General features: G+C 32.0%; 4 protein-coding genes across 5 annotated transcripts; 3 read left to right on the top strand and 1 right to left on the bottom strand.

Moving 5' to 3' along the window:
• Nucleotides 1-9818: 9818 nt before the first annotated feature.
• LOC11409249 (scopoletin 8-hydroxylase) lies at nt 9819-17067 on the top strand. Of its 2 annotated transcripts, none has more exons than XM_039830640.1 (3): nt 9819-10432; nt 15796-16138; nt 16715-17067. In XM_039830640.1, exons 1-3 carry the CDS (start codon nt 9933-9935, stop codon nt 16964-16966), a joined length of 1095 nt encoding a protein of 364 aa, XP_039686574.1. In that variant the 5' UTR covers nt 9819-9932; the 3' UTR covers nt 16967-17067. The 2 variants fall into 2 exon arrangements, with proteins under 2 accessions (XP_039686574.1, XP_003596148.3); XM_003596100.4 differs by lacking the exon at nt 9819-10432 and adding an exon at nt 14664-15378.
• A 10589-nt stretch (nt 17068-27656) lies between these two features.
• Nucleotides 27657-33565, top strand: LOC11407206 (scopoletin 8-hydroxylase). Its single transcript, XM_024776145.2, is given in 3 exon segments — nt 27657-28404; nt 31578-31920; nt 32855-33565. Coding segments are annotated over 3 exon segments (897 nt in total). The 5' UTR covers nt 27657-27916; the 3' UTR covers nt 32921-33565.
• A 4624-nt stretch (nt 33566-38189) lies between these two features.
• LOC11410781 (LOB domain-containing protein 4) lies at nt 38190-43377 on the top strand. Its single transcript, XM_003596094.4, has 2 exons — nt 38190-38470; nt 42506-43377. The coding sequence occupies exons 1-2, from the start codon at nt 38294-38296 to the stop codon at nt 42806-42808; spliced, it is 480 nt and encodes a 159-aa protein (XP_003596142.3). The 5' UTR covers nt 38190-38293; the 3' UTR covers nt 42809-43377.
• An 18568-nt stretch (nt 43378-61945) lies between these two features.
• Nucleotides 61946-64158, bottom strand: LOC11408356 (zinc finger protein CONSTANS-LIKE 4). Its single transcript, XM_003596092.4, has 4 exons — nt 63618-64158; nt 62985-63122; nt 62717-62881; nt 61946-62261 (listed from the first exon to the last, which is right to left on the bottom strand). The coding sequence occupies exons 1-4, from the start codon at nt 64050-64052 to the stop codon at nt 62178-62180; spliced, it is 822 nt and encodes a 273-aa protein (XP_003596140.2). The 5' UTR covers nt 64053-64158; the 3' UTR covers nt 61946-62177.
• Between the last annotated feature and the right edge of the window lie 7931 nt (nt 64159-72089).

Raw genomic sequence — 72089 nt, 5'->3', positions numbered from 1 at the left:
ATTGAATTTTTATTAGTTCATTTTTTTTTGGGTGGAAATGAGGATAGTAGGAAAACATCGTGGATTCGGTGGAAAAATATTTGTTTGAGTAAGAAGAATGGTGGGTTAGGGGGGGTTAAACGGATGAAGGAGTTAATTTTGTTTTGCTAGAAAAATGGTGTTGGAGTATGTTGGTGGATAGAGGGGGATTATAATATAAAGTGTTGGTAGCTCGTTATAGTGAGGAGAATGAGAGGTTGGATGTGGGGGACGGAGTGTTTCTTCGTGGTGGAAGGAGGTAGCGAAAATAAGTGATGGTGAAGGTTTCGACGATGGAGGGTGGTTTGAAGAGTGTATTGGAAAGAAGGTTGGTAATGGGAGAGTGAGAGATACTTTTTTCCGGACAAATTAGTGGTAGGAGGGCACCCCTTGTGTGTGTGTGCGGTTTAGGCGTCTCTTTGACTTGGCTAAGAATAAGTCGATTACGATAGCGGAGATGTGCGATTTGGGGTGGGAGGAGGGAGGGGTGGCTTGATAGTGGCGGTGACTTTGGGCGTGAGAGGAGGAGATGTTAGGGGAGTGTAGGACTTTACTTTATGATATTACTTTGGAGGCTAATTATGCAAGCATTTGGCAATGGAAGCTTCATTTTGACGAAGGTTATTCGGTTCGGGGTATGTATAAGTTGCCTACTAGCCAGGAGATTCATACAATAGATGCAACTTCAAATTTAATTTAGCATAAACAAGTTCCATAAAAAGTGTCTATTTTTGCTTGGAGACTTCTTCGGAATACGCTGCCAACAAATGATAATCTGGTGGCTTGTGGAATAATACCTCATGACGCTTAGTTCTGTGTGAGTGGTTGTGGTTGAATAGAGGCGACACAACATATGTTTCTATCCTGCACTATATTCGCTTCTCTTTGGAATTTAGTTCACGGGTGGATTGGATTCTTTACAGCTGATCCGTATCACATACAAGACGACTTTGTTCATGCCTCAAGTGGGTTGCAAGTGCGCCGATCTTTTATGTAGCTAATTTGCCTATCTTGCGCTTGGGTTATGTGGAATGAGAGAAATAACATATTATTTAAGCATAAAAAAAGCTTCATACACTGGTTGTTAGATAAAGTTAAGTTACATTCCTTTTTGTGGATGAAGGCTACTCACGTTAATTTTAGTTTAAGCTTTCATATTTGGTGGTCGAACTCGATTGTTTGTTTGGGTATTGACTAATCTAGTTTTGTAAGCTTTGACTGAGACATGTTTATGGTGTAAACTTTTGAGGTCCCTTTTGGCACACCTTATTGATAACCGGCAAATATGTTGGTTATTACCTTGCACTAGTGTTTATGCCCGTGCCCCGCACAAGATAAATAATTTTTAATTAAATTAAAACAATAATTTTTTACTTCATATATAGAACTGTTATAAAATCGACATAACATTTTGATAGTATACTTTTAAACACGAAAAAAAACAACATAAAAATAAGAGAATCTTTAACCAGTGTTTAAGATTTAAAAGAAAGTTAAATACTCATAGCACAAGATATGGTAAAAAGAGGAACCGAAGCAATGACAGAGATACAAAATGGTTTAACACTACTATATTAGCCAATAAAATAACAGTTCACTGCAGTGCAAAATGCAGTTACCCACATTAATTAATCTCGGCCATCGATTTGAAATCAATTGGTTCAGATTACACCTTTCTTCAAATCAACATTGAATAATCTTCGCCATTGATTTTGAGATCTAATGACCACGATCAATAACTGCGTTATGCTGAAACTGCGCAAAATCCGAATGTCAAAATGATATGCCAAAAAACTGTTAAAAAACATTATAATTTATTAATTTTCTAAGAATGTTCATCATGAGATTGATCTACTGAGATAAATGGTCTGTCAAAATAGGGCATTGGATGGGCTTTAGGAATGAGTTCCTTCCTCAATCTCCAAATCTCTTCCTCTCAAGGAAAACATGGTAACTATAAGGGAATTATATACAAGACAACAACAGTTTAGATGAAGGAAAACATGGTAACTATAAATTAGGACTCATTTTCTATTGTAACTTTTGTTGTCTTTCCATTTCTATTTTTTGTTGTTCTATCAAACTCAATTTTTCAGCCAGTTAAACAATTCATCAATTGTACACTTCATGATGTTTAAAGTATGAAGCACGGACACTCCTCGGATTAGGAGTGTCCGAGTGTCGGACACGTGTCGTGTCCGACACCGACACTTATAATTACACTGACTTATGTGATGTTTTTCAATTAGCTGTGTCGGCGTGTCATTGTCCGTGTCGTGTCCGTGTACGTATCCGTGATTCACTATAACTGATATTCAAAAAAAGCAAGCACTATAACAAATAATGCTTAGAATACGTTGATTCATAGGTTCATCGATCCATATATTAGGATTAATATGTGCCACAACCTTAATTTTTTTCTCTTAGGTTCATTGATTCATAGAATATATTTTGTCTTATTGTTTAAAATTCCACAACCTTAATTTTTTTCTCTCGAAAATTTTCAATTTCTATCAACAATAAATCCTCGTGTACCAAAGTATGAAGGCTTTTCGAGATTTCTCTTCTCCATCTTCTATTCTACGCATTTTCAAGCCACTTCTCTCATTTCTTATTCATCCCTTGAGAATGTGTGCCTTCTGAAATTCGAGTGGTCATATTATATCATATTAGAGTGACTTATGTCATACTTTAGAGTCTAATTATAGAACGGACCCTACAATACAATTGGAGTCTAATATAGTTTAGATTAGATTATTTTATTCTAGAGATGTGGTGGTTAATAATATAGAGTTCAGTAGGAAGGTAAATAAAGTCTGATGAAGAATTTCTTTCAACAAGGATTCGAATTCAGGTTCTTCTGAACAAATCGTCATTTGGTGGAGCTCATTAATGACTTGAGTCGGTCAACACTTTTTTTAAAGAAACATAAACACCTTATTTCTATTTAAAATAATAAAATATTTGATATAAGAGTCAACTCTCTCATATATAACTAATTTAGTTTATACATAAAGATTAATTACCTAAACTTGAACTTTAATAAACTTTCCCTCAAGTGTGAGTTATCAAGATAATTATAGTTGATTAATTACATCACACACACCCTTTCTTCAACCACTAAGTTAAACCAGAGATCTTATACCCAAGACGATGATCAGAAGTAACAACGAGCTAATTTCTAGGATTTCAATGAATTTTGGTACAATATCTCTCTTGAAAAATTTCAAAATACTATATATCAAAGAACTGAGTTTTTGGGCACTATGCACATATTTTGGTGGATATGGATATATCGAGACGTCTCTTTTATGAGATCACGGTGGAACGGGACGGTTACATATTTGATGTAGAGGTTCAATATGACAAACTACCGCTCTATCACCATTGCAATCATATTGGCCATAACGTGTCGAACGGCGTGTGGGTGCATCTAAATAAACCAATGGAAAAAATTGATCAAGGAAAGAAGCAAACATAACTTACATCTACAAAAAAGGTAACACATCAATATATACCTCGTGAGAAAGAGGTTGAAGTCGGGACATCAAAGCAAACTGATCCAACAATAACTCAGGCTCTAGTGGCGGAGGTCCAACACACGTTGAATGATCATGTTATTGTGACTTATGAACCTACACTTTAAGAACTAAAGAACGAAGAGGTTTCAATTGAGGAGGAACCTATTTTGATACCAGTTACATCTCAGTCAAATTCTAAGCAATATGTGTCCCAAGCATAACCCGCTCGGAACAATTTTATACAAGAGTAACCGATCCATAATCATATTTTCGAGGAGAAAATAGTCAACGAAACACAATCGGAAACGAATGTCTCAGAGATCCCCTCTCAAGTTATGTTGGAGACCGAAATAGCTATTGAGAAAGTGGTGGTTCTCCCACAACATCGCTGCCCGGCGCTTCATAAGGACACTTAATTGCTTCGACAAATAAGGGCTATGGAGAAAGATGGTTCAGAAGATCATTTTATGCCTTTATCTGCCGAAGAAGTAGAAGAAACAACTCAATAAAGTCAATACCTACAACACTCGTCCGAAGGGTGAACCCGTGGTTGAGTAGTATTTTTTCCTTTTAAGGCCACTTTTTTTTTTTCTTTTTCTTTTTTCTATTTGTTTTTTTTTTCACTTTTATAATAAATGTTATGAGTTAGGCGGCATAGGATAGAGAGGTTTCTCGAAGATATCTAACAACTTAGTTGAGATGTCTGAGTTTTCTCTTAATGCTTGTCCTTTCTCCAAGCTTATTAGAAGAAAAAAAAGAATTTAAGGATAACCACATAAATAAAATGGATAAAATCTAGCACCTCGATCTTGACTTTTTTTTTTCTTTTTTTTCTAAGTGATGTCAGTAACAATGTCATTTCTATCGTATACTAATTTGCTTATAGCTACTGACTTCATATAGATCATATTGTTGAGTCCCACACACATTTGATAAGATATGGTTTGAAAATGTATTTCCAAATGAGGAGTATTCCTTATTTTACAAGTCTGTTCTATAATGATTGACTTAGACTTATCTCAAATACTAAGAAATACTGTTAGAATAAGCCTCACCTTATAAATAATTTGCTTATAGAACATCTTACTTCATATTGAAATTGCTTACAGAACTGTAGAATTTAAATCAATTTAGCACACTTCGGAGTCTTCCTTCAAGCTTTCCTCTAATTTGTTGGTTCACAGTTCCTATATCTGATTTATTCAATTAATGTTTAGACATGCTAAGATATACACAATAACATTCGGGCTAATTGTACTTGTGATAGACATGAAGGCTTAACTAATGATAATATTTTGGATTCATTAGCACGGAAACATTTTCTATAGAGAATTGATATTTGTGCAATCATTGTGGGACAACCTTATTATTTTCTCTTTTTATCTGTAAAAAATAATAGAATAAAAAGAGAACATCGTATTCATAAAAATTAAGAACATTAAACTTGTAATGTTATTTGAGGCATGTCGAACGCTAAATATGAGTATCTCTCCTAGTCAATATTTGAACGTTGATTATAAGATTGTGAGAATTTAACTCCTTCCGTTAGACTCAACCCCGTTGGTGCAAGGAATTTTTAAAAACAAATATTTAATATAGATATTTTTCACTTATTCCTAAACCTTAAAATAACAAAGTATAATATTGAATTCGAACACAAATATAAATTACTTTTATACTTTTTTATTTTTATTTTTGATTGCACATAACTTGTCATAATATATTTCCAACAAATGACATCTGAATCGTAGAAATTTGAAGAAAAAAGAATTAAAGATACGTAAAACCAATAAAATAGTTATCTTTCGGATCATACTTGCAACATAAACTAAAAATCTGTAAGTTTTTAACTATTAACCGAGTGAGGGACAAAAATATTTAAAAAATTTGACTTACAAAAATATATATAAAGCGATAAAGACTCAGGGGCAGAAACAATTTTGGGGTCCAAATTATAAAAGCATGGTGTAATCATGATGAAATTTATCGAGAATCGATAGACTACCATCTGGAGAAGCTTGAAGTTTGTGCGAATGATCTCAATTCTTGGAGCAAAGCGCATAACAATGGTCTAAAGCAAGAAATTGAAAATTGTCGTCGTGACTTGAACCGTTGTCGGAGTCAAGGGGCTGCGGCTGATCCTAGTTTGTTGACAAACTTGCGCAAACGCATGACACATTTGATATTCAAGAGGATAAGTATTGGCGACAACGAGCAAAGACACACTGGTATCGTGATGGTGACTTGAATACCAAATTTTTTCATGCTTCAGCCACGTCAAGAAAGAAGATAAACCGCATTAATTTTTTGGATAATGATGAAGGGGTACGAATTGCTGATGAACAAGGCATGAGTCAGGTTGCAAAAGAATATTTTGAGACTTTATTTTTAGAGAGCAATAGTACTCGTGCACCGGTTGTTAATATAATAGAAAAAGTTGTGTCTGATGATGATAATATTATGTTAACCGCTCCCTTTCAGGCTGAAGAATTTAATGACGCTATGTTTTCTATGCATCCAGATAAGTGTCCTGGTCCGGATGGTTTTAATCCGGGATTTTTTCAACAATTTTGGTCTGTTTGTAATTCTGACATTTTTTAGGAATGTTGTGCGTGGCTCAATCATAATCATTTTCCACCGTCACTAAACTCAACTAACATTGCATTAATCCCTAAAGGTAATGAGCAAAGAACCATGAAGGATTGGAGGCCGATTGCTTTATGTAATGTGTTGTACAAATTAGTGGCAAAAGTACTTGCTAACCGACTCAAAAAAATCTTGCATAAATGAATCTCTGAGAGTCAGTCAGCTTTTGTACCAGAGCACTCTATTCTTGATAACGCCATGATTGCTATTGAGGTGGTCCATCATATGAAAGTTGGTAAGAGAGTTAGAGATAAAAATGTTGCACTTAAATTAGATATTAGTAAGGCGTATGATAGAATTGATTGGCTTTATCTCAAGGAAGTGATGCTTAAAATGGGTTTTGACAGTAAATGGGTACAATGGATTATGATGTGTGTTGAAACTGTTGATTACTCTGTCATCGTTAACAATGAGTTGGTAGGTTCGATTATACCGGGTAGAGGTTTGTGACAGGGTGACCCGTTGTCGCCTTATTTATTTATTTTGTGTGCTGAAGGCTTATCCGCTCTTATTCGGAAAGCAGAACGAAGTGGAGACCTCCATGGCGTGTCTATCTGTACTAATGCACCTACTATTTCTCACCTATTGTTTGCAGATGATTGCTTTTTGTTTTTCAGGGCTGATGATAATGAGGCACAAGTGATGAAGAATATTCTCCATACTTATGAACTTGCTTCGGGGCAGGCCATTAGTCTTCCAAAGTCTGAGGTTTTTTTCAGTACTGTTGTTCCGCTCTTATTCGGAAAGCAGAATGAAGTGGAGACCTCCATGGCGTGTCTATCTGTACTAATGCACCTACTATTTCTCACCTATTGTTTGCAGATGATTGCTTTTTGTTTTTCAGGGCTGATGATAATGAGGCACAAGTGATGAAGAATATTCTCCATACTTATGAACTTGCTTCGGGGCAGGCCATTAGTCTTCCAAAGTCTGAGGTTTTTTTCAGTACTGTTGTTCCACTGCCTTTGAAGGAAACTATTACTAATATATTAGGTGTCCGAGCGGTGATGGGAACGGGCAAATATCTTGGCCTTCCGTCTATGGTGGGCAGAAGTAAAGAGGCGACTTTTGGTTTTATCAAGGACCGTATTTGGCACAAAATTAACAGTTGGAGTAGTAAGTGTTTGTCCAAAGCTGGTCGAGAGGTAATGATCAAATCGGTACTACAATCAATCCCATCTTATATTATGAGCATTTTTTTACTTCCAAATAAGCTTGTTGATGCAATAGAAAAATTGATTAATGTTTTCTGGTGGGGCCATGGCGGTAATATGCGTCGTGGATTACATTGGATGTCCTGGGAAAGATTGTTTATTCATAAATTTTTTGGAGGCATGGGCTTTAAGGATTTGACCTCTTTTAATGTGGCTATGTTAGGGAAATAGGGATGGAGGTTCCAAACAGAGTCTACCAATCTTGTTTGTCGATTATTTAAGGCTAGATACTTTCCTAATTCTGATTTTATTGGGTCCAAAATTGGGCATAACCCAAGCTATGTTTGGCGAAGCATTTTTAGTGCAAAAATTGTGGTGAAACAGGGTGCACGATGGCGGATCGGTTCAGGGGTCAACATACCTTTCTTGGGTGCCCCTTGGCTCAAAGATGGTTTGTCTTTATCCATAACTAATCCTATTTTTGAGCCTTTGATGCAGGTGAAATTATGTGACTTTATCGAGCAAGATGTTAAAATGTGGAAGGCGCCTCTTATTCACAGTTTGTTTGATGCGCAAACTGCGGAGCTCATTCTCAATACACCATTGCAGCCACTTGTATTGGAGGACAAAATGATTTGGAAAGGGGAGAAGAATGGTACGTATTCTCTCAAGAGTGCTTATAGAATTTGTGTTACTGAAATTGCAGACAACTCGCATATGCATGTCAATGGCCGGTGGAACCTTATTTGGAAACTAAAAGTGCCTCCTAAAATCAAAAAATTTCTTTGGCGTGTGTGTCGTGGTTGTTTTCCAACACGTGCTCGCTTAAATAGTAGAGGAGTCTCTTGCCCACTTGATTGTGTTCATTGTAATCATAATTATGAAGATAGTATTCATATCCTTATTGAGTGTCCTAAAGTTGTTCAAGTTTGGCGGAATGCGAATTTATGGGACACAATTGACAGGGTGATCCATCAAGACTATAATATTAGTGCTCTCATTTTCACCCTTTTACAAAATCTATCTTCAGGGAAATGTGAGTTGATGGCAACAATTATGTGGAGCCTTTGGAAATGTAGAAACATGAAACTTTGGCAGCAACAACTTGAGACAGATTCGCAGGTGCTTCAACGTGCAACTCATGTACTTGAAGAATGGCAAACAGCCCAAAGAATTAGATCAAGCAGCAGTAACCAAACTATAACTCCACAGGTTCGGTCTTTGAGACAAGAGGAAGATGTTTGGAAGAAACCGGCACCTGGCAGGTATAAATGCAACATAGATGCATCCTTCTCTACTTCTCTTAACAGGGTTGGGTTGGGCATGTGTCTTAGGGATGATGATGGTGCTTTTGTACTTGCAAGAACAAAATGGTTTGCCCATATTTGTGATATAGATGCGGGGGAAGCTGTTGGACTACACACGACTTTGGATTGGCTCTCTAATCAACAATTTGATAATGTAGATTTTGTTCTTGATTGTAAAAAAGTTGTTGATTGTGTCAATTCTAGTCTAGAAGATAGTAGCGAGTTTGGATGTATTATCACTGCTTGTAAACAGCTGCTAGTTGATAGATTTCAGAACTCTCATGTTGAGTTCAGCCGGAGGCAAGCAAATAGGGTAGCTCACGAGTTAGCTCAGGCAGCCCTATCTAATCCTAGCCCCCATGTGATTGATGATATACCTAAATGTATTTGGCATATTTTATCTAATGAAATGCACTTATTTCCTCCCTAAAAAAAAAAAGATAGACTACCATCAACATCATCTATTTTGGGTAAAGGGATTGACTACCAGTGGCGGAGCTACAAGCAATTGTGTGATAGACATATAATTGTGTGAAGATAATATTTGGACGTGAATATGTGAAGACAATATTTAGACGTACATTTTGTTCCGGAAACTTCATCTAAAATGCGACATTTTTATTTGTTGACTAAGAAAAAATGTGATACTTTTAAAACTCCATGTTTTGAATGCACATAGTCCGTGATAAAATTTGATTGTCTGATTTTAAGAGGAGGAGTTCAAATTTCCTTTCTAAAATAAATATTATTAGTTGCACATTAAATTTAATAAAATTTCCATTTCCTATATATACTTTTTATATTTATCTATATTGAAATTGTATCGGAGTTTCATATTGATCAAATATTTATACCTTTGGATAAATATAAATGTTTGTCGACACTTTATTTATGGTTTTTAAATAGTGTCTGAAGATACTTGCTAACATTTTTCTTCTTTCTCCTTAAAAAAATAGCATTTTTCTTCTTAAAATTAACTTTTGGAATGAGATTCGAATCTATTTCACAACAAAACTTGCGTGAAATGCTTGGACACATTAGTGCCAACCCCATTTAACCAGTTAAACATCCCAGAAAGAATATTCAACTCTAGAGACCAGTTTGTTAGAGAGCCGTCACAAGAGGAAAAGCAAACACATTAAAAAGCTATATATACATCTCAATCATACTATAAAGCTAGTGTTTATGTCTTTTTTCTTTTTCATCTTAGGATCTTTCCTTAAACAATAAATACATCTGTATCCAACACACTATAGCAAGCCCAAAAAAAAGATTGCACATTTTTAATGGCTCAAATTTCCAACACTTCAAATTCATTGTACAACTTTATTGTAAGAGATGGCAATGGAATCAAAGGCTTAGTAGATTCAGGTTTATTAGAGGTTCCAAAGATATACATACAACCCATAAATGAAAGAATCAACAAACTAGAAACAAAACCATGTGATATGCCACCAATTGACCTATCAAAGCTCAATGGAAAAGAACATGAAAAAGTGGTGAATGAGATTGTTAGAGCAGCTGAAACTCTTGGATTCTTTCAAGTAGTGAATCATTGTGTTCCTTTGGAGTTATTGGAATCAGTTAAAGATTCAGCACATGCATTTTTCAATATGCCACCAGAGAAAAAAGTTGTTTACCGACAAAATGTGAGTACAAGTTTAAAGATGAGATATCAAACTAGTTTTGCTCCTGAGATAGAAAATGTTTTGGAATGGAAAGATTATATCAATATGGTATATAGTAGTGATGAAGATGCTCTTCAATATTGGCCTAATGAGTGCAAGTAAGTCCATCTACTTTCTCAACAAAACTAACAATTACTTTAGTTAAATCTTTTTAGGGTTATATTAATTTTAGTCCCTATAAATATAGAGGATTTCGTTTTTATTCTAAAAAAAAAAATGACAGTTCTGTAAAACTAATGTGAGGAACTTTTTATAATATTTTAAAAAAGTATATACAAATCATTCAAAAATTTAAAATTTTAAGCATAATTAAACAAATTTTAATTTATCAGGAATTAAAATTAGATATTGAAAATTTTTAGATGACCAAAACATGTAATTTCTTTTGTCATGACTAAAACCGAAATTGACTATATTTATAGAGAGCAAAAACTACCCAGCATGCCCAAATCCAGACCTATATTTGAGGCATGTCGAACGCTAAATATGAGTATCTCTCCTAGGCAATATTTGAGCGTTGATTCATTAGATTGCGAGAGTTTAACTCCTTCCGTTGGACTCAACCCCGTTGGTGCAAGGAATTTTTAAAAACAAATATTTTTTATAGATATTTTTCACTTATTCCTAAACCTTAAAATAACAAAGTATAATATTGAATTCGAACACAAATTTAAATTACTTTTATTTTGATTTTGATTGCACACAACTTATCTTAATATATTTCAAAAATAAAATATATAAAGTGTGATAGACATAGTTTTTTATTATATTCACACAATTATATGTCTTATCACACATTTCAAAAACAAAATAAAAAAACTATGTCTATCACAAGCTACAAATATAAAGTATAGCTTTTGTGAAAACCGCATTGACATGTCATGATTCTGTCACACTTCTGGTCATTCCGAAATCGCCAAAATTGTCTTAGTTGATTAATTTGTTAGTAAAAATGCGAGTAAATAGTCAATTTCCCTCCTGAAATTGTAAATTTCGTCAATTACCCCTCCGAAATTAACAAAACTTCAATACCCTCTGAAATTGCATAACGTTAATCAACTTACCCCTCCGTCAAATTTTTCTGTTAACTGTTTACGGTTATGATCAAATACCCCCCTGAAATTTTGCACTAATGTGCAAAATGCCCCCTAAACTTTCAAATTTAGATTTTTTTTTCTTACCAAAAATCATACATTAAGTTCTTCAAGTAGTATATTGTACCTATTGTCATAAAAATTCTATTCACAAGAAAATGAATGAATATATGCCAAAGAAATCATGGTTTTGTCATGTGCAGCCTTTTCATTCATATATTTATCAACAAACCTTGTATCTTCTTCCTTCTGCAGATATTAACCTATGAATTTTCTTTATGGACACACAATTATCAAAGACTTTTGTACTTTATGACTGCATACTCTAACATAATTACCAACTTGTGTAAAAAAAAAGTCTTCTACATATGTATATATTTAAAACACATGAGAGTAACATACCTTCCATAAAGATTTATATAACCAATAGCTGCATAAACATACATTTCATACAGATTTATATGATCAATAATTGTTAATCTGTTTGCCTTTAATATCTTTTGAGTCAAGAATAAAAAAAATAATATAAATTTTCAAGTTTAGAGGGCATTTGGCACATAAGTGCAAAATTTCAGGGGGGGTATTTGATCATAACCATAAACAGTTAACAGAAAAATTTGACGGATGGGGTAAATTGATTAACGTTATGCAATTTTAGGGGGTAATTGAAGTTTTATTAATTTCAGAAGGTAATTGACAAAACCTACAATTTCAGGGAGGTAATTGACTATTTACTCGTAAAAATGCATATGTTTGGTTAAATTGATTTAAAAAAACAATTACATATATGGTATTAGTTGGATGATGTCACATACATGGTCCCAAAGTAGAACAAAGAAAGATCATGAAGTCCTTTTGAGGCAGAGAAGAAAAAAGTTGTAATAATAGCACTTACAGAAAAAGTAGAAGAAAAAAGTTGTAATAATAGGACTTACAGAAAAAGTAGAAGCAGAAGATAAAAACAAATAGCAGTATATGTAGCATTCATAGCCATGTCCCACAGATTGCACAGATGCAACTTGTGCAAGTAACGACAATGCACCACCAATTTCACAGGAGTATAAAGAAATGTATTATTTGTCAATTACTCAATTAGATCAACTTAGTACTTATAAGTTATATGTGTAAAAGAACACTTTCATTATCAAAACTATATCCCAAACAATGTCATGCTTTTTAGGAAGTAATTTTTCTTTTAGCAATTTTTGGAAAGTATTATCTGGTTAGTAATGTTTGCTTGTATTTTGAACTACTACTTATTTCATAATCTAGCTTGAATTTTGATGAGTGTGTATGTGTAAACTAGTCAGCATTTTTATGTCCCTTTAACTGAAATAGATTTTTTTGACAATGCTTTAACTGAAATAGATAAGCATCCAAGATTAATTAATCTTACAAAGAATGTCACGTGAACAAAATACATAAGATGTACCTAATAATCCATTCAAGAAAAATATATGAGATGTACCAAAAATGTAGACATGTGGTATGTTTATTATAATGGGTCAGGTTTCTCTGAATACATATTTTGTAACTTTTCCTTTTGTTTTTTACTTTTACTCCCTCCCTCCGTCCCTGAATAAGTGACCTATTTGTAAAAAATATTTATCCCACAATACTTAACCTTCTCAGATTTCTAAGCAAAATTTGACAGATTTACCCTTTATAAATACTTTTTGTGGTCCCCATGTTAAAGTTTGTAGTGGAACAAAGAAAGTAATCATTACTTAAAAGTGAAAAAGTTTCAAAATAATGACAAGGGCAACTCAGTAAAAGTATCACTCTCTTTCTTTTATCTTTACACTTTTCTTAATCTGTGTGAAATGGTCAAATAGGTCACTTATTAAGGGACGGATGGAGTATTTAACTTTGAAGCATTGATAACTGATTCAATACCGTGTGACAAACGACTCTAACAACATGAACTGGAATTTTCGAAAGAAAAGCTGGAATACAAACTACTACAGTATATGATACAAACATATATGTTGTACCAACAAAAAAAGAAAGAACTGAATTAAAGATATAATAGGATATACTGATACGTTTATTTCAAAATAATTTTCTTCAAAAAATAATTGATTAATGCAGTTATTATTCCTTGTTTAATATATAGAATTTTTTTAAGGAATGTTTAATATATAGTTAAACTCGATTACGTTCAACTTCTCTTGTAAGTAAAGATTAACCATAGATTAAACTCATACACGGTCAATGTAAAAGAGAGGAGGAGTAGCACTTATTGTAAAAAATATGGTGGAAAGTAGGATTATATGGTTTTGGCGTGTAGAGATAATATATTTAGATTCTATAGTTAAAAGAGTATATTAGATGTAGGATAATCAAATCACTAAGACGAAGAAGATCTACAAAAACTATTAAAGAATATCTCGAGCTATATACGATAGAACCTTATAACGTCATTTGATCGGGCTATGATCATCTCCATTTAATATCATCTCCATTTCTTTTTTTGGAAGAGATAAAGACGCTGTGAAATTTGTAAAAATTTAGTAATAGTGGGACCCACTATCTACTTTTTGGTATCTATCTTTCACCAAATGACATTCTTCATTTATTTTAAACAAATGACATTCTTCACACAATTATAATTGTGTCATGATTCTGTCACACCAGATAATTGTGTGAAGATAAATTACTTATCTTTTGTCCGACTGTAGCTTCTGATAGACAGTTTTTTTATTTTGTTTTTGAAATGTGTGATAGACATTATTTAGATGTGAATGTGTGAAGATAATATTTGGACGTGAATGTGTGAAGACAATATTTAGACGTACATTTTGTTCCGGAAACTTTATCTAAAATGCGACATTTTTATTTGTTGACTAAGAAAAAATGTGATACTTTTAAAACTCCATGTTTTGAATGCACATAATCCGTGATAAAATTTGATTGTCTGATCTTAAGAGGAGGAGTTCAAATTTCCTTTCTAAAATAATTATTAATAGCACTTTAATTTTAATAAAAGTTCCTTTTCCTATATATACTTTTTATAATTATTTATATTTCCTTTTCCTTTGGATATATAAATGTTTTTTTTTTGTCTGAGCCCTGGATATATAAATGTTTGCCGACACTTTATTTATGGTTTTTAAATAGTATCTGAAGATACTTGCTAACATTTTTCTTCTTTTTCCTTAAGAAAAAAAAACATTTGTCTTCTTACAATTAGCTTTTTGGAATGAGATTCAAATCTATTTTACAAAATTTGCGTACGATGCTTGGACACATTAGTGCCAACCCCATTTAACCAGTCAAACACCCCAGAAAGAATATTCAAGTCTAGAGACCAGTTTGTTAGAGAGCCGTCACAGGAGGAAAAGCAAACACATTAAAAAGCAATATATACATCTCAATCATACAAACCCAAATAGAATACCAAGTTAGTGTTTTCTTTTTTCTTCCCAAAAAAAAGATTGCACATTTTTAATGGCTCAAATTTCCAACACTTCAAATTCATTGTACAACTTTATTGTAAGAGATGGCAATGGAATCAAAGGCTTAGTAGATTCAGGTTTATTAGAGGTTCCAAAGATATACATACAACCCATAAATGAAAGAATCAACAAACTAGAAACAAAACCATGTGATATGCCACCAATTGACCTATCAAAGCTCAATGGAAAAGAACATGAAAAAGTGGTGAATGAGATTGTTAGAGCAGCTGAAACTCTTGGATTCTTTCAAGTAGTGAATCATTGTGTTCCTTTGGAGTTATTGGAATCAGTTAAAGATTCAGCACATGCATTTTTCAATATGCCACCAGAGAAAAAAGTTGTTTACCGACAAAATGTGAGTACAAGTTTAAAGATGAGATATCAAACTACTTTTGCACCTGAGATAGAAAATGTTTTGGAATGGAAAGATTATATCAATATGGTATATAGTAGTGATGAAGATGCTCTTCAATATTGGCCTAATGAGTGCAAGTAAGTCCATCTACTTTCTCAACAAAACTAACAATTACTTTAGTTAAATCTTTTTAGGGTTATATGAGTTTTAGTCCCAATAAATATAGCGGATTTCGTTTTTATTCAAAAAAAAAAAAAAATGACAGTTCTGTAAAACTAATGTGGAGGAACTTTTTATAATATTTTAAATAAGTATGTACAAATCATTAAAAAAATTAAATTTTTAAGCATAATTAAACAAATTTTAATTTATCAGGGATTAAAACTAGATGTTGAAAATTTTTAGATGACCAAAACATATAATTTCTTTTGTCATGACTAAAACAGAAATTGACTATATTTATAGAGAGAAAAAATTTATTTAACCCATCTTTTTATAATGATAATAGGACTTATGGATCTTGTTAGTTAAATTAATTATTTCTATACTATCAGGGATGTTGCACTTGAATATTTGAAGCTATCATCTAAGATAGTTAAAGTCATTTTGGAAATACTAATTGGTAAGCTAGGAGTGGAATTAGATGACTCAAAAATTGAGAGTCTAATTGGTTTGAAAATGGTGAACATGAACTACTACCCAGCATGCCCAAATCCAGAGCTAACAGTTGGTGTAGGGCGTCACTCAGATGCAGGGACTATCACAGTGCTTCTTCAAGATGGAATTGGTGGCTTATATGTCAAAGCTGAGGATGAGAATGATGTTGGCAAAGTTGAATGGCTTGAAATTCCACCAATACCTGGAGCTTTAGTCATCAATGTTGGTGATGCTTTAGAGGTTTGATATCTTGAAATCTAAGATTGTGTTTGATAAAAGAACTTCAAGCATTTCAATTTTATATGATCATTCAATATTTTTTAATACAAATTAGTTTATTAAGATGATAAATTTAGAAAAAAAAATTAAAATGAAGGTATTTTCTGACTTAAATTTAAAGAAGTTTTAAATGAAATATTTTAGGATTATTCATTTGAAATTCAGATAGGTCCTTTAAGTTTCGAGTTTGTTTCGTATAGGTCCTTTCTATCAACCTCCGTTAAGCCAAAGTTGATTTGATAGAAATGACCTATCTGAAACAAACTCGAAACTTAAAGGACCTATCTGAAACCATAGAAACTTAAAGGACCTATCCGAAACAAACTCGAAACTTAAAGGACCTATATGAAACCTTAGAAACGTAAAGGACCCATCTGAAACAAACGTGAAACTTAAAGGACCTAAGGAGGTATTTGGCCTTTAAAAAACCCTAATATAGATATATCACTTTGTTTATATATAGAACCATGATTACTAATTTACAATGGTAATTGGTAACGGTTAATGCTAACCCTTTTTATATTTTATTATTTTAAGATACTAAGCAATGGGAAATACAAGAGTTCTGAACACCGAGTCATGACAACTTCGAACCAATCCAGAGTATCAGTTCCATTGTTTACTCTACCCAAATTTACAGAGAAGATTGGCCCATTACCAGAATTAGTGAAGAAAGATGGATTGGCTGGTTATAGAGAAGTCTTGTGGAAGGATTACATGGACAACTTCTACGGTGTTGCTCATGAAGGAAAGAAGACTCTTAATTTTGCAAAGATCAACTCTAGTTAACAATATAACTAATACTTATGTTTCCTTTCTCATTTCGTTTACATGAATAAAACTTTCATGATTATATAACAATATATACAAGGCTATTATTATAACAATAATTGTTGTGTTTCGCTTCACCTATATGTACAAAGGTTATATTTGATCAACATCCGATTCAAACAGGAATCATATTATTTTTAGTAACTAATAGTGCTTTTCGTCCTATAAAATAGGTTATTTCTGGTTTACACCTCTAAGAAATTTTCGGTTTGAAATTCGTCCTTGTAATTTTTTTATTTATTTTTGGACTTTCATGGCAAATTTCGCCCCCTGTAATTTGAGAAAATTTCAATTTAACCCCTATAATTTGAGAAAATTTTGGTTTGCCCTCCCTGATAATTTGAGCAAATTTCGGTTTACCCCCCTCTCCGACCAGATCATAAATTTTGTACAGTCAGATGGCCTAGGGGGTATTTCGGAAAAAAAAATTACAATGACGAATTCCAAACCGAAAATTTCTTAGAGGGATAAACCGGAAATGACCTATTTTACAGGGAAAAAGCACTATTAACCCTAGAATATTATATATGTTTAGTGATTGTTTCCTCTCTTATATGTTGGAAAGGCAACAGTTGTGCGGACAAGCTTGTTAATCATGGTCATTCTCTCCAAAGTTCTCAGAGACGTTTTCTTTAAGAAACGCTATGTTTGCCAACTTTTCAATTTCCTTAGCTTCTTTTTTTCATTTTTGTTTCGCTTTTGAAGACCCCTCTTATATATATATATATATATTATTTTATAATAATATTTTATGAGACAGGCGGCAAAGGATGAGGGTTTCTCAGAGGTTCCAACCTAGTTGGGATATCTAAGTTTCCCTTCCGATGCATGGCCTTCTTGATACAGCTAAAAAAAGTATAGAGGCTTGGTAAGAGATGGAAATGGAATCAAAGGCTTGGTAGATTCAGGTTTATTAGAGGCTCCAAAAATGTACATACAACCTATAAATGAAAGAATCAACAAATTAACTAGACACAAAACCATGTGATATATCCCCAATTGAGTTATCAAAACTGAGTGGAATAAAACATGAATAAAAATGGTCGATGAGATTGTTAGAGCAGTTGAGACACTTGGATTCTTTTTTAAGTGATTCCATTAAATCCAAAGGAACACAAATTCAACACACACATTTTTCAACATGCCACCAGAGAAGAAAGTTATTTACGGAAAAAGTTTAAAGATGAGATATGCATGGGACTAACTTTGCTCCTGAGAATGAAAATGTGAATGGAAAGACTGTATCGTTATGGAGTATAGTAGTGATGAAGATGCTCTTCAATATTGGCCTAATATGTGCAAATAAATATGTTTCTTTTTTTGATGAAGGCTTAACTATTTTTTGTCACTCCTTTTTATTATAGTCCTTCCTGCTTTTTTTATTACAAATATATTAGTCCTTACTTTTAATCCTTGGAATATATGATTTTTTTTTTTATTTTAAGAAAAATGTTAACCAATATCTCCGAGGTGCTGGTTAAAGAATTATAAAAGAAAATATTTTTATAGAAATTGTGTATTTTATTTTTTAAAAGTTGAAAAATTACTCTTTTCAATACAAATTATGTATTTTCTTTCTACCTTTAGTTTCTTAACTAATACCCAAAAGACATCCCGTTAACAAGAGTTTTTTTAATAGCCCTACAATTTCTTAGGAAAAGTAAGGAAAGTCTCACATAACTGTTTAAGTGGAAATTTGAATTTGTGTTATTCCAAACATTCTATCTTTTATTAACGTTCTCATCCATAACTTAAGTCCATCCATTTAGATTTTGGAATATTTATACGATTACATAATGACAACTCAAAATTTAACTACAAAACTAGTGTAGATTATAACACCCTTGAACCCCAAAAGTAATATTTAATGCAAATAAATCATTTAATTAAAGAGTTCAAGATGATACGTCATCATTTTCTTAAAACATGCATAATTTGGTTTTCATAAATCTCGCAACGAAATAAAAACAGCATCTCAAATATCTCAGATACATCCAGAATATCAACAACAAGTCTCAAATCTCATAAATACATGAGTAACAAAGTCTTAATGTAATCTCAAAGATAAATAAACATAGTATCCCGACAATTCTAATCAGAGCCAATACTAGACTCCATGCAAAAGAAACACGAGAAATGCGCCATGCAAGCCTCGTGTACTCACGTCTCCACGAACGTCCTCAAGCCTGCACGTCTACACTATTTTTACAAATGGAGAGATGGTCAACCAAACGACCATTGTGGGGTTAGATAATATTCACACAAAAAGATATAAGCACAAATATAGCATTTTAGGATTCAAATATCACATATATACATGCTCATCATTCCTAGAATACTAACATATGAATACCATCTTCAATCAAATCATAGCATATTAAAGCATAATCGAAGACTTGAGACTCGTATGCATGCAATGTTCTAGACACATCTCTACATGCATGTGGTACCATTTTGGATTATGGAGATAATATTACCGAGTGATCCACTAACATAATCCTCACCAATTACGTTCTTCACCAACTAACGTAATCCCTACCAATTACGTTCTTCACCAAAAGGCTAAACATGACTATGAATGCATGGACTTCCAAGTAAAGACTCGACAATGAATAATTCACAACTCTATATTATATAATTACCACCATCATATAATATCTTCACCAAAACCAACCATTTGCATCATCAAGTATTTACATTCATACATCAACAAAATCATCATCAAACATTCACCACAACAAAGAAGTAAAATCTCATCATTTATCAATTATAGCATTTTATACGAACAATAAATTGCTCCAATTTAATCCACTTTTCATGAATACATTTCATCATAAAACAATCACCAAACATTATCTAAACATACGAGTTAACTTAGCATAAACCATCATTTGTCAAAGTTTGTCTATTTTCCTTCAAAGTTCGTTTATTTTTCATCTTCAAATCATTTATCATATCTCACTCATATTAATCGTCAACTCAATCATATTCCAACATATTATCATGAGCATAAAGTTAGTTGCAAGCTAACAAGTCATATTTCATCATTTCGCAAAAGTTCGTCATGGAATTATAAAAATAATAGACGACTTGTTGTAATTCTTCAACTGCTCAGGTCCTTATATATGATAAGTTCTAAGAGATGTTTTTGAAGAGTTTTAGCGCAACAAATGAGTCCTTGAGAAACTTGATCAGAGACGTTGAGTCTTTTCATCAATTGGATAATGTCATTGAGTAATCATTCAAAGTTCCTTTACTTATAATATAATGATTCGTTACATTATCTTTGTCCTTGAATTTATTTCACTACAAGAAATGTTGCATTTTTCCGGGAGCAGAAGCCCTGGCAAAATGCAGAAAGTCTTGGCAACTGGACGTTCCCCAGGAGTAAAATCACCAGCAAATCTGCTCATCACAAATGACTCTGCCAGGGCTTTAGCTCCTGGCAAACGCGCTCCTGGCACAGGCCCTGGCTCAACCCCTGGCAAATTGGGTCAGTTTGCATGCAACTTTTCTGACGTTTTGCAGATTGTGTCAGCATCACATCAATCATTTTCAAAACATGCCAGGTGTAACGCCCTCTTTGAATTATTTGTTTTATTTAATTATTTAATTGTGTCTAGAAATTATTAAGAAGAGTTTATAATATATTATATGACTATATGATTTATTAGGTGGCTTATTATATTATTTAATAGAATAAGATTTGAAAATAAAATAATATTGAGTTTAAGGGTTGTTATGAGATTTGAGAGTTTTGGGGAGAAAGAGAAATAAGATAAAATAGAATAAAAGGTTATAAATAGGAGAAACCTAGTTTAGAAAAAAACATAACGTACGATCAATTTTGGAGAAAAGGAAGAAATAGCCAAGAGAAGGGAGAAAGACCTAGAAAGCGGCGATTTTGGTTATAAGGTAAGGGTAGGACTAACATTCAATAATCTTAAGTCATTGATTCTGAAAATTGGATTTAACATGTTGTAGGTTTTAGTTTTTGAGAATTTGGGAATTAGGGTTAAAAGTGATTATTTTATGATTTTCTAAAATAATGTTTTGGGTCAAGTTTTATATGGATTTGAGTCTCTTTTGATGTATATGTATATAAATGTTTAGACAAACTTTGGGATCAAATTTGGGCATAGGGAAGTTAAAATTGGGATTTTGGGGTGAAAAGTGTGTTTTTCCCTAGTTGCTCTCTGACAGAATGTTCTGTTTCATGTTCTTGCGTCTTTTTCACACGTTTCTGTTTTTAATTAGCCTTTGGTGTAAACATGAAAGTTGTAGATAATTGTGTTAGCTTTCCAGTGGCGTCGGTTTGACTTGAAAATGATTTTTGGTTTATGAGTTATGGTCAAATTACTGCACGTAGGTCACAATGAATTTTTATGAATTTCAGCACAACTTTGTCCGAATTTGAAATGAAAACTGATATTGATTGGTACAGAATTGGTCTTAGGTGTAAACACGAAAGTTGTAGGTATGAATGTTAGCTTTCTAATGCCGTTGGTTTGACTTCAAAAGGATTTATAGAACTTGAGTTATAGTCAAATTACTGCACGTAGGTCACAGTGAATAATTGAATATGATTGATGAATTAGTATATGAATGTATATGTTGTGAATACAATATTGTCCATGATTGATGAAGTGTTATATGTATATATGATGTTTTAAGATGTTGATTATTATTTGATGTTGTTATATTGTGATATAATTGTATATGCATTACTTGAATTATATGTGAATAATTGAGACGTTGTTGGCTTGCATTTGATATTATTATATCATGCTGTTTTTGTATACTGTTGCGTTGCTGTTGTTATTTAACTAAGCTGCATGAGTCGGTCTAAGTTGATTAAGATGATGAAGTTCCAAATTATTGGATTATATAAGAAGTTGTTGATTTAAGATGTTAAGAGGTCGAGTCCATGCATTAGCATTTCATTGTTGGGGGCTTGATGCCCTGGAGCCTTTGCTCAATTAAGTTGAGGGCTTGATGCCCTGGGAGCCTTTTTACGCTCAAATAAAGTTGAGGGCTTGATGCCCTGGGAGCCTATTAACGCTCAAAGATTGGTACCACATGCATGATTAGAAGATTAAGTTGCATAGTCAAGTTGTCAAGTTGATAAGTTGTAGAAGTTGCGTTGTCGTTGTCGTTGAGTTGTCATTTGTCAATGAGTTGTTAATAAAGAACTAAGTGAAGTATTAATATTTATTAATCATTGTTGTTTATGTTTGTTGTTATATCAATATAAGATGATGAATATGTTGTTATGTTATTATGAAATGATGATTAGAAGTTGGTTGAACTATTAAGAATTATTACATGAAGAATTATTATTACTAATAGATGAAGTTATTTATGTTGTTAAATATAATTATTGAATTATATGCTTGATATTATTGTTTTGTGAAATCTCACCCCTTCTGCTTGGAAATGTTGCTCTTCGTATGAGTAACTTGCAGGTAACCAAGAATAGATGATGTCGTGTGAGCTTTCTCTCTCGTGTGTCTTAGGTGCTCTGATACGTAACGGGATGAGATCTTTTGTTATTGCTTTTCTATTCCTTACGTATTGTTTTTGAAAATTTATGACTATGTTTTTAGATTGGATTTTTATGAGACATTTATGAAGAGGCCTTCGTGCCAAAGACTGTTTAGTTATTGAATAAATTCCGCTACGAAGTATTAAAGATTTTGTTATTGAATTTTAAAGGATAAATAGTTATTTATTCAGTTTATGATTTTAAGAAAAGAATGTGACATTCCGTTTATGTGAATACTCTGATTATTTTTATGAAATTTTTATGTTGGGAAAACGGGGTGTTACACCAGGAACATTGTCAGGGGTTAACCCCTGACAAAATGTGTACGAATTTAAAAAAAAAAAAAAAGTTTTTTAATTGTTTAAAAAATCAAAATATTAAAATTTAATAATTAAAATAATTTTAAAAAATAATTAAATTAAATTATTAAAAAAAATTAATAAACGTTTTGAAATTGTTTTTTTATTTCATTGTTTTGAAATTGTTTTTATTTCATACCCTAAAAAAGAGATTCAAAAAATTCAACCATTAATTAACATCATTCTAAAAAACCTATTTTACGTACCGATCACTCTAAGTCACCAAACATAAAACAAAACACAACATAATCATTTGGCATAAATTAGGTTCACAGGAACATATATATATATATATAGCCAAAACTAAACCTCATCAATATTTCTTCACGGGAACTCAACTCAATTTCAAAATAATTAAGTTTCAATCCCATAAACATTGATTTTCAAGCATAAAGTATGACTAAATTGGATTCTAATAACAACTTGGTATCATATATCCACTTAGTCCCTACTAGGAAGCTTAAAAATCATCAATTTTAAAAAAAAGAACATGCTTAATTGGTGTCTTTTATAAAAATCCGAAAAAAATATAAAAAACTTCAAAAATTTAATTTAGAGAAGAGGTAAAAGATGGAACTCACCAAAAAGAAGAAAAAATATGAGATGGTCGCCAGTCACATTTCCAGCAACGCACAGACAAGTTTTGGTGCGGTGGCTGCCGGTGAAATGCTTCAATTGGGAAATTTATTTAGGGGTTTTGATGAGAAATCTACGGAGAAGAAGATTATGAACTTACTTTCACAAATGACACCCATGATGGCCGGAAATCGAGAGATAAGGTAAAAAAGGGGTTTTTTAAATCTCAGTAATCTTGAAAAAAAATTAGGTTGTTTTTAAAGAGGAGGAAGAGAGGAGTTCAAAGGTGTTGGTTTCATGGCTAATAGATGTCGGAGTATGTAGATCGGTCATCGTGAAGGTGGGTGGTTGTGGTGGTGTTTTTCGTGGAAAAGAGAGATCGAAGAACAGAGAGGAGAAAATAAAGGAAAGATTTCTCAAGTGAGAGAAAATAGAGGAAAAGACATTGTATGCTAGGGATTACAGGCTTTGCTGACCGAATTCAAGGCTTTGCAGTTTGCCAAGGGCATCTAGTCGCACAACCCTTGGCAAATGTCTGAATCGTACTGCATTTTCTGACCATAGAGGAATCAAAATCTTCTCGTTTGAATTTCAATTCCCTCCATGCATTTTGCCACGACTTCTGTGAGGGGTTGCCCCTGGCAAATTTGCCAGGAGTTCTTGCTCCTAGCATTATTTCATGACAATATGCAACATTTCTTGTAGTGGTTCTTTGTTTCTGCTTATTGCCATAAGAAGACAAAATGTACTACTCATAGTCTGATAGCGACCTTTCTTCAGAAGACGACAAACTGGTCAGAGTCTTCAATTGTTAACTTGGTCTTGATATGTTTGGGTCCTTCAAAGTCTTCATTCTTTCAGGTGCTTATGGTCTTCAGATGCTTTTGATCTAAGTTTATCTTATTATTAGAACGTTTACTTTCTTCAGACCTTTTTCCTAGTCTTTAGCTTCTCACTAACTTCAGACGCACTCTTAAGCTTTCAATATTGATGTTTCAGACCCAAAACTTGATTTAAGAATAAGAATTTAATCTATTGTCCTGCATTCTTGAACACACATTACTATATTCAATTGTTCTTTTCTATTTTGTGTTCATCAAAAGTTCATAAACATTGTACAAAACCCATTTTGGTTCAACACGTGTGACATATAAGGGAAGGGAAGAGTGGCACACTTGGTATTTGAGAGAGAGAGAGAGAGAGAGAGAGAGAGAGAGAGAGAGAGAGAGAGAGAGAGAGAGAGAGATGTAAAGAATAAGGGAAAAGTGGACTAAATAAAGGGTTATGGTATTTTGTAAGTGAAGGAAGCCAATGAAAGAGAGACACATGTAAGTATTAGTTGGACCGCATAAATATAAGCAGTTTGGTGCCTATATGATGGATTAGGGTTTTTAGCATACAATTCAAGGATAGAGTGTTAGAACGGGAGATCCACTTTATTCTCTAACCTCAGATGTCTCGCTCAATTAGCTATAAATAAATTATAATAGAGTGTTAGTACACTCGGATAGTGTGTGTGATTGCAACCCTTGCCTGATGTGCAAGTGTATGCCGCTGAACAGATGCCACTCTGGATAACTTGAGAGCTCACCTACAAGCTCAAGGTGAAGCACATCAGAGATTTAAAGCAAGGTTGGAAAATACAATCAAGAATATTGCTCTAGACAAAATAGTAGATTGATCAGATTCACACCACTCTGTCCAGTATGAAACCTTAGCTCGTAAACAACCTTAGGATTTTAACTTTTTTATGCATGTTTGCATTTTTACTTGAGTGCACTTGTTGATGAAAAAGTAGATGCTATTATCGTTGAAGCACATCAGTTTTTGTTGATGAAAAAATGGAGAGTAACATCTTAGCCTTACATTTTTATCGTTGAAGTAATTATCTAGAGTTAAAGCGAACAACATATTAATTTTTGGTTAAAAAAGTAGATGCTATTATGCAGTTACTTTTGTGAATTAATTTTCTGGACTTTAACGTTACAACTTAAACTCAGGAAAGGCTTACAAACCTCATTCTAAGTTAAGCCTTTTTCAAATTGAGAAATTGTTCATCAAAATGCTATTGTATAAAAATGTTGGTGTTTGTCATCAATAAAAAGGGGGAGATTGGTAGACCAAAACTAGTGAAAAGAACAAATGTTTTAACAACAAGAAGACAATATGTGAAGTTAGAGTTGTCTAATGTGTGTTTAACTTTGCATGAAATTTTAAGTGTAAAAGTGAAGTACTGCCTTTGAAAATGTAGTTAAAGCTCTAGACCAAGTCAAAATCTTGGACATGAAGTCAAGGCTTTGTACTACCGGTTAATGCTCTGGACCTTGATGAGCTATGTGTTGTAGGTAAAGGCAAGACTCTGCATCAAGATTAAGGTCAACTTTATGTAAGTCAACGTTGTTGTACAAGCCTCTAGAGTGAGATCTTCTATACCAACATTTGACTCAAGGATTTGTTATTGATGCACATAGCATTTTTTTTTTTTTACATAATATTTTCTTAGAAAGGAATAAAGTTCACTCTAACGCAAGCCAGGGAATTATGCTGCTTAGTAGCATCATTGTTGAAAATGAATGACTGATGGGCTGAACACATTTCTTCAGGGTGATTTTGCATTTAATCAGGCATTCAAAGGCAAAGATTTCTTCAACAACGTTCATCTCAAATTGAGTACTATTTAAAGGACCAAGTTTGATTGAAGAAGATTACGACACTCAAGCATATTCACGTACATACATACAAGTATAACATGTTCATATATACTATTATAATATGGATCTTGTTAACGAGTGTTCTAAGGTCACTCTTTAAGGATTCCTAATTAAGAAAATGTTTATTGAAAAAATCAAATAGTTCAATTTCTAATGCATTAAATTCATCAACTTCTATAAAATCTTACAAAAACTTACTATTTAAAGTTGTTAAAAAGTATCCTTAGGGCACTCGTTAACATTTCCCTTATAATATATACATACTTGTTCATAGTATATACCTTTTTCTAGAAAAGTCAAAAGAAAATCTATAAAGAATACACTCTAAGTGTATTGTGTTTCATATATGTTTACTACTCATAGAGTTTGTGTAAACATTACTCCCTCCGTCCCGAATTAGCTGAGCCATTTTTTCATTTCACACATATTAAGACAAATGTATAAATAAAGGAGAGAGAAAATGATTTTAAGTGCTCTTGTTAAGTATTGGTGCATTCTCCACTATCATAAATGCAAAATGAAATATATTGAATTGGAAGTTGTGAAAGTAGTATTAATTACAGTTATAAAGAGAAAGTAATTAATATTGTATTGAAAAGTGAAATGACTCAGTTATTTTGGGACACTTTTTATTTGCAAATGTCTCAGTTATTGTGGGACGGAGGGAGTATATTTTAGTAAACAACTTGTTGTTTTTATACATCTGGATTGAGATTAGGAAGTCCTCTAGGTTGAAGCAAGGAAATCCAACACCTAGTTGTCTTAGTGTAATTGTTGTAATTAGTTATATATACATACTTGTTCATAGTATATACCTTTTTCTAGAAAAGTCAAAAGAAAATCTATAAAGAGTACACTCTAAGTGTATTGTGTTTCTTATCTGTTTACTACTCATAGAGTTTGTGTAAACATTAGTAAACAACTTGTTGTTTTTATACATCTGGATTGAGATTAGGAAGTCCACTAAGTTGAAGTAAGGAAATCCAACACCAAGTTGTCTTAGTGGAATTGTTGTAATTAGTTATATATACATACTTGTTCATAATGTATACCTTTTTCTAGAAGAGTCAAAAGAAAATCTATAAAGAATACACTCTAAGTGTATTGTGTTTCATATTTGTTTACTACTCATAGAGTTGTGTAAACATTATATTTTAGTAAACAACTTGTTATTTTTATACATCTGGAATGAGATTAGGAAGTCCTCTAGATTGAAGCAAGGAAATCCAACACCAAGTTGTCTTAGTGGAATTGTTGTAATTAGTTGATTACAATCAAATCTCTTAGAAATGCAAGGAGACTGAACTAACTTCGGATTATGGTGGAAAAAAAGATAACTTTGTTGTGCCGTTTTTTATCCTTTATCGATTTACTTTCAGTCGTTACTTAATTGTCTATTTGTGTTCATAACAAGAGATTCAAAATGTGGCCAACCCAATTCAAACCTCAATTTTCTAATGTTTTTCTCACCTTCATCATTTTTGCGTAGGGACCTATTTGGGTGACTTCTGGCAGGGGTTACGTACGCAGCTTGATTTCTCATTAGTAAACCAGTAATTGAGTGGCCATATTTATTTGTTGCTTTATCACCAATGTACCTCTCGGTCCTACTAAGTGTCAGATAAAAGCTTAACCATTATATTTTTCCTTCTCTCCTTTTCATCATAGAAATTTGCTCAGTGTCCAACATACTATCACAAAATAATTGGACATTTTCATGGCTCCAGTTTTCAACTCTTCAAAATCAATGTACAATTTTGTTGTACGAGAAGGGAATGGAATCAAAGGCTTGGTAGATTCAGGTTTATCAGAAGTTCCAAAGATATACATACAACCCATAAACAAAAGAATCAACAAACTAGACACAAAACCATGTGATATGCCACCAATTGACTTATCAAAGCTCAATGGAATAGAACATGAAAAAGTGGTGGATGAGATTGTTAGAGCAGCTGAAACTCTTGGATTTTTTCAAGTAGTGAATCATAGTGTTCCTTTGGAGTTATTGGAATCACTTAAAGATTCAGCACACACATTTTTCAATATGCCACCAGAGAAGAAAGTAGTTTAAGGAAAAATTTTAAAGATGAGATATGGGACTAGCTTTGCTCCTGAGAAAGAAAATGTGCTGGAATGGAAAGACAATATTGTTATGGAGTATGGTAGTGATGAAGATGCTCTTCAATATTGGCCTAATGTGTGCAAGTAAGTGTGTTTATTCTCTCAACTGCACAACTAATTACTTCTCTTTATATTAATACTTTCTCAGCTGATACATTAACTTTTATGGAATATGTGAATAATCTTGCTCTTATTCTCTAAAATATAGCATTAAATTTGTTTTAGTGGGACTAATTCAAGTCAAAACGAATAATAGTTGTAGTAAAAAAGTGGTGAACAAGATGTTGTTCTATCGTTTGCTTGTGTTTATAACTGTCATCCATGTTGTTTTGGTTGCTTTGATTTATTTGCTCCACACATCAAATATATTATCGGTGTGATTTTTTAACGAATTCACAACAATTGGCGCCCATGGTGGGGAAAGGATCAAACAATAATCAAGTATCATTGGTTCAAAAGTGGGATACTAAGAAGTTTACCGGAGATAATGATTTTGGGTTATGGAAGGTAAAGATGGAAGCGATGTTAATATAAAAAAAAGTGTGAGAAAGCGTTGAAGGGTGAAGGTGCGTTACCTGTCACCATGTCATAAGCAGAGAAGACTGAGATGGTGGACAAGACCAGCAGTGTCTCGGGGATACAGTTTGGAGTTATGCAGTGAAGGAACCAACCGCGGAATCGATATGATCAAAGTTGGAGTCGTGGTATATGACCAAATCTTTAGCTCATCGACAGATCCTAAAACAAAAACTTTACTCATTCAAGATGGTAGAGTCAAAGGCCATCATGGATCAACTTACGGAGTTCAACAAAATCCTTGAAGACATGAAGACTATTAAGGTGCATCTTGAGGATGAAGATAAAGTTATACTCTTGTTGTGTGCTCTACCGAGATCTTTTAAATCCTTCAAGGATATCATGCTCTATGGCAAAGAAGGCACATTGTCAACTTAGAAGAAGTTCAAGTGACTTTGAGAACCAAGGAGATGACCAAGTCCAAGGACTTGAGAGCTGATGAAAACGGTGAAGACCTAAGTGTTTCAACAGGGAATTGTGGAGGTAGAGGTAACCGGGGAAAGAGTAGTACCAAATTAAAGTTTAGGTGCTTTAACTGTCACAAGATGAGTCACTTCAAGAAGGATTGTCCGGAGAACAATGGTAACTCCGCACAAATCGTCTCCGAAGATTATGAGGATTCAGGTGCTTTGATGGTGTCTCGTTGGGGTGATGAAGAAGGTGATGTTTCTCACCTTGTGAATGATGACTTGTAGAGTGGTGGTCGTCTAGAGAGATGTTAAACACTCAACATCAGTCTGGAGAGGCGGTGGGAAAAATACTCATGATCAGTCTGAAGAGGTGGAGGTAAGAATACTCGTGATCAACCTTTGAGGTGGATTTGCAAGGTGAAAGCCATAGTGGGTGTACGCATTTGGAAGTTGAGGTAGAGAAAGCTCAGCTTAAGGTGGAGTTGATGACACCTGGAATATTGGTACGACTATGGAGACCTAGGGTGCTATTCTCTAGTTGTGAGCAAGGTAATTCTTCAAGAGGATGGAAGGCATTCCGGGGTTTGAAGAATGTATGGCATGACTTGTGGGATTATCGAAAAAGCCAAGGGTAATTAGAGGCAAGTGAATCTTAAGGAGTATGGATTTGATCACTCCGAGAGCTGAAGGTTTATGGTGTAAATAAACTTGTAGAACTACGTAAAATTCCTAGTGTAGTTGGATGCAAGGATGGTCTTCAAGAAGGCGGAAGGCATTCCAGTGGTTGAAGAGGTTGGGTGGAAGCTTGTGGAGCTACTTGGTGTAGTTGTAAACAAGGGAAGATGAAGCATGGAGAGAGCAGCAAAGCGATTGATGGTTAAATTGGCATTGTCACTGATTAAGAGTCAAGGTGGAGAAATGTTGAAATTGACTCAAAATTTGATAGATGAAGAATATTGTTGCTAAAACTATAAAAGATTTGTTTCAAATATATTTTGTTTTGAAAATATATTTATGGACAATAAATATATTTTTGTATCGTGTGAAGGAAGATTTGATGCAAATATATTTTGAAAGGGAATATTTGATGCATATATTCTTTCACCGAAGGAGAAAAAAAAAAGTATCTTCAGCGTGATATTCGTTCCACTATAATGATATGTATCTCTACAAAGAGATATCAAAAGGGTTACAAGAATCAGTCTTCAATCCTAATAGTGTTTCTCTCCTTCAGCACAAAATATATTTGCATCAAATATATATTTGAAACAAATCTTTTATATTTTTAACAACAATATTCTTCATCCATCAAATTTTGAGTCAATTTCAACACAAGAGATCCATACATAATAGTTGTGTTCATCATCCAATCAATTAATGGTAAATAATATTATTGTATTTTGTTAATTTATGATTGTGCACTTCTTTACTTAATCAAATAGCTAATTTTTTTTAGAAAAAGCATCACATAAATTATGCAGGTTCCATTATTTTATTCAGAAAAGCAAACATCAAGACACTGTTAGCCAATATTTTTAAAAGGTTATCATTTAATGCAGTCAAAATAGGTTGACCTTATCATCGAAGAAATTGTTTTCTCATTCCTATCGAAGTTAGACTTGCTGAAAAAGCTCGAAAGCATGTGTTTAATTCGACAGGCGAAAAGTTATCGAAGGACAGTTTTGTTGTGGTTCAGATAAGGTCAAGCAACAAACATTTTCAAGACATTCGAAATTCAAATCGAATGGATAAGTATCGTTAGTTTACTGCAGTTATAGTTTTAAATTCAAATCTAGGCAGTTATTTCTATTTGTAGAAATAGTAGTTTTCCTTCAGGAAAAAAGGTCACAATTCTATCATACAAAAACTTACACTCAAATTATCCGCATGGAAGAGAGAAATGAGTCACAAGTTGCAATGTATGAACATGTGTACCAATTTACATTCAATCAATATAATTTAAGTTCATTTCCTTAAATGTCTTTGCAATTTACAACTTAATTGTTTCTTTTGAGCAATTCATTTATCGTTAATTACACCGGTTTCGATTGGGTTCAACTGAGTTGAATTCAATTACCTTTTTACTTTCTTTTATTTATCACATTCTTCAAGAATAGCATTAAATTTTTGGAAAATAACAAACACAATATGTCCCTAAGATTTACTGTTGATCTTGCAAGTAAATATTTTTAAACTAGCGGTTGTTTACCAAAATTCAGTGTAAACAAACACGTAAGGGTCTAGTTAAATTATTTCTTTCCATTTTTGCAGGGAAGTTGCACTTGAATATTTCAAGTTATCATCAAAGATAGTAAGAGACATTTTAGAAATATTAATTGGTAAACTAGAAGTGAAAGTAGATGACTCAAAAATTGAAAGTCTTATTGGTTTGAAGACGGTTAACATGAACTACTATCCAGCATGCCCAAATCCAGATCTTACTGTGGGTGCAGGGCAACATACAGACACAGGGAGCATCACAGTGCTGCTTCAAGATGGAGTTGGTGGCTTGCATGTCAAAGTCGAAGATGACAATGATGTTGGACAAGGAGAATGGCTGGAAATTCCACCGATCCCTGGAGCTTTAGTCATCAATGTTGGTGATGCTTTACAGGTTTGATATATTGAATATAAGATTGAAGTACATATTCATTTTTCGTAAGTATAACTCAAATGATAAAAGACTACAAAGACATTTGATATATCGATACGCGTGTTGGAAACAATGTTTTTCCACTTCTTAACATTTCGCGTCTTTGAATATCGTTGAAAGGCTTCTGAAAATTACAAAACAAAAAGGTTTTTTCTAAATTACTTTTGAAGAATGGTGGATAATTTACCCACCAACTAATGAAAATGAGCAATTTATTTCTGGGGTCAAGATAGTTCATGAATATGTGCTTATGTGACTAATGTGTATTGGTTGAGGTAAATTACTCATCATTCTTTCATGGGTAGCCTAGTTGCCATCAAACAAAAAATATACGTAACTTCAAATTTTAAAAGCATGTTTGGAAGAAAGAATTTTACAAAGTAATATAATTTTAGAAGATAATTCAAATTTTTTAATATAAATTAGTTTGTTTGGATAGTATTAAACTTGTTGACATATAACTCATTTGATGGGTTGCACTTGGTGGGCTCCTATAATATAAATATATCATTTTACATATAGAACCATGAATATGTACTAGTGAACTATGGTAATATAGATACCAATTACTACCTCAGTTCTTAAATATAGGACTCTTTTGTCAAAATTACGGAGATTAAGAAAGTTAATTGTAGTATTAAATTTGTATATAATTAGTATTGTTTTTACAATTTTATCCTTAAGAGAGAGAGTTAATTTATGTTTTCAGCATAATATTTATTGTTGATTGAAGAAAAAGATTCAAAATAAATAAGAGTATGTTAGTAAATAAATAATTAATGTATTTGAAAATACCAAATGAGTCTTATAAAAAGGAACAATTTTTTTTCTCAAAAGGGTCTTATAATTAGGGACGGAGGTAGTACTAATAACCCTTTTGCTATTTTAATTTAAGATACTAAGCAATGGAAAGTACAAGAACTGTGAACATCGAGCAATGCAAAGGAAGGAAGACTCTTGATTTTGCAAAGATCAACTCTGGTTAACTCTATAAATTAAAAAAGTATGACATGAACCAATAATTTATGTCTGTATCCTCATCTTGCGATAAAGAATCATCAATATTGTATAGAATATTAAACTTTTAATTCATCTTGTGGTAAAGATTGAATAATATATGTGGGAGTTATAAATTTGATCGTCATCTTGAGATACCCCAAACCAAACCAAACATTTTAATTAAATGAACTTTGAATTGACTATGTTTACCGTTTAGTTATTTGAATGATTCGATCATCATTTTATCTCCGCTAGACCACCAATTTGATTCATAAGAACAAAATGAATATGTTAGTTACCAACTTTTTCTATTGTGTGAATGGGTGTGGTGCTACGTAAACAACTTATCAATTGCTTTTGGATTGTAATTTTTTAAGCAACATTTGGCAACATGTTCGTCACTCGATTGGTTTCTCTTCGGTTGATATTTCAGTTCATTTTATTCGGTTTGGCTATTTAACCGGCGTATTAGAATATGTATATATTCATTGTTTGACTTGTAAATATTGATTAGTTTTATTTTTTTTTGGTCAAGTAGTCTAGGGGCTGGATTCACGCACATTATGTGATTTTCAAAATAGGTTTGACACTAGTTGTAAATATTTCACAAATTATACCAATACAAATCAAGGAATTATATTCTTAAATGGTATCAGAGCAACGGGTTGGAATCATACTGAAACTCAGTGTGTGCACTTAAACACCGAAATTAAAAAATAGTTATGGATGATGAATATAATACTCTAATTAAGAATAAGAGGTGTAATTTAGTACCAGGACCACCTGATGTTAATGTAATCAAATTTATGTAGATTTTTAGACATAAAGAAAAATCTGAAAAGTTCTTTTGAGAGATGTAAAGCTCGATTTGTAGGTGATGATGCAAGTCAACATGTTGACATTGATTGTGGTGATACATTTAAGTCCAATTGTTAAACCAGCAACAATTGTTAAGTCCAATTGTTAAACCAGCAACAATTTGGTCTGTCCTTGGTATTGTTTTGCGGGTGAAGATCCTCTCCATTTGGCAAAATAAATGGAGTTTTGCAAGTTGAAGAGAGATAGACACAAAAAATAGATGGTGGGTCCTACCACTAAGTGGGTCCCACCATCATTAATTATATTTTACTTTTTTAAAAGATTTTATGTGTCTTTATCTCTCCAAATTGAAGAAATGGAGAAACACATAAATGGAGAGGATCTTCACCCTTGTTTTGCATACTCTTAAAAAATTGCATTAGCACTTCCGACATGTTTTCCACTTTTTTTTTTTTATAAGTAGTTCTTTCTTAAAAGTTCTTAAGATGTATGATATGTGCGCATATGTGGATACTAATATCCTTGAGGGACTGATATGCATGTTTTTCTGAATGATAAGATATTGATGTTCATTTAACGGGTCGGCATATCCCAACAAATGTTTTTTCATACTCACAGGCCATAAATAAAATTCTGGACTACGGACATAAAGGGGTAGTTAGACGATCAATGGAGGTTCTTGGAAGTAATACTATGTTGACATGAGTAATAATGTTTGACACTATTATTTTCAAGTAACCGTCGAAGTTGAGGATAGAGAATTGTTTTTTTAACATCAAAAACTTCCTAAAAACACATGTAAAACACTTAAATACTCACAGCGGTAATTAACAGCTGCTGACTTATAATTAGAAAATCGGAGGTAGTTAATTACCGCTGGGTTTTTTGATCATTTCCATGTGTTTTTAGGAAACATTGAATGTGAAAAAGCAAGCTTCTAAAACTTAAAAGGTTGAAATATCTACCACTGTCCATTTATGTCATACTATACTATGTTGGTTAGTTGGCGTTAATATAGTGCCTTCTAAAATGAAATTTTGTTTCAGCTCACCTCTCAATTTTTTTGTTGTTTTGTAACTCTCCCTTCAATTATTTCCGGTTAGATGAAGCAACTGTTTTTGTAATTCTGTATTACTCATATTATACATGAAAATATTTAGAATCTTAATCTAGTTTATTTTATGGCTTTAATAAGTAAAAGGTCCTTGTAAGTTCGCGAGATTTTGGTTTTCGTCCCTGTAAGATTTTTTGTTACAAGATAACCCCTGTATTTACCAAACGTTTTGACATTCGTCCCTGCCATCCAATTCCATGAGAAAAACGCTGAGCTGGCTAACGGAGGCTTATGTGGCACTTTGTGACTTGGCATTAATTGATGACTGGGGTTAGTATAGGAATTAAAACCAAAAATGCATTTTTACATAGGGACTAAATTTAAAAAAAAACATAATCTTCAATTTTTGAATTTTAAAACATGAAAATCCTTTCTTCTTTCTCTCGCTGTTCTGGAAGGCCACCTAAATTTCATATTTTGTTATTTAGGTGTTTTTAATTTTATCCCTTTGTACCTTTTCGTTTTTGGTTTTGGTCCCTGTAATATAGTCAAGGATCATCTGTCAGTCCACATAAGCGTGTTTGGCCAAGTCAGCCCCTGCCACGTCACTCACTGTTAGCCTGCAAGGCATTTTTGTAACAGAGTTTGACGGGAGGGACGAAAAGCAAAAAGTTATTAACTTATAGGGGTTGTTTTAGAAGAAAAAAAGATACAAGGACGAAAACCAAAAACACGCCAAATTACAGGGACGATTTACATATTTAAGCCTTGTTACAAATAGTTGTACAAATATCACTACTCATTTTTTTCCCCTATTTTGTGGCACAACCTCCTTTTCATTAAAAATAGAGGAGCCATACATGTACAACTAAAAAATGACAACCAATGAACAGCCATCTTTTTTGTGAGCGATTTATACTTCTCTCTGAAGTCCGCATCCCAAGGTGCATGAAAGTTGAAAAAAATAATACAAACCTACCCTATTAACTTATGGTGCAACGACAACTTTGATTGTTCAAATAACATAATTGTTAAAAGGATTATGCTAACAAGTGTTTTTTGAAAAAAATTACATTTTGTTGTTTTAGTGTCTTGAACGCACAATTTTCAGAAAAATATTTCCACTTTAAACTTCTATACTTAGGGTACTTGTTAGCATTTCTCTTGTTAAAAATATGTGTGTGTAGTGTGATTTAGGCCAAACTATTCTTTTTAGGCTTATTTGATTCAATGGTCCCTCAAATAATTTCAAATTTTCATTTTGGTCCCATAATTAATAAAACATACCTTTTGGTCCCTCACTTTTTCCTCCGTTTGTCAAATAAATCCAGACTGTTAAGTTTAATCCCAAATATATATGGTGGACCAACATTATAGATAGTCCACCATAGACCTTATTAAATTTTCCAATTTTAACCCTTTGATCTTTTTTTAAGAAAGAGGACGGTTGGATTGCATATGTTTATTTTATCTTACCATATACCACTAGCACCTAATTTTTTTTTTTCCTTTTCTTCCTCTTCCTCTTCCTCATCTTCATCAATCATATTCATACATTCATCATAACAACCAGAATTTTTTTATTTTATATATACGGTGGACCATCACAACAACCCAATTTCATTGATTTTCTTCCTATACACACACAAATAACAAACTTTTTCAACCCTCAAACCTCTTCTCTTCAATCACACACATAATTCATCTCCAAATTCCTAATTTCACTGCCAGTTTCATAGTTTTTTCGACCCATTTTATATAATCTCGTGTTTGTCCAAGTTAATTTGTGTCAAAGATTGGATTTTTATTGTGGTAGAAGCATGCCCATTCCCTTTTCGATGGACAACAGAGAGGGTGGTACAAGCTGGTTTCGATGCATAAATTGAACAGAAAAACACAACACCATCAAATCAAAACTAAACAAAAAAAAATCTTTATATCCATGGTGGACCGTAACTTTATTCCTTCCTTGTCTTTCCTTCTCCCAAAACAAGAACAAATTTAGGAATTGGGAAATTCAATTTGGGGATTTTGGAATTGGGAATTAGGGTCAGGGTTTGTTTGAAATTGGAATTGGAATTGAAATTCGATTTTTGAATTAGGGTTAGAATTTGGAATTGGAATTGGGAATTTGGATCTGATTTGCGGCTGAGGCTTGATGTTGGTGGTGCTACTGGCTCATTTCCGAGGTCAATTTGTTAAGTGTGGGATTGGTGAAATCTGGAGGAAGCAACAATGGAGATGATGATGGCGTTGAAGGTAACGAAGAGGTATGGAGGAGTGAAGCATAAGAGTGAAGATGAAGAGAAGTTTTCAATCTCAACGTTGTGAAAATAACAGTGAAGGAAATGAAGAGAAGTTTGAGAGAAAACATAATTGAGTTTGTGTTTAGAGTTTGAAAGCATTGATGATGGAGAAGTGAGGTTGGAATGGATGAAAATAAAAAAAAATATTATTGCTTTTTTATTTATTCTGGGTTTGGGGTTGTTGTGATGAATGTATGAATATTATTGATGAAGATGAAGGAGATGAAGAAAGGTTAGGTAGTGGTATAGCGTATGATAAAATAGACATGTGTATCTAACGGTCATCTTTATTTAAAAAAGATCAAAGGGTTAAAATTAGTCCACCATAGATATTTGAGATTAAACTTAACAGTCAAAGAATTTATTTGACAAACGTAGGAAAAGGTGAGGGACCAAAAGATACGTTTTATTAATTGTGAGACCAAAATGAAAACTTAAAATTATTTAAGGGACCATTGAATCAAATAAGTCTTCTTTTTATAATAAAGTTTAGAGTTCTACATTTCTCTTTGATTTATTGATATGAGTTTGTTTAGTATATCCGTACAAAGTGACTTGTTCTCTATTCTATATAAATCAACTTATAAAGATCTTTAACGAATTGAACAAAGGAAAAATTCATGTGCCCCTTTTGGATCTAAAGAAAAAGCACAACACAAGGCCAATGAGAAACAGTGATGGACCAATATACTTGATGTTTAAGAGAACAGCACTACAATATTAACCCTACAATTTGTAAGCATCAATTATTGTTGCAAACAGAATAATATTGTTGGCTTGTTGTGAACCAAAATCCAAACCACCTGAAATTGATTCAATGAAGCAATTTCAAACCATGAAGCCATCAAAGCTAAATTAAGATATCACAATGAAAAATAAAATAAATTTATGAGACAAAAAATAATATGTAAGGTGGGGTAAAAGATCTTATCAACATGGATGTTTTTGTCCAACACAATCTAAAGTCTCTTCTTTTGTTGGACCCACAAAAGATTTTGTGTCACATATCATCTCTATAAATAACATCACCAGTCACCACCATTCCCCTCCTTAAGTCCACACTTTCCCTCTCAACTTTTTTTTCTTCCAAATAATTTAAGGAAAATTCAACAATTCAAAATATTGAGCTACGTTATCTTCAAGAAATTGGAGGAACATGAAGGATGGTGGTAGAAAACAAGGTACAATGTCACCATGTGCAGCATGCAAGCTTCTTAGAAGGAGATGTGCTAAAGATTGTGTGTTTGCTCCATATTTTCCAGCTGATGAACCTCACAAATTTGGCAGCGTCCACAAGGTTTTTGGAGCTAGCAATGTCAACAAAATGTTACAGGTTCAAATTAAATTCATGCACCTAATCTTTCCTATCTCTATCATGTCATCATCACCTGATATTCCTATCGTTTTCATAAGAATTTTGTGTTAGAATTTTTCTTATGACAAAGTCAGCATTTGTTATTAAATAAATTGAATTTTATGCGTGCGCTTAAATATAAAACAAGTATATTTGATAGATAGTTTTGATAGCAATACAGTTTTCTCATAAATTGAAAGTCAAATAACTCCTCATAAATTTATGTGAAACCTACTTTCATCTGGTTATAAGTGTTCATCTATAATATCAATAAAATATTAATTATTTTTTCACTGGTTTATCCTTAATTTATTTATTTTAATTCATCAAATTATTTCACTAACCAAAATTAATAAAGTATGTCCACAAGTCTTAACTCAAGTGACAAAAATACCGAAATTGCTAGTTTGGACGTTGTGACTACGGTTCGAACTTTGGCTTCTCCACTTATGTGTGTGAATTTTTAATGATCATTGTCATTTCGTCTATCATTAAATAAAATTAATAAATTATTTTAGTTACTAAAACTAATTTTATCAACGAAATCAACATAACAAATTAGTTTTCAGAAACTATTTACAACTCAAATGACACATTTATAATGAGACGGATGAAGTATATGATTTAGGAAGACTCATTTGAATTTCAACCAATAAAAATCGTTGTGTGTTAAGAGAAAGTGCATAGTTAGCGTTTCTCATAGTTTAAAGGACCTGGAAAAAAAAAACCAAAGAAGAAACGTTCAGAGTGTCATCTTGTTGGATAATTTATGACTTGCGTATTTTTTTTTTATAGATAGGAAAAAAAACAGCAAAAACTAAAGAACTAATCGATGGATGGAAATCCCTCTACAATCATCAAAAAATAACAACTTAAGAGATCAAGATGGAGATTTAGCTCCACCAAGCCAAAATCTCCTCCATGACCTAAGTTTGCAAGCTTATCAGCTCAACAATTAGCTTCATAATAAACATGCTTGATCTCACACTTCCCGTGATAACGATTCATAAGATCTAACACTTCTTGGAGAAGAGGTAAAAGATTTTGATTTTGAGATTTTCGAGACTTCACCATTCCCACCACCGTGAGATAGTCCATCTCTACTATAAAAAAATTGATACCCAGGTTACATGCCAACCTCAAACCATGAACAAGACCCCAAAGTTCAGCCATAACCGAAGTAAATCGACCAAGGTTACACGTGAAACCAGGTATAAAACAACCCATGAAGTTCCTAATAAGACCTTCGCAAGAAGAAAGACTAGAGTGCTCAATAAAAGAATCATCAGTGTTCAACTTGAAGGAAGTGGTATCGAGCGGATTCCACTTGACATTAATCTCATGTAATTTTCCTTCAATAAAAGAATGGAGGCGGTTGAAGTGGTAATGATGAACAATATAATAAGATATTTTTCAAGGTTGACCAAGAATTGCTTTTCAAGCTTTACTATTAAACCACATTTAACAAGTTAGCTTAAAATCTAATATTTGTACCAAAACCAGGGTATAATCAGGCATAAGGAAAACTTGAGCAAGTACTGCACTAATAACCTTATGCATGGGTGATATAATTAGGTTTACCAGTTTCAAAAAAAATTCAAGGTGTCGGAGTGTTCTCCTTTAACACCTCTCCTTCATATATGAGCATAGAGTGTAGGCAATTAATAATACATATGTGAAAAGACGTATGTATTTTATAAAAAAATATTTTATATAAAATATATATTTTCCGTTTAAAAAAATTAATACATATGTGTATTGTTTTTCTACCATATGTTGAAATTAACATTTAGTAGGGTGTATTTAAGCCCTTAGAAATGTTGGAATCTAAGTCCATATATATGGAATCAATCTTTAAATACAAGGTGTTGAGTAACTAACTACTTAAAATCAAAAACTATTTACAAGCAGTTGTTTTTTTATTCATATTTTTACTATTTTCATACTCTCCTTTTCTTTCTCATACAACAAAGTATTTTTAAAGTTTAAATATATCAATCAATCAACTAAGAATTAGTTTTCTCAAATTTGAATTAAACTAGCAAAACATTAAACACCAAATATTTACTTGACTAGTTCATAAACAATTCAAAATAAGTTTGGAAAGTGACTCTGCCTCTAAGAAAAAATGGAGAGACAACAAAGATCCAACTATAAAATATACAGTTTTTTTTTTTAAAGGAACTATAAAATATACAGTTATATGAAGAAATTCTATAATATGATGTAGTGAATCAATTATATCAAGTTTGAGCTGTTAAAACAAAAAAAGTATTTTATATCTAACAAGTTTGAGATGGGAAATTTCTATCTAATAATTTACGTTTAATTATTTAATTATCTTAATAATGGCATATTCATCTGTTATATATAAGCTATTATTGTATTGTATTGTATTTCTAAATTGAAAGTAAGTGTTCAAGAAAAGTTAAAAGGATATCTTTATTTTGTTTTTCGCATATTAACTTGATCTGTTATAGTGGTTAGTTACAGTTGATAATTGGCCCTACAGTTCTTATATATAATCATCATTCTTATCTTTGTTAAAGCAACTAAGGTATTGACTGAGCTAGTAATAATATAAATATATACATATATGATTCTTTAGCACAAAAAAAGACCAAGGATCAGGTGCATATAAATTACCTTTACTGCATGAAACCAAACTAAGTGTGAAGAGGATAAAGTAAAAAAATTAAAAGATATTGCTAGCTGAATCATTACTGGTGGTTATATGTAACCAATTTGTTCAACAATATCTCTCTTTATGACCAACGCATGCATGGCTTTTCATCTTGGACTTCTTGTGCAATGATATTTTAGGTATAAAATAAAGTTTTAGTACTATATGATATGGTTTCCTTTTCCTTTTGTCTTTAGAATCAGGGTTACATTGATTGAGACACCTTATAATATGTCCAAAAGAGATGTTGATATCACAGATAATGATATTTCATCTTGTAAATAAATTATAAAATTAATAATAGAAAAAATTATCTTGTAAGCATGATACAATGATGACATATATATTGGTTATTTTTCTTTCTGTTATCAAACCCTTTAGGGTTGTATTTTATATGCTATAATTTGGAGATATTTGAAACATATTTATGATTGTTGTATTTTGAATATTTAATTCAATTTTTTTTTATGATTACTATAAATACATATAGTCACTAGTCAACTCTAGATAAATTTCATCCCCCCTTTTCCAAAATAACCAACTTCAGCATCTAACTTATCGTCTCCTTTTGACTATGCATGGGATCTGGCCATATCCACAACTACTTAGAGATTTCAAAAAGTTGTATCTCTTGTAAATATTAATCAATATACTAGTTTATTTTTAATTTTTAAAAACTTGATATTCGGTATAATGATCAATTGATTTAAAGGGTCTGATCTCTTCGTTCACTTACGGGGACTCCATTTAAAACCACAACAAGACTTTGTACGCAAGTCAACCTAAATTAGCACTGCAAGATCTGAAATCAGCACCATCATGTTAACCTGAGATGATTTAATAGTTAGTTTATTAAGTGGAGGAGATATTTGCTAGTGACATAGAATCTGAGATCCAATTATGAAACTCCTACATAATACTCCTTGTGTGTCCAAATCCATATATATTATTTGACTATGCATTGGAGACTTCAAAATCTAATCTACACATGCTTCTTAAATCAGGGTGGTCTTAGGGTGGGCGGGAGGAGCGGCGGCGGTTCTGGATACCATTATTTTAGGCGCACAAAATTATTATTTTTACTTAGTAGTTAGTACTATATAGATACATTTCGTTTAAATTCGGTTTGATTAATTATATTAAAAATATATTTTTAAAGAACTTTGATGATAAACGAATCTTTGGAAATAAAAAATGTAAAAAAAAAAAATTGAAATAATTAAAAGGGCACAATTTTTTAAACAGTAACCTATTTAAGTTTATACACCTCTACATTTTGGACATACATAGTATGCATAAGCTAGATTCTAATTATTTGGTAAAATTGGCAGGAATTACCAGAACATCAACGAAGTGATGCAGTTAGTTCAATGGTATATGAAGCAAATGCAAGAGTAAGGGATCCTGTGTATGGATGTGTGGGAGCCATATCCTCTCTGCAGCAACAAGTAGATGAGCTACAAACCCAATTAGCACAAGCACAAGCAGAGGTTGTGCATATGAAGATGCACCAATTCTCATCTGATCATCATCAACCACCATCGAATTCGTCACCACCATCAGAAAATGTGTACCAATCAAGCAGGTTCTTTTCTTCACCAAACAAAATGGGACAATCCTTGTGGTCTTACTAGCTAGCTAGCTTAATTATCTTATATATGTAGTAGTGTAAAAAGCCATTGCTAGGGTTGAAAAATGTCACATTTGATTTGCGGTAGACCAACACTTGAAAATCACTCGAAATAAACTTTGACTACACCGATGGTATATTGCCAAGGTCTTCCACATTCTTACGCCCGCGGGAGTGTTCTACTATGAGTTTCTACTTACGAAGAGTGATCAATCGTAGAGTTTCAAATGATTTTTAAGTATCGGTCTATTGTAAAACATATGAGACACTTTTGCATCCTAAAAATGCGATAGGAAATATGTTGCTAGATATTTTACTTATTTTCTAATGATTATTACTAAATAGGCTTGGTTTATTATTACATCCTTTATCCTTATACTACTTGAAGGACATCGTTATATCTCTCTACATTACCGAGAGATGGTGATGGTTAGTTAGTTAATTAGATTTACCCTCGTTATGTAAATGTCTAAACTTGTGATGAATTCGGCTTTGTTTGGATTGGTGGAATATGGATGGGAATGGAATGAAGTGGTATGGTATTATATTCCATTGTTATGGATTTGTAAATAATGAATGGAATGGTATGGAATACATTCCATTTCATACAATTATATATCCTTTTTTTTTTCTTTCCACTCAATTTGGAGCGTATGCAATGAAATGAAGTATTTTAATTAAAAAATTACTATTTTACTACTGTTTTATTTTTCATTAGTGAAACAATTGGTTGTCTCCTTTCTTTTACGTTTCTTCTTCTTTTGTCTCATTTCCTTTGTATTCTTCTTGTTGCTTTTCATGTTATGAAAGGTGCCTTGTTCCAGTTTTTTACTTTTAATCTCATTGATTATTTTCATGTATGCATTCTTGTTTCTTATGTGTCTATCTATCATGTGAATTTTCAAGAAAGTTAATTTACATTTCAATTAAAAAAACAGAAAAAACTTCATACATACCAAACTAATTTTTTTTCTTCGAGATACATACCAACCTAGTTAAATTCTATATCGAGAAACTAGTTTAATTCAAAAGACACCAATAAGTGTAAAAATCAAAGACAAGAAGACAATTCTAAGATTTATTTATTTTAATAAAATTGTAATAAGTTATATTCTACATAACAATGGAATAAAAATTTTACATTTCCCTCAAAAAAAAAATTATATAAGGGTAATAATGGAATAAAAATGTCATAATTTGTTCCATTCCGTCATAAAATACTCAAACAATGATGCGATATTTATTCCATTCTGCTCCATTCCATTCCATTATGTTTCATTCCACTCCACTTCGTTTCGTTATATTCCATCAATCCAAACAAAGTCGAAGAGTGACATATTATTGTTCCTAATAAGTTTTTGTCATAAAAAGATTGTATTAATTTTTCTTTATGTGTATTTTTTATTTTTTATAAAAAATATTATTGAAAAAAAACTAAGATCCCAAATAGGTGATTTCCAATAGATGACATGGTTGGGGTCTGTAGCACGAGTAACAAGAACATTATTTTTTTAAATGATTCTCTTATGCAATTCATTTTATTGAGGATGAACCTTCTGCGAGTTATCGTTGTTGTCCTCTAGTCTCTCGCATTTTAATTCTGACTAGAATGGTGGGATAGATCCGTGGGAGGCATAATTTTAGAGAGGCCAATCAAGTGGTTGACTCTAATGTTTTGTTTGGGAGTTTTGAGAAGAGGAGAATGGAGGGTTTTAGGGGTAAGAAATATATAGAAAAATGGGGAAATCTTTTATATTTTTTTAAAGAGCAATCTTTTAGAGAATCATAAACTAATGTTTATGATTAGTATATTTTTGATTTTAGGATTTTATGACAACATATATTGGATTTAAAAAATTCATATAAACCCTCAAAACTCCCATCCAATAACGTTTTTTATTACAATATGAATATACATATGAAAACGTAGTTTCAACATTAAAGGTGCACCAAAAAAGGGTAACACAACGTTCTACCCAAGAGTATCATTTTGAACGGTTAACTAAGGATCAAATCCCTTTATTCATGAATCAATTTATTGAAAATGTAGTGGACATATAAGATTGTGGTCATTGTGGATTCTATGTTGTTTCTAGCTTGCTTGGTCTGTCTATTGAGGCTCATTCCATTATCAGTCTTGATCTTACATAAGAGCAAAACAATGATCGTCAAAGTTATCTTCAACTATATGGGATAGATAATCGATTCAAAAAGGCCATACACGCTTTGACTTATGTTGGAATCAGTCCATTACTAAGGGATATATGGATGATTTTGATAGATATGAGTTTCCATTGCACAAAATATAACTATATGGTAGTTTTACTATTTAGAACAAGGCACTTGAAAAAAAAAATCCCATACGTCGTGATGCACAATCAAAACGTAATTGATTCATGTGCCTTGCACATATTAATGAAAATTTTATGATGGTAAATTTGCTTGTAGAATCTCAGTCTTTAGTTTGTATTTAGTGCTATTGTTGATTGTGTCTAACAATCATAATTATTACATGTATGTTTGAAGGACGTATGTGTAATTCCTCCTATATGTCTCAACTATGGGATCACCATTGTCAAGAAGATGTTGTGGCTTAAGAGCCTAGATAGGTCCATAAGATGAGTAGTTCTCATGAACTTAGTTATGTGTATGGGGAATGTGATAATTAGCAATGAAGATGTGATGGTAGTTGAAAACTTTGATAATGATGAAGATGATAAGAATGTAGTAGATGTAGTAAAAGTTGAAGATAATAATGTTGAAAATGTTGATTGTGAAAGCATAAACCTCGCTCAAGAGAAGTTTAAATGTATAATTAAGATTAGTTTAAGTGTGATATATATATATATATATATATATATATATATATATAAAAGATTAGTTTTAGTGTGTGCGTCTAAGATTAGTTTAAGTGTGTGTCTCTATACCATTTAAGTAGGCCATACCGCATTCTAAGGTATTGTTCGCTTTGGGTGTAAGTCTTTCACAGTTTTGTCCTTTTTAAAAGGCACATCATTTGTTTGAAAAGTGTGAGTGTTAACATATTGATGACTTCACTAGTGAAAAGGCACAACCAAATCGAAAAGTACCTCTTAACACGGTGTGGTGTACTTAAGGATGGAAATGAACATTGATGACTTCACTAGGGATCGAACCCAGAATCTTTGGTTTAGCCTCAAGTAGGAGGCGTTTGTAAACCTTAAAAGTTCCACATCGTTTAGGAGGTCAATGATAGTTTACATAAAACATCCACACTCCACAAATAAACGAGACACCTTTTACATAAAACATCCAAGACGAACAATATCACGGTGTGGTCTATTTGAAGGTATATAGAAATTCAAACACAGGCATTGTGAGAAATAAGTAAGGTGGTGAAATAAATTCTTGACAATATTATTATTAGACGACCTTGTCCGTAAAGCCTTGTAATATATTGTGGGCTTTATTTATTTTCTTAATAAAGATATTGTGGGCATGTTTTATTGACAAATCATCGTTTTGACATATTGTCTATTATATTAGATTATTAGCCAACAATGAAATAAAAAATTTTATCATCGAAAATTTCTAACCTAACATAAATTTTCTATTATTGTTAATTCCGAAGCTAATTTGACCAACCAAAAATCATCAACTTAATTAAAGATATCCAATTCCAGTAATTCAGTAATCATTATAAAAATCTTTCATAAAATAAAACAAATGTTGGGTGGTTCGGATGAGTGTTTTGATGAATTTTTTGGGCAAAAAACGTAACTCTTGAAATGAGGGGGATTTCATATCATTGCTTATATATAGGAAGGAATATATTAGATTATATGATATGAACCGTATTTTTTTGCGTTTGGATTAAATATTCCAAACTGGATAAAATTAGAAAACGGAGGGTGCACATAACACATTGAAGGTGAGAAAAGAAATGCATAAAGAATAAACCCAAAGAATCATAAGGCCATAAGATTTTGTTCTTTCACAAATGAGGCCGAATGAGAACTTGCAAAATTTTATCTCATACCCTCCCATTAGCCTCCTACCCCTCAAACCACCAATATTTCAATTTCACCATTCACTTATTTCTTTTTAATAAAAAAATATGAAGACATTTAATTTTAGGATTTTTTTCACTTCTCAAAAGATATACGATTTTGAAATTTTTAAATTGTGAAAAAAATTGTGAAATTTTTTGAACTCTGAGACTAGTTTTTACTTCTCAAATTTCAAGAGTAACACAATACAACAAAATTGTGGTTTCTAATTTGGAGAAAAGGGGGAGAATTATTGAAAAAGATCAAAAGAAGTTGCTCACTATCCTCGTGAGCTAAGCTCAGTTGGTTGGACATGAAGGTGAGAAAAACACAAGAAGGGGGGTTGAATTGTGTTAGCTTTTTCTTCTTTTTCTCATAACTGAAAATGCAGTTCAGAAGCAGATAGAGTTCTACTTCTGAAGAGATGTTCAGAACTAATTGCAGCGGATAAAAACAGAGAGAGATAGAGAAGAAAGACACAAGCAATTTATACAGGTTCCTTCCACAAACCGCAAGTCAGTCCTATCCCCCTTGCACTTCCAAGGAGAGTTCGCTATGTAATATCTGATTGCAAATGCTCACTACTAAACTTAGTAAGAGACTTCAAATTGCTCAAGCACAACTGCAAGAGACTTCATATGCTCCTGAACACAATCAAGAGACTTCTATTGCTCAAGCACAACTGCAAGAGACTTCTTAATTCAAACAGAATTACAAAGATAATTTTTTGAAGTTGAACACTTGATATACAATCAGTGGTGTTCACAATACAAATTAGATACAAACTCTAAAGACTCTAGAATTCCTAAGATATAAGCTTTGATAAGAAATTCTAAGTGAACTTTGAAGTGGAGAACAATTTCAACAGAGTTTTGGTTTAGCTAATGCGTCGTATTGTTCTTATGAAACTCTGAGTCTTCACTCCTTTATATAGAGGTGTGAAAGAGACGTTGAATTGCCAGCACATTCAAAATAGAGTCGTTTGAAGCTTTTGATCAATCACCAATGATCCTTTGTCTGATACGGTTATTGTCCTATGAAGGATCAAATTCAAATGCGTTCCCAATGTGAAGAAACATTGTTGCAGGCAGAGCTGTTTTTCTTGTCTTGTAGCAGAGACAAAAACAGAGTAGTGGAGATAGTGGTTGTACACTTCGTACAAACGTACTATGTCAACGCTCTTTGAAGAATAAGCATCCAATGCCTTTCAAAATAGTTGTTTCTATACTTTTCCAGTCTTCTGCAATTTTAGGCGAGTTTGAATCCTTGAAACAGCTTTTGAGGTTTTAAATTGCATCTCCTGATGAACTGCAGCTTCTGGTGATTCACAGCTTCTGATGAACTTGCTTATGATGACGTCATCACTTCAGGAGCACTTTGTCTTCAGGAGCACTTCAAACTTCAGGAGCAGTTTTCTCAAACGCTTTAAGCTTCCCTTTTTGTTGATGTATTTGCTCTTTATTTGTTCTTCCAAGACCAATTTAAGATGTCAAATTTTTGTCTAGAGTCTTGTACACTTGAACAAATATTAGAATATCCAATTGACAATTTTTAATATTTTGTTAACATCAAAACTCTTAAGGATTATTATTGTTAAACAAATTTTGTTCCAACAGGACAATGCATAAAAATATGCAAGGTCCGGGATTCAAACCCCAACCACTAAAAAAAAAAAAAAAAAAAGTTGCTCTCTCTTTTCAATGCAGGTCATAGTGCCCCCAATACTTGCTTTTATTGGGGGTTATATTTTTTGTTTTATTTTTTCGTGAGTGTTACTACTTGTTGTGACTATTTTGTGTAGCACCAACATAAATTTCATGAGACCTCTAGCTAGTTACGATGGATGAGACTCATGTCATTTTATCAATGTAAAATAAAAGTTTGAGAAGACACACTTTATAAATTGGAAATTTAATCATTGTACATTAACATGGTATAATTTAAATTAAGAAACTATGTACAAGAAACTCTTAAGACAGTGTTGGTAAAAAAGTTCCAATAGGGTAAACTTGCAAGTTACAAGAGTCTTTTAAATGTCAACTTTTGGTTGCTTTAGGTGATTTCGTATGGTTTTTCATATAATATTTACCTTTTATGATTATAAAAAACTGAGAGGATTGTTAATTTAAAAATTTATTGGTAGTTATAAGTATTTTATTTGAAGAACTATGCAAAAAGCATTTAAGAAAATATGCTTAAATTTTGTCCTTTACTTAATTAGATGCATGGTGGTTAACTTTTAAATTCGGTCCATGTTAACGCCCAAAAAATATTTAAGTGTTGGCTCATATTGGCACAGAGTCAAAGATACAAGTGATGAATATTCGTCGAGAATGAACAAGTAGTGTCTTCAATTGACGAGTCGAATTATCACGGGCCATGAATAGTATTCTGTGCAAGTGTGATTTATATGTTCTACATCAGATAGAAAAATGAAGGCTAAACATTTTAAATAGATCATCATCGTTGGAATGTTGCACCAAAGGGTCTGTGATTAACTTAAGTGTATGTTTTGGAGTTAGATTTTAGAGAAAATGAATTTTATTTTAAAATTAGGGTCTTGTTGTTAACGAGTGTAATCGGAGCATTCTTTAAATATTCTAAAATAAGTAATTATTTTGAAAAATGTCAAATGTTTTGATTTACAATATATCGAGAGCACGTGTCTAAGAAGCAAATTGGGAGAAAATGAATAGGCTTCTCCATAAATAAAGGAACATGACCAGGCACGGATGCACATACATGAGATTGGGGCAATTGCCCCCACTAATGTTTGTATTATACTTGGTGAAATATTCGATATTTTGACTATTCCCCCCTCTTAAAATATTAGATTTCCTCCATTAATTGGAAATTTATATCATAAGAAGAGTTTCTCTCATAAATTTTACAAAATCAAATATGCAAATGTATTTGAGATGAAATTTTGAATGATTTTTTCACATACAGAAAGAGATATTTTTTATAGTGTTAAAAATGAATAAAATTCTACAATACTTTTTTAAATATAAAGTCACGTAATAAACAATTTTAATTTGTTGATGTTAATGAATCTTTAACTTTTCCAATATATACTAGTAGTGTTTATAAACGCAAGAATTTTTCTCAATGACAACGATTTTATTATTTTTTCACTTACATATTGCTAAAATTTTGTACAAGTATTTAGTATATAAATCTGCCCCCACAAATCAAAATTTCTAAATCCGTCACTAAACATGACTAGAATAGCAATATCTATCAGATAAATACTTGTTAACTAGGACATGCACTGTTATAGAAAGAAGGAAAAAAACTAGGACATGCATTATGTTAGCCATTTTTGTAGGTAGAGAAAGTGACAAACAAGGGTAATGTCTAGTTTTTTCATAACAATTAGTTTTTATTTTATTTTTACAGAGCATAACAATTAGTTATATAGTATATGTTAGATAAGCATCAATCAATAGAACTCAATTTTACTGCAATTTATCTTCATTCGCAAATTTTATCTTAGACATTATATTTCCTTCCTCGGTTTAGTTAACTTTGTTCACAAGATTTAAACATTATTCTGAAATAGTTAAAACTTACAGCAATGATAACTGAACACATAAATTTGGACACAATACAGACACCATGGGTAGTTTAGACATTTCAGATATAAAAGCAGGGGCATTTTTGTAAAAACAACACACTCCATCTTCTTCCTCTCTTCTCCGCGTCCTTCCCTCTATATTCTTCCACCATCTTTTGCTTCATCACCACGACCGCCCTCTCTCACCACCGTCGTCCTCACCACCGCACCCTCCGTCCTCATTAGTGACCACCACCACCGCGTTATCCCTTCCATTTGTTCGGATCTAGAACTCGCGGCGTTGACGACCTCCTCTTCTCACTCCGCCGCCGGAGATCTGTTCACCACCATCATCCTCATCAATAACGAACCTCGTCGTCCCTTTAATTTGATCCGTCCAATTCTGGAGACGTCACGCCGCCGACGATCTCCTCACTTCTCCCTTATCCGACGACGATCTTCTCTGTCTCGGGTCTGACTCTAATCTTACGGTATGGTTCCGTGAGTGGTCGCCGGAGAGAGGTTTATAGTGAGATAGAGTTGTAGAGGAGAGAAGAGTAACGGAGAAGAGGGAGGGAAGAGAGAATTGAACACTGAGTTGCAGAAGTGGAGAAAGGAAGAGGGAAAGGAAAAAAATAAAAAAAGTGCAAAAATAAGTATAGTTATACGGTGTTGATTTTGTGTTTAATTTTTTGTGTCACTTTATCATTTCTGTAAAACTTATAGTTGAAGAACATAATTCCTTCCTCAATAACAATCGATTAAAAGATGAGAACAATAATGAGTAGATATCTTTCAATTTCTTCCTCACTTATTTCTCTCTTATCTCACTCTCTTTCATCTATTTCTCTATTTCTCTCTTCTCTCACTCTCTTTTATCTATTTATCTGTTCTTAACTTCTTCTCACAACCAAACACACCTTAAACGACTATCACATTTATCACATCATTCTTTTTTTTTCTTTTTGTTTCAAATTATATACACCCACATAAGGAACACAACATTATCTAAATGAGAATCACTTGATAAACACTAATTCATCATTCGGGTAAGATCATTCACGTGATAAGTCATGATTGCAAGATAATGAGCCCTATGAGCCCTAAAAAATGATTGCAACATTATGCTTTTCCAAATTGCTTGCAAGAATCTTGGCCACATTATGGGTTTGAGTAATTTTGAGAATATAAGATCAATTGTTCAACCAATTAGAAATACATGGTTTGTTTTTCTTTAAAATCAATGGACCGGGATTGTATTTGTGGCAGTGTTTTCTCCTTGTAGTTTCTGTGGGCCACAATTGGAAGCATGATGAGACATGCTCCTCTCTGTCACCAACTAACCCTTGGTAATTTTGATTTCAATGTGATCGAGTCTAATCTCAACTCTAGTATAATACATGGTTGTTCAATAAACACTTCAAAATTTTTTGTTTGATTTGAGAAAAAAAATTTAAAAATTATGATCTGATTAAATTTTACACAAAAACAAACGATTGGAAGTTATGACCTGATCTGGAGCAAAATTAAGGATTTTATTGAGCAACTTTCTACGCAATAGGAGCCACAATTGAAAAATGTTATCAAATTGATCAACAGTTCTACATTTGATTGGACTTCACTATAATATTAATCTACCCATCCCTTGGCTTGAAGGAACAATGTCAATGAACATAATGAATATCCTTACATGAGGTCCTTATAGCTTTGTACCTCTTCAAAGACTTCACGCTCTTGTTTTTTTAATAAACCTAATGAATATCCTTACATCCTTCTAATCTATTTGTTTTCATGACAATCTCCAACCACAAATCACAATATGAACATACTCACACACACAAAACCAAATCTTGTATACTATAATCTATATCACTATGATGGAAATCCATTATAGGTAATAATGCCAAAGGGTCAACTTAGTGAGAAATGAGAAAGTTTTGGTCACTACGGCGTATTTGTGCTTTCTTACGATTGTAAGACTGCTTGCTTGTGAACCCCCATTTACTAGTATATTCAGACTTTAAGGATTAAGGAATAAGGATAAAAAAATTTAATATATCAAACAATACTTGCAATTAAATTCCTCCTATGATATCAACACCAAGGATTTACAATTCGAAAGTTTACCGCAAATCATTTTATCTATGTAAATTTGAATCGTAAACTCGACTCGTAAAATAGTACAGTTTACCTAAAATTAAAATTATATAAAATTTATTATATACCTAACATACATAAGCTAATAGAATATTGCAAATAGGTCAATAATGTAAAATATGACTTAATTCTAAAGGCAAAACATACATAACCACCTTAATAAAGAGTTATGTTCAACTTAGCATCAAAATACAAAATTAACTTGATCCAAAAAAAAACTAGTTAATTTCTTCAAAAATTCAATCTTTCTAGATTTCCATAACATCCTTATCATCGGTGTCTTCATCTCCAACTTCATCAAAATTTTCTCTAGATGATAAAGGGTCTTCAATACTAGAACCAAATACATATTTTGTGTTCCCCGTTTAGTCGTTTCAAGACTCAGAGAAGAGAAGAACGTGTCAGTCTTTCAAAAGAAGCAAGACAACGTGTTATGTTAATTGTAAAGACAACGTTTCAGTACCTAGGCTTGAAAAAAAGAATTGGGTATTGAAAGAAAATGGCCAAAATAAAACAAAAATGTTTTTTAAACGTATACTCGTAAAATCAGACGAGTTTACACAAATTTACAGAGTTTAACACGTGTTAAATCAGTTAAATTCGTCAAACTTTTCTATTTCACCACAAACTGAGTTTACACGTTTTTGGCACGTAAAAAAGTAAACTCAGACGAATTTACGAGTTAACTCGATTTGTGGAACACTATTCAACACTGCATTAGTCTAAGTTCAAATCTCATGGGTAAGGCCTTATGATCGAGCTTTGTGAATGAAAAAATATAGTTGAAAAGAGAGACTTCTTTAAAGGAGGTTAGCTAAACAAAGATAAATTCAATAAATATTTTACAACAATAATATGGTAACAAAAATATTCATCTCATGGAGGACCACTAAGGGTAATGTCACCATGACAATCATTTAGGCCTCACAAATTTTTTCTTAGTAAAAAGCCTTATTCTATAACTTTATAAACTAAAATTAATTAAATCACATCTACAATTAATATGGTCTCAACAAATATTAAGTTGTTTGACAATTTACTAAAGATTAAAAAGTAATATTAAAAAAGGTAAAAGCAAAACTCACTTGAGTTAGATTAGTGATGTTGACTTAAGACATTGAAGTGTGCTCCTCCTCAAAATTTCATGTTCGATTTTTCCTGATATTAATTTATCTTAAAAGAATTAAACAAAATCAATTAACTAATTTAATAAATGATTATGTAGTCTAAAACATGTGAAAAATAAAACTTAATTAAGCCAAATTTAGTAATTTTAATAAAATACTATTATAATCTTTCAAGAAAAATAAAACAATATTATAAGTTTTAAAAAAAACGCCGTATTAAAATTTAGGCTTAATTACATAAATTGTCCCTTAATTTATTTGTTGTTTTCGATTTGGTCCCTCAACTCTAAATTTTTTCTTTCTGGTCCCTTATATTCGCTCCGTCAGTCAAATTGATCCTCTACGTTAGTTTTTTAATAGCCTAATATTTTTTTATATGATTTTAACTGTTTGATTGTAGGTCTATGCTATCTAATAGTGAACCACCACCATCTAATCTTTTTTACTTTCCTTCTTCTTCCTCCTCCTTCTTCATCATATGCCCAGAAAAAGAAAAGGAAAAATGTTTTATGAAATTAACTGTTTTATGAAACACACTCTACTTGTTCCTCATTAATCTTTGATGGTTAAGAACAAATCATCTTCTTCACACAAAACTCTGACCCAGATCTAATACGAATCAAACAGTTTCAATTTTTCCAATATTACAACCAAATCTTCAATATTTCTTCCCTAATCAATTAAGAAAAGCCCTTATTTGTTGGTGATGCAGGTGACGTCGTGATGAGATCAAGTGTGGAGTGTGTATGTTTTTTCTTTTCTTTTCTGGGTTCTGTTTGATGAAGATGATGATGCTTATAAGGATGATGAAGGAGGAGAAGAAAGAAGATGAATAAATTAAAATAAAATTATGTGTTGATGGTCCATTGTTAGATTTAATAGACCTTTAAAAAGTAACGGAAAATTTTACAAGTATTAAAAAGTGTAATTTTTTCATAAAAACTTAAAACAAAATTTTTAATATTTATTTTATTAGTCTTAAATATTAATTATATTGGGTGTGATGATTTGATTTCCTTCATGCACAAACCCCATCCAACAAAGTGAAATAATCACAAAAATTAGAGACAAAGAAATGTTACTAATTTAGAAGATGAGCGATATTTGTACAATCAATTTTTGTACAACTTTTGTGACAACCACTTTTTCTCTCTTTTTATTGGATAAAAAGAATAGAGAAGAAGAGAGAGAATAAAAACACATGTGAGAATGAGAGAGATGGTTGTCACAAAAGTTGTGAAAAAATGGTAGTACAAATATCATTTCTCAATTTAGAAATCTAACAAATTTCTTCCATTGTATTAACATTTTCAAGGACTCCTCGTTTTCATAAGTATACTGCTTAAATTCAAGACATAAAAAATCTTCTCAAACTTGATTATTAGAGTCATTGCTCATACATTTCGCTAAGGAAATAATGTAGACTTTTTAGAGAACCTTTTTTTTTAACAAATTAAAATGGAATATATTGCTCAAACCGAAAGTGATTCACTCCATACAAGGCGTGCTAAAAGTGGTGAATCACTCAAAATCTGTTACAAAAACATGGCCCCTATAAGAAAGTCGCCACCCACCAAGTAAAATAACAACAATTACATGACACCTATACAAAGGAGTGGGTGTTGCCACCCGTTATGATAACAAAAAGCTAAATGAACATGACTCGATGATAACCATAAAAAGGAATTCAACTTAATTTTTCGAGAATAATCGAAGGATCATTTACCGCATTTTTAAAGATACGGTTGTTCCTTTCCTTCCATAAAGCCCAAAACACGCTAGCCAAATAACCTTTAAGTGAAGATGTCAAGATCGCGACATTCCCGCCATGTGAATAAACTGAAGAAAAAAAAAGTGATCGGTGATCGATCTAGGAAAAACAACAGAGATATCGAGCCAGTGACATACCAAGTACCAGACAGCCCCAAAAACATCCCATCCATTGAATAAGTGTACCGCAATTTTGATGTTGTCGCAACCTTCGACACACAAGCTATCATCAGGTTGGAGAACACGACGTCGCACCAAGTTTGATTTTATTAGGATTCTGTCTTGAAGTAAACGCCAAGCAAATAAAGAAACTTTGGAAGGAATCAACTTGTGCCATACATTAGTTGTTGCGCCATTTGCAACAGTTTCGTCAGCGGATGTCAAAAAAGTGTAAGTCCCACAAACCGAATACCCATGAATAGGATCAAGAAGCCATCTCCAAGAATCATGAACAGTGTCCTACAAAATAATGTTATTTAACAAAATCGAGCACTCTCTCACACTCCCCTCCTCCCATGCCAAAAGACGTCTCCTCCACCCCAAGCGTTACCTCCTTCCCCCCACCCCAACCTCGCCATCTCCTCCACCGAGCACTCTTTATTCACTGCTAAGTCGTAAAGACAACTAAATTGAAACCTTAACGGAACTCCACCCACCCAATTCTCCATCCAAAAAAAATTGTTTCGCCCATTTCCTGCTACCTTCCTAATATTATCCTCAAACCAACTCCCCATACCCGTTCCAGCCCCTTCCTGGATGTTACACATCATCCTCAACCACCCATAAGTATGTCGCCCCTACTTAATACGGCCTCCCACCTCTCCTAAGCCCCTTCTCAATGGAAAACTCTTCCGTCGGACTACCATTCACAAGGACCGAAGCAGTCGCCGTTCCTATACATTCTGATATCCATTTTCGCCAAAGAGTTGGAAAATTCATTTTCACCATCACTGAATTAAGGTATTTAAGATCCACTGAGTCATAAGCTTTTTCAAAATCAACCTTAAATAATAACATCTCTTTTTTCATGCGCCTTGCTTCATCAACCGCCTCATTGACAATTAAAATACAGTCAAGAAGCTGTTTGCCTCGAACAAAAGTTGACTGAGAATCAGAGACAACAGAACTAAGAACCGTCCGTAATCGATTCGCAAGGACCTTGGCCAGCACCTTGTACATGCTACCAATCAGAGAAATGGGACGATAGTCTGCTAACCTTTAAGGACTGTCAACCTTTGGAATCAAAGGAATAAACGTCGAATTAACTCCTTTCGTCAACTTCCAATTACGATGAAATTCCGTTATAAAACGCATAAAATCGTCCTTCAATTCAAGCCATAAATCTTTAATAAATCTTCTGTAGATTTATAGTTCTGTAGATTATCGGACCTCCTTGCAGTTGACTTTAGTTCTGAGATATTCAAAATCGGAGATTTATATCATTTATTACCTCTCCAATTATTATCAGGTTTTATATTTGATTTATCTGTAAAAAAAAATATTTAACGTAATTTATCATTATAAAACCGGTTTATAAATAATTGAATTTTATAAACTCTTCAGCATTGTTGAGTTTAGTATGTACTTAAGTTGTGAGTAATTTCAAAACGATAAACTATGATACTGTATTAAATTTTTATATTGAATTTAATCCATCCTTATATTTTTTTGACAAAATCCATCCTTATATTAAATTTTTAAATTTATTCTAAGTGAGACTTAACATTTTATTTTTAATATATTTGGTATCCCAAATACTGGTCCAAATCCAATCAAAAGCACACTAGAAAATGAGGTAGAAGTTGAACACTTGAGTGGACCACCAAGATCTAAAAGGAACAAGGATACTTGTAGGTAGAATCTGACAACGACTTTGTGAAATATCACTTTCAATCACATAAGAACGTTAGTGTGCCCATAATAAAGAGCACACCACCATTAAGTTATCAAACATACTCTTATACATTAACATTTCCATGCATTTCTATTATACATTAACATTTCCATATGATGATTTAGATGTTTGTTAATGATATATTGACTTATACAACGTCGATTAAGGTACTTACATCACCCGTTAAACATCAACAACAAAATTCAAATTTAATCATTATAAAATGAGTTAAATCCTTACCAATTTGATCAAAACTTATTTTTTTAACCTAAAAAAAAAATCAATACTTATTTTTCAATACTTATATTGAGACTTTAGAATTTACTCCTCTCAAAGTATCAGATACGATTCTTGTTGGTGTCAATTTCAGTGAATTAGTTTAACTTTTTTTTAAAAAAATTACTTATAATTCTACAACGAAATTGAAGCTCCTCTAAAAATACGAAATTGAAGCTAATTTAAAGTTGGTTACTAATAAATATACTTAAGTTCCTTATAAAAATACTTAAGTAAAGGTCACTAAGCTGGTACTACTCTGAAAAAGAAATATAAACAAAATAACTAGTTTTTTCAACTACATTTTTCTTTGTTTTTTTTTTTAAAAAAAACTACATTATTTTTTTTCTTATATTTCATTTTGGAAATATATTTACTTATTGTAAAAAAAAACTGGTATTCACTTGTTGTCCAAGGGGTAGGTAGGTCATTGTAACACTTAAAATCATGCAGTGAACAATCAAACTTAATTAACAATTAAAATTATTGCAACATTTTGCAAAAACTGTTACTGTGAACTGATTTTAGCAACATTTAAAAAATGTTACCCATCAAATGTTACAAAAGGTCTTAAATTTATTACAAAGTCCTGATTGAACATGATGGCAGTGAGATGGGAAGATATAACTATGAAAATGACACCACTAACAAGGATATGAAGTTGTGATAGTTCACATAAAAGTAATGCATTTATTGCCAAGAATGGAGCCCTCGTTTAGAAGGGATGTAAAGAACTTGACATTTCAACAAGTAGGGTCTCCAATAAATTATGGAAAAATCAGAAGCTATATATATAACATGCAAGATTTTCTTTTTTCAAATGACAGAATTTTGATTTAATCATGCTAGCAATGGTAACAGTCCTAATCATGATCGTGACAAACCTTAATTCTTTTTCTCTTTAATCATGTTGAAATTATATATCCTTAATTATTGTACGGAATACACAACTAAAGAATTAAAAAATGAGGAAATGTTAAAATTCATTTATATTCTTGAATTGTAACAAAAATAAGAACCATGCATAGCTTAAGATGCTTGCTTGGTTTGATAAGGATATATGTTATCAGCATGGCACCATGCCCTTAGGGGAATTGGAATTTAATTCCACAATAATTAGGATAACCTATTTTTTCTCTTCTACATTCAAGTTATAAATATCAATATATATATATATACGAAAAGTGAAGAACATAATTTCTGGAACCTATTCTCAAATGCATCAACTGCGAACTGCAAGGAGCTAGGGAGGAATCAATTGAAATACAATTGCAAATGTTGAGGTATGGTACACTTTTTTACTTTAATGCTTTAATCATAAATACCTTAGAACATATTTAGCTTAGGTGCTTTTTAAAAGGGTACGTATTGGTATTGCAAAAGGTATCGTTTTTCAAAAGATAATAAATTTTCCTTGTAATTTATGGGTATTTTTTATTTATAAAATAATACAAATAAACTTTAAAATGATTAATTGAATTTATTTATTAAGAAATAATTAAAAAAATTAGGATGTAAATTCGATAACCAACAATCGATTGAATTGGTTGGTGAAGAATTATATTGCTTTAAACAAGTATTCTATAATTTGATCTAACCTCTTGTATACAAAATGAATCTAATTAGGACTTATTAGGACTTATGAGAATGCATCTTATCCTTTTGTGAAATTTTAACCCACAAGAAGTGCTTACATTTTATGCTTACATAGTAATATGTAGAGTACACTTAGACTTTGCTTGCGAGTTTGGAGAGGAAGGAAAGACTTGGGAAAAAAGTAATGAGCATGTCGAAGAAATATTGGAAAATGGGAGGGGAGGGCTCTGGGGAGTTAACTTTTCTTCATAATGCTAAACTCTCCTCATTTGGGGGACTAAAAAATTGTATTGGATGAGAGCTTTGGGGGATTTTGGAGGGTTTATATGAATTCTTCAAATTTAATCTATGTTGTTATATTATTTTTAAAATTAAAAATATATAATTATATGCATAATTTATCATTCTCTTAAAAAACTACTATTTTAAATTTTTTGAAAGATTTCTTCATTTTCCTTCATATTTTCCACCCCTTAAAGTCTTCCCCTCCCTTCTCTTTCAAACTCAAAAACAAAACCTTAGAGTACTTAAATTATAAAAACAATTATTCAAAACTACAGACAATTATTAAAAAATGGTTAAAGATGTTTTGGTCCCGTGCCATACAGGCGTGTTTTGATTTTCCCCTGTGTTTTTTTTAGATTCCCCGGCCCTTTTAATATAAGATTTTTCTCTTATATTAATTAAAAACATAATATGATACTCTCTTATATAACATTCTTCTCTTAAATTGTAATATGATATTTCCAGGTTGAAAATAAAAATTAATCAAAAAGAAATAAAAGTAGACAAAAAGAGAAGAAACTTATACACAAGAGAAAGTCTAAATAAATAAGTTTGCACAAGGGAGACCAAAACTCTCTAAAACATCTTTAATCCTTAAAATAATTTGTATGTTTATGTGTATAAATTGTTTTTCTAAAGGAACTTTTTTTTATAAATTATTCATATGCTAATAAATTAAAATATCTAAAAGTAAATAAACAAAAATCATATTTCACAGTAAAATAATAAATTATAAAATTAAATTTTGGTTTTCGTGACTTCTATCATTTCATTATTTGGTCAATCTCAAATAAAATAATAAGATTATTACAAATATTATGTTTTTAAAATCAAAATTCTAGTACTATTCAATTAATGTCATGTTGTAATACCAATAGTGAACCTCTATATATTCTGTTATACTTTTAAATTAAAAGAAATGAAATTTTATCTAAAATAAACATAATTTCAACAAAGATTAAGTGAAATGATTCTATTATAAATTGAATTTATTTTAACAAAATCAATTACAAGAGTAAAGTTTGGGATGTCTAATTTCTCATTGATGTCCTCCTTAAAGTTTATATTGGAAAATCATTTGTTTTATCATTTTTGGTTTCAGTTAAAAAATGACAAGAGTAAAGTTTTTCTCCATTTCTCAAATAAATTGAAAGGTTAACTAAAATAATACGATTTCGTATTCTTAAACATGAGAGAAAACAAAAATCAAACAAAAATATTGTAATAATTTTATTAAAATATTATTATGTATGTTAGAGATACTTCATTTTAAAATTCACATTATGTCTCAATATGTATTGGGTTTGGGTAATATACCAACTTAGGCAAAGTGATCATCACTTTTAAAATCAGTTGTGTTAAAATAAAAAAAATGCCAACAAATATTGTTTAAGCATTTAAAAGGAATAACTTTTATAATAAAAATTATGTAATTATGACTTTTACATTTGTAATTTTAAGATAAAATTTCTTTTTATGAGTTTTTTAAACAATATCATTAGAGCACTTGTTAACAAAAACCTTTTAATGATATCTTTTTATGAGGATTGCATGCTTATAATAGATTGTAGTCGATGAAGACTCCACACTTAAGGCACCTTGAATTATTGAAAATTCTCACGCAAATAGAGATAATAACCACCTGTATAACTTTTTAAATCAGTTTAACCGATTTAAATAATGATGAATGATTTATAAATACCGTTGAACCGTGAACGGTTGTTAACTATTGTTGGAAGTGTCTTTTCTAGGTGCATGTGAACAATCCTAAATGCCTAAAAAACAATCTCCCACACTTTTTTTTTTTTAAAGAACAATCTCCCACACTTGATATATTTCTTTTTGACAGAAATTCACTTAGTTTGAATAGAATTTGGGTTTCTTATGTGAGAGAGAATTCGTGGCAAAGGTTGAAACCATATATTTGCTCACACAGTAACACATTTGAGTCACTTTCAAATGTTACTAGAATTAGTGGCAAAGATTGAAACCAAAGATTTGCTCATACAGTAATTTTAAAACGTGTAGACCCCCACATCTAACCCCCCCAATAACATAAGATGGTAGATTTTTTTTTTTTTTTTGAAGGAATAAGATGGTAGAATATATATTCTTTCAAAAAAAAAAGATGGTAGAATATGAGAAGTTGAATTATATTAGTGCCTTTAAGTAATCATCACATTGAGTGAATTACATCAATAATGATAATTGATCCCAAACAGTGAAAGATTGTGACATATAAAAGCTAGAGTTATCGGAATATTTCTGTCTACTCAAACATAAAGTCCCTTATTGGAACATTATTTTTATTTTTTATATTTATTTTTACCATTTTATTGGAATATTATATTTTTAATGAACCCACGTATCTAGTCAAACTAGCTAGGCCCACATATTGACTTAGTAATTCTTTAACAAAGATGCCAATAAATTAACATCAAATTAAACAATCGATGGTAACATTGCCATGCAATTAGAGTTTACATCTACGTACGTAATTAATTATCAAAGAAAAATTAATTAGCATAATACACTTAATTTGAAAATAACTAGCTAGCTATCAAACTTTCTCTTCCTATTCACCTTTCACACTAGCTAGCTTAATTTAAACCTTGTGAGAAGCCATGCTCCAAGAGCTACATAGTAATCATATATGTAGAAAATATTTTGATGCTATAATTAATTCACATATCTTCTGGTGATGAATGAGATAAATAGACCAAACTTGCCATGGCCTCTTGAAGCCAGTCCTCTTCCTCATTCTTTAACTGCATAAATAATCATCAATTTAAGAATATAATTAGGATTCATCACAATTATATTTCCAATTAAACACAAAATGTAGACACTATTTTATCTTGAATTTAGTGACAAAAATTAAAGATGGAAAAAATGAAATTCATCTCTAATTTTATGGAGTGATTAAAGTTATATGGTTTATCTTATTGTCAAGTAATCACCATCATTCATATGTGTACTTTTAGAAATAATTATGATTAAAATTAAACAGTTTTTATAATAGGAGATTAATGATTTAGTGTTTTGGAATTAAATCCTTAAAATTTAATATTAATATGATTTTTGGTGAAAATTTTAGCGGGTATCCTTAAATATTCTAATTAGGTTAAGTACTTATTAGAACCAAAAAAAAATGTCATTAATTTATAGAATCTATATTAACAAAAAAAAAAATTATAGAATCTCCTTAATTCATGAAAGTTACCTGAAACTGGAATGAATCAGCACCATAAAAATCTTCATTAATGTGATCATGATGATTCTCAAGCTTTTTTGTGGCCATGTGATCTTCTTCACATGTCTCATTGTTTCTTGCAAACCTTCCCCTCACTCTTACTCTTCTATCAGCTAAAGTTTTTCGACATGCATACTGTAAAATTATATGAAGGAGAATGATATTGTGAATTTCAAATTCTTGTTTATTAATTCAAAATTAATTAAAAAAAACTAGCATGTGAGAAAATATATAAGACCTTGATGGTTTTGTTGAAGTTTCTTTGATTTCTTTTCTTCAAATATCGAAGAATTCTTTCTTTCCTTTCTTCTTCTGAGTACCTTCCTACCTTTATGTTTGGTTCTTCAACTGCTGCTAGTTGATTACCTTGAATTCCCTGCCATTAATTTCAAGTTAACATTTATTTAATAAAACTAATCATATAGTATATACATACATGTCTATCTATATTTGTATGTGATTCTTTGATGTCTATCTATATTTAAATATATATTTTTTAAACATGCAGTGAATTTTATTTTCAAAGCTTGAAAATTTATGAAAAACTTAATGCTAGAAAACTTAAAAATTTTATGAACAATTTATTTTCTTAAGATGTCAAGGGACCTATGATTTTTTCTAAAAAAAAAAACTATGCTTATTAATGCATTAGAAAACTTAAAAATTAACTAAAGGTGTGCATCATTCTTTTAAATTTGAGTATGCAACCAGAAATGCGTTGCGAAATTAATATAAAGGTTCACAGCGTAATTGCAAAAGCCACTCTAATGGCGATTCAAAACCATATACTTGATCAAGAAAAACCATGGTATAAATAACACTTTGACATGCACTATACAAGAATGAAACATTAGGATAATTATGATCATACCCAATTTTCTCTTGCAACATTAGGATAAGTTGTAGGTGGTTTAACATCTTCAACCAAACCACAACATTGATCTTCTACAAACTCATGACCAATAATATGTGGCTGATTATTATTATATCTACCATTGAAATTCTGAAACCCTCCACCATAAAATCCCATTTTACAATCTGATAATAAAGCCGGAACAGCGAAATCTTGTTGATCAACCAAATTTGGAATCCAAGAAGCTGAAGCATCACAATCAAGTGACACAATTTGATCAAATGCTCCATAATTTTCATAAACAGGCATTATATTTTCTTGACAACCCCACATCATAGTATTGTCCATAATTGATGAAGAAAACCCTTGTTGTGTGGTGAAATCAGAAGTATAGTTTGAATAGAAGTGATGAGGGATTGTTGAAGAAGCCATGAATGAAGGTGATAGGGACATAAATTGAAAAGGAAAATTGGTCTTGTGTTTTTATGTTTGTGTTTGGTTTTTTGGTTTGGTTTGGTTTTTGTGGGATGAATATGTATGTATATATAGGATATGTTTGTGTTTGGTTTTTGGTTTGGTTTTTGTGAGATGAATATATATGTATATATAGGATATGTTTGTGACAAGTTGGCAAGGCAAGTGGACATGACTATAATAAGGTAATTATTAATTAAGAAGCTATGAATTTGTTTTGGATAACAAAATAAAGTTAAGTATGTTTTTGTACTTGAATTCTATTTTACTATTTGTGTATGAAGCTGTAAACGTGTTAATTTTTGTTTGGATTGTAAAACTAGCTGTGTGTGTGCTTTGCATAGAACTCTTTAACTTCTTTTTCCTTTTCTAAACATTATACTTTAATGTATAATACATTCCTTTCTATATCTAGTCAATTTTAACACCCATTAAACCATGCATTATATTTCTATTCTATGTAACAAAATCTAAAATGTCAATTTATTTGAAAGGAGTGAGTATTATAATTGAGAAGGGATGGAAAATAATTATTTTAATAAAAAATATAAAACTTGTCCAATTATGTAATCGGTCAAAGTGATAAGAATACTTCTTAAGCAATTATATGAGAGAATCCATATGTGTGCATAACACGTTCTTCGGTAAATATAAATAACTACAAAATAGCAAGATCATTTCGTAACCGTGGAGATGTGGTTTTAGGTTATTTTTTCATCTAAAATCATCTCCGCATCTTTTTTTCTATTTCTTTCATTCTAAATAAGTGATTAATTTCTATATATGTTAAGTTATTTTATTTGTGTTTTTCGTGATTTCGTTCATCCGAATGCTGCATTGTGTTGTTCGCCGTCTTGTGCGACGTTGTTTGATTTCAAATCTTGTTGCGGTGTTCGTTTGATTCCTATTGAAAGACAAGCTTCACTCAATCACAGATTCAATAAATGATTTGGACGTCAACTTTGCAAATCTAGAAACATTGATATTCGGGTGATTTGGATTTTATCATATTATTTGTAGGTATTTTGTCGTTGTATGCTATTAACTTGAGTGTTGTGAGTTTGTTCGCAGATCCACCTTTTACGTTTTTAACGATGTTGATCATGTTATTGAATCTGATGTATTCTATCAATTTTGAATTGATGAATATCGTTTTGCTTTGGTTAAATAAAAAAACAAGATTATTTCGTATATATTATGTTGTAAATAAATAAAATACATATATCGAGTTTAACTCAGTTGATAGAGACATTAAATAATATATGCATGGTTCGACTAATTTATCTTAAAATTGTAAATTTTTAGCCATTAGATTAATTAACAGCACACAAAAAAAATACACATAAAGACATTGAGATATAAGTTCGGGATTCTGACCTTGAATTTTTCATTCATTTATCATAAAGAGGTGACCTTTTTAAGAATTTGACTATTTGATAAAACAAAGGATAAATACTTAGTGGATATGAAAGAATAGATATACATTTAGTGCATAACATGATGAAACTATTCACCTCAGAAAATATGTTGATGAAACTATTCACTTTTATGTGAAATTTTTTCTTTTACACTCCACATGTAAATAAATTCCAAAAGCATATAAATGTGATATATTATGATTCGTTAACTCACCTCACCCTTTTTGTTTCCCTATTTACATATTCATCTTTTATCTCACACATGTTAACTAAAGATGATTTAACTCTTTGCATATGCGGAAAAACGAAAAATTTATAGATCCAAGACCTTTAAAGTTGAAGTCAAAAGTGTGGGATAGAAAGAAAATTCTTGTTTCCGTTGTAACTATACATGGCTCACACTATTTAGGTCTAGAAAAAACTTTGGATCTTATAGATTGATATGTAAAAATTGGTAGTCCATAAATTATTTTTGTTTCCTAAATATGTAACAAATATGATTTTTTACCAAAAAAAAAAAAACAACCGTTGCATGAATGATTCACTACCAAAAAAAAAGATACACACCCTTTTTCATATTCTTAAATATGGACAATGATCAGAACCAAAAATAATATAAAATAATGCCATATCTAAAATAAGCCAAAAAATAATAATATGGGTAATGATCAGAAACCATTGTTCTTAATCATGTATGGCCGAAAAGCAATGAATTTGGAACAAACTAATATTTTATTGAACATGACTTTTAATCAAATTGGAGTTGATGTATTGACTCTAACATCTAACTCAGATGACATGATATGAAATTAAGTGTATCTGTAAATATGCTAATTTTTTCAACAAAAAAAATTAATAGGAAGCAAGTATTTTTTTTATATTATAATATACGTTTATTGATATATAATAATTTTGGTCATGTTGTCGATATTACTTATTTATGCGTATAGAATAAAGTACGAATTTAATTTTTCAGCAACTTATAGCCAAGGAGAAGAGGAATTTAAGCTAATTAGAAGGAAAAAGCTGAAGTGATCTGAAAAAGCAAATTATAGAGAGCTTCATGTACACTCTATTCTCTTTCAAACTGTATTAAAGGTATACATCAATAAGTATATATACTACTAAAGATTTATCCTACTTATAGGCTACGAATCTTACACATGGTATTGTTAGATTTTCAGTAAACAAATCAAGTACAAAATATTTTTCTCTCAACTCAGTTTTATACAATCATATACTTCCTACTTTGTATTAAAATACTTATCATTTATATCGAAACAATAGTACATTGACTTGAAGTTTATAAACAAATATACCCTTAGCAAACAAAAATTTTGTGGTCACATATATGTAGCCCTAAGTGCACCCATGATTGGATAGGCTCTTAATTTTGTACGAAGATGGGACATATTCGTTTTGGTTATATATCAATGAAGCTTCTGTTGTTTACCACGAGCTCAAACTAAAAAGTGTTTATGATTTTTTTTAATTGCAAATAGAGGGGTATATATTTTTTTTTCAGTCAAAATATAGAGTATATGTGTATGTTAATACATATGTTAAGGGTTTGTAGGGTTAAAGATACATGCATGGTCTATCACCTATTTCAGATTTTTATCATTAGATCAAACCTTTACATTTAAAAAAAAAAATGAAATATATTAAAACTGCCAATGTCTCGTAAACAACACAAGAGGCTTAGAAAAGTGACTTAAGTATTAAGATACAACAACCATAAAACCAAACTGGTAAAACAAACAAAAAGCTCAAATCTAGATAACAAATCCCAAACAACCAATCAAACTATGCCACCAGAGATGAAGATCAAAAGACAAAATATTGTGTCAGAGCCTGGTTCGATGAAGGGTACAACCGAGGCAGGTACAAGCTTCTTGTGTCAGTCCGTTTATGGAGAAAGCAACAACGACGATACAAGCAAGTAATAGCTTCCACTTGAAGGGAGCATGATGAACTGATGGACTCACACTTGAGGGGGAGTGTTGTGTGCAAGTGTGAGTTATATGTCCCACATCGGATAGAAAAGCAAAGGTTGAACACCTTATAAGTAAGAGGTCCCATAAACTCATTGCCTTAAGATTTTGGGTAAGAGTGTGGTGACTCTCTCAGTTATGCAGTTGCTCTAGCCTCGATGTGGATGGTCCTCAAGCTCCCACACTGAACCAACAAAACCAAGCCTCTACCTAGAAACCCTAACCTCAAGCCCTTTAAACCAACTACCCGCTCCCAACCCAACATTTCTTCAAATATCGACTACCTCCTTCTACCAACCCACTCCCAACCCAACATCTCTTCAAATACCGACTACCTCCTTCAACCAACTAGAACCCCTTCGCCCACCCTCATTCACTCTCTCATTTTACGGTCCATATTTAGCCACTAACACCTTAAACCACAAACTGTCTTGATCCACCTTTATCCTCGAACATCATTTGCCTAACAAAGCTATATATTGAACGTTAAAATCCTCGTCATATCCAACCCATCAAACCTTCTTATCCAAACAAACAATGTTCCATTTACCGTGATTTATTTTCCTACTAACCGCCTTCTATCACTGCCAATCGGGAGGTCATGATAAATAAGCTTTAATAACCATCCAAGAATGAAACACATTCACCCCTACCAATAAGCTTTTATGAAAATTCACCTTCAACCTTGATGTTAACGCAAAAAGAATGATGTTAGCTTTTATAGCTCTAGCGTTCAACCAACTTTCTCACCTACAATTAGAGTATCATCAGAAAATTGTAAATGTAAAATGTTCCACTCGTTCTCCTTACCAACTACATAACATGTATACAATCCTGCCTCAATTGAAGCCTTTAAAATAACAATTAACAACATCAAAATCATTAAAATGAGTAACATCACCCTGAATAGAACCACCCCCTCTACTCTTTCTTTTATCTTTGGATCAAATAGCATTGAAATCACTACACAAACACCAACACACACTTGTATAGTTAGCCATCAACCCACCTAAGAGCCCCCAAAGATTATGCTTGCGACGAGAGTCACATGGCACATACACATGTGTAATATAGAACACTTTGCTGGTCTTAATGAAGCGTACATAAATAATAAGAACATAAACAATACTCATATAGTCACCTACACCTCCACCTCTGAACTATCCACATAAATATTTCTCTTGAGGAACCAATCAATGGTTGATAAGAAAAACCACACGGATTCGAGCCCTAGATAGCTGCACTCGCACAATCATCAATCATCTCTAATTTTGTCTCATAAATACACAACACCGATGGACCTTTATCACAAGCCAACTCCTTTACCTTCTTCCTCTTTACACTTCCGCCCAAACCCTAGCATTATACGAAAAATTCTTTAGAGTTATAATGAATCTTATTTATACTAATAAATTTTGCCTTTAAAAAGTAGCAAAATCTAGAGACATTTAAAGCAATTAACTGAATTAAAAAGAATCTAAAAATATCAAAGTTACCCTTATCTGATATTTTAATATTTATTATTTAACAAAAATGTTGCCATGTCGACTGAAAGTTGCATTTGAGAGAAAAAAAATCTCACCTGCAACGACCCACTGAACTTAAAGCCTACGGTTGCATATTATTTATATTACTTTGGAATATATATTATTTAATACACACCTAACAGTGCTGCGAATACATGATTCATCCCCCATTATCACAACAAGCAAATTGTTGATGTTACAATTATTATAATATGTAAATTAGTATGCTGCTTAAAAACAATTTGTCTTGGTGTCTGAGACCATACTACATAATTTATCCACAAAAAATAGTTCACATATTCACCAACAGAAATGTGAGCATATTTGTTTATTACCTAAGCTATAGTGCTCTCTAAAGAACAAAAGTTAAAAAATTACTTTTGTTTATCCATGACACTTTCTATAACATTTGATAAAAGGGGTATCTGGTTCAAAATAATTTTTATAAAAAGCATATATTATATACATTTGCACAATCTTTTGTTATCTTCCAGGATTCCTGGTCTCCCACCTTACCAGCTTATAGTATCAGCCGTCATAAAAGTGTGAGGACGAAGCCAACTTGCTAAACAACATTTTCTTAGAGAAAGTGCAAGTAAATCAACATTTTAATTCTTTAAATTATATATTTGTCAAAAAAAAAAAAATCTTTAATTTTTTTTTGACAAAAAATATATCTTTAAATTATATAATATATACATTGACGGATCCAGAATTTGTATTAGTGGAGCATCATATATAAAAATCTGTAGCATTAATAATTGTTCTCTCCGATTTTTCATATTATAGAAACTTTAAAAGATTTTATCATTTTCAATATCAATAAAAATATTTTTCTCTGTATAAATAACTAAACAATCATGTAACCGATCATCTCTCATTCAATTTTGCATCCGATTCTTGATAATAATCATATTGTCAAGAAAGAATTTGAGATATATGATGATATGTGTGGACCAAAAGAGAAATTATTTCTGATAAGTGTGGACCATGTGATCAAAATGTCAATTATTGGTACATTAGACAATTACTTTTCCTACCATATGTGGTTCTCATGCGCTCTGCAAATATTCCCAAAATACCCTTCATATTATATAATCCGAAATAATACGAAAACTGGTTCGGATTATATAATCGGAACAACTTCGATATATATAAGAACAAATCACCCCTCCCCCAATTTTACAGTTTTACATTTTAACTTTTCACTTTCTCTCTCTCCCTTATCCCAAAATCTGAACCACAAATTTGTCCAAACTTGGAGTTTTTCCGCTCAAAATCATTGCATTTGAAAGTTAATCAAGCAACAAAGTGAATGTTAGTCTTGATTCCCCCTGCATGCAAGCCTATGTGTTTTTTTTTTCTTTTCAGAACACTAAACCAGTTCGGATTTTAAAATCCAAACTAGATTGTTGCAAATTGGATTTTAAAATCTGAATTGTTTCAATAGCAATTTTTTGACCCTGTTTTGTGTATTTTATGTTGATTGTGTGTTACCCTATTATGCATGCTACATGTATGGATCATGTTGAGCGCATAAGGGGTGATGGAGTAGTTATGCATGCTTCTGTTAGGAGAGAGCGTCGGGAAAGGTTGGAAGCGGAGGGTAGAGTGGGGGTGGCAGGGGACGCCGAGCTGGTGCTGATGACGAGCCTCAGCCTCAGAAGATGGAGATGGAGATGGAGAAGGAAGTGGAGCATCAAATTGAGGATGATGTCGAGGCTTGGGAGGAGGAGGTGGGTGATGATGATGATGAGCAGCAGCAAAGGCGGAAGCGTGTGCCGAAGCCAGAGTCAGAGCAGCTTGGTGACTATCTTGGTGGCCCACACGAAATTACTGTGCTGACGAGGTACCATGTTCATGTGGCTACGATGGTTGTTGATGGTGAGGTAAGATAATATATATTTGATTAATTTTGTGTAATATATATTTGATTAATTTTGGTTAATTGTGCACTTATTATGTTGGTTAATATTGTGTAATACATATTTGATTAATTTTGGTTAATTGTGCACTTATTGTGTTGGTTAATATTGTGTAATGTATATTTGATTAATTTTGGTTAATTGTGCACCTATTATATATTTTTTTGTTAATCTAATGTATTATATTGATTAATTCTTTGCCCTTATTGTATTTGATTTATTTTTTTTTGCAGTGGCGGCGGAATTTAAAATGTGTAAACAATAGGAAGATAGTGGCGGGGGAATTGATTATATTTGATTATATGTCCGTTCGAGCAAGTCAGCCTTTATATTGGATGGCTAGATACGATATCCGCAAGGCGAGATATCTATCGGAGCAGGTGCTTCGCCAAATTTGGGTACATACAGACTGCCCCCAAACATTCAAATGACAGTGCACCTGTTCAAATAACCTTAGATCAAATCAGCTACCTCTATGCGCACCATCTTGATCATGTGCTGGGAGTTCCGGAGTTGGGGCAACCTACTATTCAGGGTGTGGTGGCGGAGTCGGGATATATCATATTGTTTTATCTCATCTTGATCATCTTCCACATTTTTTTAGTTGCGTGACCATAATTTAGAAGCTGGAAAATGTTGTCACGAACTAACATGCGTGTGACCACTATTTTTCCAATTAGTTAACCAAATAAATTCTGGAAAAATAGTGGTCACGCAACTAAAAAAATGTGGTCACACAGACCATATATTTGGTTAGCTGAAATTTTTCAAAGTGGTACAAAGGGGTGTACAATTAAGGGTGTCTACCTATCATTGCTCATAATTTTAAGATTCATACCTACAGTTATGGACAAATAGCATGACCCTTAAAATTTTACAAATACTCCATCCGTCCCGAATTAACTGAGTCATTTGCTCATTTCACACATATTAAGAAAAATGTATAAATGAAGGAGAAAAAAAAATGGTTTTAAGTGCTCTTGTTAAGTATTCGTGCATTCTTCACTACCATATATGTAAAGTGGACTATATTGAATTGGAAGTTGTGAAAGTAATATTAATTATAGTTATAAAGAGAAAAAAGTAATTAATATTATATTGAAAAGTGAAATGATTCAGTTATTTTATGACACTTTTTTTGTAAATGACTCGG

The sequence above is a fragment of the Medicago truncatula genome, chromosome 2 (assembly GCF_003473485.1).
Source record: "Medicago truncatula cultivar Jemalong A17 chromosome 2, MtrunA17r5.0-ANR, whole genome shotgun sequence".
NCBI lineage: Eukaryota > Viridiplantae > Streptophyta > Magnoliopsida > Fabales > Fabaceae > Medicago > Medicago truncatula.
Note: the sequence above shows the minus strand (reverse complement) of the source record. Positions and strands in the feature narration are given on the sequence as shown.

What these genes read in the sequence shown, in the direction of transcription:
- LOC11409249 (XM_039830640.1), top strand. Translation starts at nt 9,933, where the DNA reads ATGGCTCAAATTTCCAACACTTCAAATTCATTGTACAACTTTATTGTA. An exon ending in TATTGGCCTAATGAGTGCAA is followed by an intron (nt 10,433 to 15,795) that starts GTAAGTCCATCT and finishes CTATACTATCAG; the next exon opens with GGATGTTGCACTTGAATATT. An exon ending in ATGTTGGTGATGCTTTAGAG is followed by an intron (nt 16,139 to 16,714) that starts GTTTGATATCTT and finishes TATTATTTTAAG; the next exon opens with ATACTAAGCAATGGGAAATA.
- LOC11408356 (XM_003596092.4), bottom strand. Translation starts at nt 64,052, where the DNA reads ATGTCCCTATCACCTTCATTCATGGCTTCTTCAACAATCCCTCATCAC. An exon ending in ACTTCAACAAAACCATCAAG is followed by an intron (nt 62,882 to 62,984) that starts GTCTTATATATT and finishes ATAATTTTACAG; the next exon opens with TATGCATGTCGAAAAACTTT. An exon ending in CTGATTCATTCCAGTTTCAG is followed by an intron (nt 62,262 to 62,716) that starts GTAACTTTCATG and finishes TTATTTATGCAG; the next exon opens with TTAAAGAATGAGGAAGAGGA.
- LOC11410781 (XM_003596094.4), top strand. Translation starts at nt 38,294, where the DNA reads ATGAAGGATGGTGGTAGAAAACAAGGTACAATGTCACCATGTGCAGCA. An exon ending in ATGTCAACAAAATGTTACAG is followed by an intron (nt 38,471 to 42,505) that starts GTTCAAATTAAA and finishes TAAAATTGGCAG; the next exon opens with GAATTACCAGAACATCAACG.